Raw genomic sequence first — 72,089 nt, 5'->3', positions numbered from 1 at the left:
ACATTCAATTTGCAACCTGATGGAGGTCAGTATAGATGGACTAATAGACAAAGTCCCACTCACTGCTAGAAGCCCAAATATTATTTCAGAGCTAGATGCAGAAAAAATTATATTCAATTTGCAACCTGATGGAGGTCAGTATAGATGGACTAATAGAACAAGTCCCACATACTGATAGAAGCCCAAATATTTTTTCAGAGCTAGATGCAGATAAAAATTATATTCAATTTGCAACCTGATGGAGGTCAGTATAGATGGACAAATAGAACAAGTTTCACACACTGCTAGAAGCCCAAATATTTTTTCAGAGCTAGATGCAGAAAAAAATTATATTGAATTTGCAACCTGATGGAGGTCAGTATAGATGGACTAATAGAACAAGTCCCACACACTGCTAGAAGCCCAAATATTTTTTTCAGGGCTAGATGCAGAAAAAAATTATATTCAATTTGCCTCCTGATGGAGGTCAGTATAGATGGACTAATAGACCAAGTCCCACACACTGCTAGAAGCCCAAATATTATTTCAGAGCTAGATGCAGAAAAAAATTATATTCAAATTGCAACCTGATGGAGGTCAGTATAGATGGACTAATAGAACAAGTCCCACACACTGCTAGAAGCCCAAATATTTTTTCAGAGCTAGATGCAGAAAAAAATTATATTCAATTTGCAAAATGATGGAGGTCAGTATAGATGGACTAATAGAACAAGTCTCACTCACTGCTAGAAGCCAAAATATTATTTCAGAGCTAGATGCAGAAAAAAATTATATTCAATTTGCAACCTGATGGAGGTCTGTATGGATGGACTAATAGACCAAGTCCCACACACTGCTAGAAGCCCAAATATTTTTTCAGAGCTAGATGCAGAAAAAAATTATATTCAATTTTCAACATGATGGAGGTCAGTATAGATGGACTAATAGACAAAGTCCCACTCACTGCTAGAAGCCCAAATATTATTTCAGAGCTAGATGCAGAAAAAAATTATATTGAATTTGCAACCTGATGGAGGTCAGTATAGATGGACTAATAGACCAAGTCCCACACACTGCTAGAAGCCCAAATATTTTTTCAGAGCTAGATGCAGAAAAAAATTATATTCAATTTGCAACCTGATGGAGGTCAGTATAGATGGACTAATAGACCAAGTCCCATTCACTGCTAGAAGCCCAAATATTATTTCAGAGCTAGATGCAGAATAAAATTATATTCAATTTGCAACCTGATGGAGGTCAGTATAGATGGACTAATAGAACAAGTCCCACACACTGCTAGAAGCCCAAATATTTTTTCAGAGCTAGACGCAGATAAAAATTATATTCAATTTGCAACCTGATGGAGGTCAGTATAGATGGACTAATAGAACAAGTTTCACACACTGCTAGAAGCCCAAATATTTTTTCAGAGCTAGATGCAGAAAAAAATTATATTGAATTTGCAACCTGATGGAGGTCTGTATAGATGGACTAATAGAACAAGTCCCACACACTGCTAGAAGCCCAAATATTTTTTTCAGGGCTAGATGCAGAAAAAAATTATATTCAATTTGCCTCCTGATGGAGGTCAGTATAGATGGACTAATAGACCAAGTCCCACACACTGCTAGAAGCCCAAATATTATTTCAGAGCTAGATGCAGAAAAAAATTATATTCAAATTGCAACCTGATGGAGGTCAGTATAGATGGACTAATAGAACAAGTCCCACACACTGCTAGAAGCCCAAATATTTTTTCAGAGCTAGATGCAGAAAAAAATTATATTCAATTTGCAACCTGATGGAGGTCAGTATAGATGGACTAATAGAACAATTCAGAACACACGGCTAGAAGCCCAAATATTTTTTCAGAGCTAGATGCAGAAAAAAATTATATAGAATTTGCAAACTGATGGAGGTCAGTATAGATGGACTAATAGACCAAGTCCCACACATTGCTAGAAGCCGAAATATTTTTTCAGAGCTAGATGCAGAAAAAAATTACATTCAATTTGCAACCTGATGGAGGTCAGTATAGATGGACTAATAGAACAAGTCCCACACACTGCTAGAAGCCCAAATATTTTTACAGAGCTAGATGCAGAAAAAAATTATATTCAATTTGCAACCTGATGGAGGTCAGTATAGATGGACTAATAGCCCAAGTCCCACTCACTGCTAGAAGCCCAAATATTATTTCAGAGCTAGATGCAGAAAATAATTATATTGAATTTGCAACCTGATGGAGGTCAGTATAGATGGACTAATAGAACAAGTCCCACACACTTCTAGAAGCCCAAATATTTTTTCAGAGCTAGATGCAGATAAAAATTATATTCAATTTGCAACCTGATGGAGGTCAGTATAGATGGACTAATAGAACAAGTTTCACACACTGCTAGAAGCCCAAATATTTTTTCAGAGCTAGATGCAGAAAAAAATTATATTGAATTTGCAACCTGATGGAGGTCAGTATAGATGGACTAATAGAACAAGTCCCACACACTGCTAGAAGCCCAAATATTTTTTTCAGAGCTAGATGCAGAAAAAAATTATATTCAATTTGCCTCCTGATGGAGGTCAGTATAGATGGACTAATAGACCAAGTCCCACACACTGCTAGAAGCCCAAAAATTATTTCAGAGCTAGATGCAGAAAAAAATTATATTCAAATTGCAACCTGATGGAGTTCAGTATAGATGGACTAATAGAACAAGTCCCACACACTGCTAGAAGCCCAAATATTTTTTCAGAGCTAGATGCAGAAAAAAATTATATTCAATTTGCAACCTGATGGAGGTCAGTATAGATGGACTAATAGAACAAGTCCCACACACTGCTAGAAGCCCAAATATTTTTTCAGAGCTAGATGCAGAAAAAAATTATATTCAATTTGCAACCTGATGGAGGTCAGTATAGATGGACTAATAGAACAAGTCCCACACACTGCTAGAAGCCCAAATATTTTTTCAGAGCTAGATGCAGATAAAAATTATTTTTAATTTGCAACCTGATGGAGGTCAGTATAGATGGACTATTAGACCAAGTCCCACACACTGCTAGAAGCCCAAATATTTTTTCAGAGCTAGATGCAGAAAAAAATTATATTCAATTTGAAGCTTGATGGAGGTCAGTATAGATGGACTAATAGAACAACTCCCACACACTGCTAGAAGCCCAAATATTTTTTCAGAGCTAGATGAAGAAAAAAATTATCTTTAAATTGCAACCTGATGGAGGTCAGTATAGATGGACTAATTGACCAAGTCCCACAAACTGCTAGAAGCTCAAATATTTTTTCAGAGCTAGATGCAGAAAAAAATTATATTCAATTTGCAACCTGATGGAGGTCAGTATAGATAAACTAATTGAACTAGTCCCACACACTGCTAGAAGCCCAAATATTTTTTCAGAGCTAGATGCAGAAAAAAATTATTTTTAATTTGCAACCTGATGGAGGTCAGTATAGATGGACTAATAGAACAAGTCCCACACACTGCTAGAAGCCCAAATATTTTTTCAGAGCTTGATGCAGAAAAAAATTATATTCAATTTGCAACCTGATGGAGGTCAGTATAGATGGACTAATAGACCAAGTCCCACTCACTGCTAGAAGCCCAAATATTATTTCAGAGCTAGATGCAGAAAAAATTTATATTCAATTTGCAACCTGCTGGAGGTTTGTATAGATGGACTAATAGACCAAGTCCCACACACTGCTAGAAGCCCAAATATTTTTTCAGAGCTAGATGCAGAAAAAAATTATATTCAATTTGCAACTTGATGGAGGTCAGTATAGATGGACTAATAGAACAAGTCCCACACACTGCTAGAAGCCCAAATATTTTTTCAGAGCTAGAGGAAGAAAAAAATTATTTTTAAATTGCAACCTGATGGAGGTCAGTATAGATGGACTAATAGACCAAGTCCCACACACTGCTAGAAGCCCAAATATTATTTCAGAGCTAGATGCAGAAAAAAATTAAATTCAAATTGCAACCTGATGGAGGTCAGTACAGATGGACTAATAGAACAAGTCCCACACACTGCTAGAAGCCCAAATATTTTTTCAGAGCTAGATGCAGAAAAAAATTATATTCAATTTGCAACCTGATGGAGGTCAGTATAGATGCACTAATAGAACAAGTCCCACACACTGCTAGAAGCCCAAATATTTTTTCAGAGCTAGATGCAGAAAAAAATTATATAGAATTTGCAACCTGATGGAGGTCAGTATAGATGGACTAATAGACCAAGTCCCACACAGTGCTAGAAGCCGAAGTATTTTTTCAGAGCTAGATGCAGAAAAAAATTACATTCAATTTGCAAACTGATGGAGGTCAGTATAGATGGACTAATAGAACAAGTCCCACACACTGCTAGAAGCCCAAATATTTTTTCAGAGCTAGATGCAGAAAAAAATTATATTCAATTTGCAACCTGATGGAGGTCAGTATAGATGGACCAATAGAACAAGTCCCACACACTGCTAGAAGCCCAAATATTTTTTCAGAGCTAGATGCAGAAAAAAATTATATTCAATTTGCAACCTGATGGAGGTCAGTATAAATGGACTAATAGAACAAGTTCCACACACTGCTAGAAGCCCAAATATTATTTCAGAGCTAGATGCAGAAAAAAATTACATTCAATTTGCAAACTGATGGAGGTCAGTATAGATGGACTAATAGAACAAGTCCCACACACTGCTAGAAGCCCAAATATTTTTTCAGAGCTAGATGAAGAAAAAAATTATCTTTAAATTGCAACCTGATGGAGGTCAGTATAGATGGACTAATTGACCAAGTCCCACAAACTGCTAGAAGCTCAAATATTTTTTCAGAGCTAGATGCAGAAAAAAATTATATTCAATTTGCAACCTGATGGAGGTCAGTATAGATAAACTAATTGAACTAGTCCCACACACTGCTAGAAGCCCAAATATTTTTTCAGAGCTAGATGCAGAAAAAAATTATTTTTAATTTGCAACCTGATGGAGGTCAGTATAGATGGACTAATAGAACAAGTCCCACACACTGCTAGAAGCCCAAATATTTTTTCAGAGCTTGATGCAGAAAAAAATTATATTCAATTTGCAACCTGATGGAGGTCAGTATAGATGGACTAATAGACCAAGTCCCACTCACTGCTAGAAGCCCAAATATTATTTCAGAGCTAGATGCAGAAAAAATTTATATTCAATTTGCAACCTGCTGGAGGTTTGTATAGATGGACTAATAGACCAAGTCCCACACACTGCTAGAAGCCCAAATATTTTTTCAGAGCTAGATGCAGAAAAAAATTATATTCAATTTGCAACTTGATGGAGGTCAGTATAGATGGACTAATAGAACAAGTCCCACACACTGCTAGAAGCCCAAATATTTTTTCAGAGCTAGAGGAAGAAAAAAATTATTTTTAAATTGCAACCTGATGGAGGTCAGTATAGATGGACTAATAGACCAAGTCCCACACACTGCTAGAAGCCCAAATATTATTTCAGAGCTAGATGCAGAAAAAAATTAAATTCAAATTGCAACCTGATGGAGGTCAGTACAGATGGACTAATAGAACAAGTCCCACACACTGCTAGAAGCCCAAATATTTTTTCAGAGCTAGATGCAGAAAAAAATTATATTCAATTTGCAACCTGATGGAGGTCAGTATAGATGCACTAAAAGAACAAGTCCCACACACTGCTAGAAGCCCAAATATTTTTTCAGAGCTAGATGCAGAAAAAAATTATATAGAATTTGCAACCTGATGGAGGTCAGTATAGATGGACTAATAGACCAAGTCCCACACAGTGCTAGAAGCCGAAGTATTTTTTCAGAGCTAGATGCAGAAAAAAATTACATTCAATTTGCAAACTGATGGAGGTCAGTATAGATGGACTAATAGAACAAGTCCCACACACTGCTAGAAGCCCAAATATTTTTTCAGAGCTAGATGCAGAAAAAAATTATATTCAATTTGCAACCTGATGGAGGTCAGTATAGATGGACCAATAGAACAAGTCCCACACACTGCTAGAAGCCCAAATATTTTTTCAGAGCTAGATGCAGAAAAAAATTATATTCAATTTGCAACCTGATGGAGGTCAGTATAAATGGACTAATAGAACAAGTTCCACACACTGCTAGAAGCCCAAATATTATTTCAGAGCTAGATGCAGAAAAAAATTACATTCAATTTGCAAACTGATGGAGGTCAGTATAGATGGACTAATAGAACAAGTCCCACACACTGCTAGAAGCCCAAATATTTTTTCAGAGCTAGATGCAGAAAAAAATTATATTCAATTTGCAACCTGATGGAGGTCAGTATAGATGGACCAATAGAACAAGTCCCACACACTGCTAGAAGCCCAAATATTTTTTCAGAGCTAGATGCAGAAAAAAATTATATTCAATTTGCAACCTGATGGAGGTCAGTATAAATGGACTAATAGAACAAGTTCCACACACTGCTAGAAGCCCAAATATTATTTCAGAGCTAGATGCAGAAAAAAATTATATTCAATTTGCAACCTGATGGAGGTCTGTATGGATGGACTAATAGACCAAGTCCCACACACTGCTAGAAGCCCAAATATTTTTTCAGAGCTAGATGCAGATAAAAATTATTTTTAATTTGCAACCTGATGGAGGTCAGTATAGATGGACTATTAGACCAAGTCCCACACACTGCTAGAAGCCCAAATATTTTTTCAGAGCTAGATGCAGAAAAAAATTATATTCAATTTGCAACCTGATGGAGGTCAGTATAGATGGACTAATAGAACAAGTCCCACACACTGCTAGAAGCCCAAATATTTTTTCAGAGCTAGATGCAGAAAAAAAATATTTTTAATTTGCAACCTGATGGAGGTCAGTATAGATGGACGAATAGACCAAGTCCCACACACTGCTAGAAGCCCAAATATTTTTTCATAGCTAGATGCAGAAAAAAATTATAATCAATTTGCAACCTGATGGAGGTCAGTATAGATGGACTAATAGACCAAGTCCCACTCACTGCTAGAAGCCCAAATATTATTTCAGAGCTAGATGCAGAAAAAAATTATATTCAATTTGCAACCTGATGGAGGTCTGTATGGATGGACTAATAGACCAAGTCCCACACACTGCTAGAAGCCCAAATATTTTTTCAGAGCTAGATGCAGAAAAAAATTATATTCAATTTGCAACCTGATGGAGGTCAGTATAGATGGACTAATAGACCAAGTCCCACTCACTGCTAGAAGCCCAAATATTATTTCAGAGCTAGATGCAGAAAAAAATTATATTGAATTTGCAACCTGATGGAGGTCAGTAAAGATGGACTAATAGACCAAGTCCCACACACTGCTAGAAGCCCAAATATTTTTTCAGAGCTAGATGCAGAAAAAAATTATATTCAATTTGCAACCTGATGGAGGTCAGTATAGATGGACTAATAGACCAAGTCCCACTCACTGGTAGAAGCCCAAATATTATTTCAGAGCTAGATGCAGAAAAAAATTATATTCAATTTGCAACCTGATGGAGGTCAGTATAGATGGACTAATAGAACAAGTCCAACACACTGCTAGAAGCCCAAATATTTTTTCAGAGCTAGATGCAGATAAAAATTACATTCAATTTGCAACCTGATGGAGGTCAGTATAGATGGACTAATAGAACAAGTTTTACACACTGCTAGAAGCCCAAATATTTTTTCAGAGCTAGATGCAGAAAAAAATTATATTGAATTTGCAACCTGATGGAGGTCAGTATAGATGGACTAATAGAACAAGTCCCACACACTGCTAGAAGCCCAAATATTTTTTCAGAGCTTGATGCAGAAAAAAATTATATTCAATTTGCAACCTGATGGAGGTCAGTATAGATGGACTAATAGACCAAGTCCCACTCACTGCTAGAAGCCCAAATATTATTTCAGAGCTAGATGCAGAAAAAAATTATATTCAATTTGCAACCTGATGGAGGTTTGTATAGATGCACTAATAGACCAAGTCCCACACACTGCTAGAAGCCCAAATATTTTTTCAGAGCTAGATGCAGAAAAAAATTATATTCAATTTGCAACTTGATGGAGGTCAGTATAGATGGACTAATAGAACAAGTCCCACACACTGCTAGAAGCCCAAATATTTTTTCAGAGCTAGAGGAAGAAAAAAATTATTTTTAAATTGCAACCTGATGGAGGTCAGTATAGATGGACTAATAGACCAAGTCCCACACACTGCTAGAAGCCCAAATATTATTTCAGAGCTAGATGCAGAAAAAAATTAAATTCAAATTGCAACCTGATGGAGGTCAGTACAGATGGACTAATAGAACAAGTCCCACACACTGCTAGAAGCCCAAATATTTTTTTAGAGCTAGATGCAGAAAAAAATTATATTCAATTTGCAACCTGATGGAGGTCAGTATAGATGCACTAATAGAACAAGTCCCACACACTGCTAGAAGCCCAAATATTTTTTCAGAGCTAGATGCAGAAAAAAATTATATAGAATTTGCAACCTGATGGAGGTCAGTATAGATGGACTAATAGACCAAGTCCCACACAGTGCTAGAAGCCGAAGTATTTTTTCAGAGCTAGATGCAGAAAAAAATTACATTCAATTTGCAAACTGATGGAGGTCAGTATAGATGGACTAATAGAACAAGTCCCACACACTGCTAGAAGCCCAAATATTTTTTCAGAGCTAGATGCAGAAAAAAATTATATTCAATTTGCAACCTGATGGAGGTCAGTACAGATGGACCAATAGAACAAGTCCCACACACTGCTAGAAGCCCAAATATTTTTTCAGAGCTAGATGCAGAAAAAAATTATATTCAATTTGCAACCTGATGGAGGTCAGTATAAATGGACTAATAGAACAAGTTCCACACACTGCTAGAAGCCCAAATATTATTTCAGAGCTAGATGCAGAAAAAAATTACATTCAATTTGCAAACTGTTGGAGGTCAGTATAGATGGACTAATAGAACAAGTCCCACACACTGCTAGAAGCCCAAATATTTTTTCAGAGCTAGATGAAGAAAAAAATTATCTTTAAATTGCAACCTGATGGAGGTCAGTATAGATGGACTAATTGACCAAGTCCCACAAACTGCTAGAAGCTCAAATATTTTTTCAGAGCTAGATGCAGAAAAAAATTATATTCAATTTGCAACCTGATGGAGGTCAGTATAGATAAACTAATTGAACTAGTCCCACACACTGCTAGAAGCCCAAATATTTTTTCAGAGCTAGATGCAGAAAAAAATTATTTTTAATTTGCAACCTGATGGAGGTCAGTATAGATGGACTAATAGAACAAGTCCCACACACTGCTAGAAGCCCAAATATTTTTTCAGAGCTTGATGCAGAAAAAAATTATATTCAATTTGCAACCTGATGGAGGTCAGTATAGATGGACTAATAGACCAAGTCCCACTCACTGCTAGAAGCCCAAATATTATTTCAGAGCTAGATGCAGAAAAAATTTATATTCAATTTGCAACCTGCTGGAGGTTTGTATAGATGGACTAATAGACCAAGTCCCACACACTGCTAGAAGCCCAAATATTTTTTCAGAGCTAGATGCAGAAAAAAATTATATTCAATTTGCAACTTGATGGAGGTCAGTATAGATGGACTAATAGAACAAGTCCCACACACTGCTAGAAGCCCAAATATTTTTTCAGAGCTAGTGGAAGAAAAAAATTATTTTTAAATTGCAACCTGATGGAGGTCAGTATAGATGGACTAATAGACCAAGTCCCACACACTGCTAGAAGCCCAAATATTTTTTCAGAGCTTGATGCAGAAAAAAATTATATTCAATTTGCAACCTGATGGAAGTCTGTATGGATGCACTAATAGACCAAGTCCCACACACTGCTAGAAGCCCAAATATTTTTTCAGAGCTAGATGCAGATAAAAATTATTTTTAATTTGCAACCTGATGGAGGTCAGTATAGATGGACTATTAGACCAAGTCCCACACAATGCTAGAAGCCCAAATATTTTTTCAGAGCTAGATGCAGAAAAAAATTATATTCAATTTGCAGCTTGATGGAGGTCAGTATAGATGGACTAATAGAACAAGTCCCACACACTGCTAGAAGCCCAAATAATTTTTCAGAGCTAGATGAAGAAAAAAATTATCTTTAAATTGCAACCTGATGGAGGTCAGTATAGATGGACTAATTGACCAAGTCCCACACACTGCTAGAAGCTCAAACATTTTTTCAGAGCTAGATGCAGAAAAAAATCATATTGAATTTGCAACCTGATGGAGGTCAGTATAGATGGACTAATAGAACAAGTCCCACACACTGCTAGAAGCCCAAATATTTTTTCAGAGCTAGATGCAGAAAAAAATTATTTTTAATTTGCAACCTGATGGAGGTCAGTATAGATGGACGAATAGACCAAGTCCCACACACTGCTAGAAGCCCAAATATTTTTTCATAGCTAGATGCAGAAAAAAATTATAATCAATTTGCAACCTGATGGAGGTCAGTATAGATGGACTAATAGAACAAGTTTTACACACTGCTAGAAGCCCACATATTTTTTCAGAGCTAGATGCAGAAAAAAATTATATTGAATTTGCAACCTGATGGAGGTCAGTATAGAAGGACTAATCGAACAAGTCCCACACACTGCTAGAAGCACAAATATTTTTTTCAGAGCTAGATGCAGAAAAAAATTATATTCAATTTGCCTCCTGATGGAGGTCAGTATAGATGGACTAATAGACCAAGTCCCACACACTGCTAGAAGCCCAAATATTATTTCAGAGCTAGATGCAGAAAAAAATTATATTCAAATTGCAACCTGATGGAGGTCAGTACAGATGGACTAATAGAACAAGTCCCACACACTGCTAGAAGCCCAAATATTTTTTCAGAGCTAGATGAAGAAAAAAATTATATTCAATTTGCAACCTGATGGAGGTCAGTATAGATGGACTAATAGACCAAGTCCCACTCACTGCTAGAAGCCCAAATATTATTTCAGAGCTAGATGCAGAAAAAAATTATATTGAATTTGCAACCTGATGGAGGTCAGTATAGATGGACTAATAGACCAAGTCCCACACACTGCTAGAAGCCCAAATATTTTTTCAGAGCTAGATGCAGAAAAAAATTATATTCAATTTGCAACCTGATGGAGGTCAGTATAGATGGACTAATAGACCAAGTCCCACTCACTGGTAGAAGCCCAAATATTATTTCAGAGCTAGATGCAGAAAAAAATTATATTCAATTTGCAACCTGATGGAGGTCAGTATAGATGGACTAATAGACCAAGTCCCACTCACTGCTAGAAGCCCAAATATTATTTCAGAGCTAGATGCAGAAAAAAATTATATTGAATTTGCAACCTGATGGAGGTCAGTATAGATGGACTAATAGACCAAGTCCCACACACTGCTAGAAGCCCAAATATTTTTTCAGAGCTAGATGCAGAAAAAAATTATATTCAATTTGCAACCTGATGGAGGTCAGTATAGATGGACTAATAGACCAAGTCCCACTCACTGGTAGAAGCCCAAATATTATTTCAGAGCTAGATGCAGAAAAAAATTATATTCAATTTGCAACCTGATGGAGGTCAGTATAGATGGACTAATAGAACAAGTCCAACACACTGCTAGAAGCCCAAATATTTTTTCAGAGCTAGATGCAGATAAAAATTACATTCAATTTGCAACCTGATGGAGATCAGTATAGATGGACTAATAGAACAAGTTTTACACACTGCTAGAAGCCCAAATATTTTTTCAGAGCTAGATGCAGAAAAAAATTATATTGAATTTGCAACCTGATGGAGGTCAGTATAGAAGAACTAATCGAACAAGTCCCCCACACTGCTAGAAGCCCAAATATTTTTTTCAGAGCTAGATGCAGAAAAAAATTATATTCAATTTGCCTCCTGATGGAGGTCAGTATAGATGGACTAATAGACCAAGTACCACACACTGCTAGAAGCCCAAATATTATTTCAGAGCTAGATGCAGAAAAAAATTATATTCAAATTGCAACCTGATGGAGGTCAGTACAGATGGACTAATAGAACAAGTCCCACACACTGCTAGAAGCCCAAACATTTTTTCAGAGCTAGATGCAGAAAAAAATTATATTCAATTTGCAACCTGATGGAGGTCAGTATAGATGGACTAATAGAACAAGTCCCACACACTGCTAGAAGCCCAAATATTTTTTCAGAGCTAGATGCAGAAAAAAATTATATAGAATTTGCAACCTGATGGAGGTCAGTATAGATGGACTAATAGACCAAGTCCCACACAGTGCTAGAAGCCGAAATATTTTTTCAGAGCTAGATGCAGAAAAAAATTACATTCAATTTGCAAACTGATGGAGGTCAGTATAGATGGACTAATAGAACAAGTCCCACACACTGCTAGAAGCCCAAATATTTTTTCAGAGCTAGATGCAAAAAAAATTATATTCAATTTGCAACCTGATGGAGGTCAGTTTAGATGGACCAATAGAACAAGTCCCACACACTGCTAGAAGCCCAAATATTTTTTCAGAGCTGGATGAAGAAAAAAATTATATTCAATTTGCAACCTGATGGAGGTCAGTATAAATGGACTAATAGAACAAGTTCCACACACTGCTAGAAGCCCAAATATTATTTCAGAGCTAGATGCAGAAAAAAATTATATTCAATTTGCAACCTGATGGAGGTCTGTATGGATGGACTAATAGACCAAGTCCCACACACTGCTAGAAGCCCAAATATTTTTTCAGAGCTAGATGCAGATAAAAATTATTTTTATTTTGCAACCTGATGGAGGTCAGTATAGATGGACTATTAGACCAAGTCCCACACACTGCTAGAAGCCCAAATATTTTTTCAAAGCTAGATGCAGAAAAAAATTATATTCAATTTGCAGCTTGATGGAGGTCAGTATAGATGGACTAATAGAACAAGTCCCACACACTGCTAGAAGCCCAAATAATTTTTCAGAGCTAGAGGAAGAAAAAAATTATCTTTAAATTGCAACCTGATGGAGGTCAGTATAGATGGACTAATTGACCAAGTCCCACACACTGCTAGAAGCTCAAATATATTTTCAGAGCTAGATGCAGAAAAAAATTATATTCAATTTGCAACCTGATGGAGATCAGTATAGATAAACTAATAGAACAAGTCCCACACACTGCTAGAAGCCCAAATATTTTTTCAGAGCTAGATGCAGAAAAAAATTATTTTTAATTTGCAACCTGATGGAGGTCAGTATAGATGGACTAATAGAACAAGTCCCACACACTGCTAGAAGCCCAAATATTTTTTCAGAGCAAGATGCAGAAAAACATTATATTCAATTTGCAACCTGATGGAGGTCAGTATAGATGGACTAATAGACCAAGTCCCATTCACTGCTAGAAGCCCAAATATTATTTCAGAGCTAGATGCAGAAAAAAATTATATTCAATTTGCAACCTGATGGAGGTTTGTATAGATGGACTAATAGACCAAGTCCCACACACTGCTAGAAGCCCAAATATTTTTTCAGAGCTAGATGCAGAAAAAAATTATATTCAATTTGCAACTTGATGGAGGTCAGTATAGATGGACTAATAGAACAAGTCCCACACACTGCTAGAAGCCCAAATATTTTTTCAGAGCTAGAGGAAGAAAAAATTTATTTTTAAATTGCAACCTGATGGAGGTCAGTATAGATGGACTAATTGACCAAGTCCCACACACTGCTAGAAGCTCAAATATTTTTTCAGAGCTAGATGCAGAAAAAAATTATATTCAATTTGCAAACTGATGGAGTTCAGTATAGATGGACTAATAGAACAAGTCCCACAGACTGCTAGAAGCCCAAATATTTTTTCAGAGCTAGATGCAGAAAAATTTTTTTTTTAATTTGCAACCTGATGGAGGTCAGTATAGATGGACTAATAGACCAAGTCCCACACACTGCTAGAAGCCCAAATATTTTTTCAGAACTAGATGCAGAAAAAAATTATATTCAATTTGCAACCTGATGGAGGTCAGTATAGATGGACTAATAGACCAAGTCCCACTCACTGCTAGAAGCCCAAATATTATTTCAGAGCTAGATGCAGAAAAAAATTATATTCAATTTGCAACCTGATGGAGGTCTGTATAGATGGACTAATAGACCAAGTCCCACACACTGCTAGAAGCCCAAATATTTTTTCAGAGCTAGATGCAGAAAAAAAATATATTCAATTTGCAACCTGATGGAGGTCAGTATAGATGGACTAATAGACCAAGTCCCACTCACTGCTAGAAGCCCAAATATTATTTCAGAGCTAGATGCAGAAAAAAATTATATTCCATTTGCAACCTTATGGAGGTCAGTATAGATGGACTAATAGAACAAGTCCCACACACTGCTAGAAGCCCAAATATTTTTTCAGAGCTAGATGCAGAAAAAAAATATTTTTAATTTGCAACCTGATGGAGGTCAGTATAGATGGACTAATAGACCAAGTCCCACACACTGCTATAAGCCCAAATATTTTTTCAGAGCTAGATGCAGAAAAAAATTATAATCAATTTGCAACCTGATGGAGGTCAGTATAGATCGACTAATAGACCAAGTCCCACTCACTGCTAGAAGCCCAAATATTATTTCAGAGCTAGATGCAGAAAAAAATTATATTCAATTTGCAACCTGATGGAGGTCTGTATAGATGGACTAATAGACCAAGTCCCACACACTGCTAGAAGCCCAAATATTTTTTCAGAGCTAGATGCAGAAAAAAAATATATTCAATTTGCAACCTGATGGAGGTCAGTATAGATGGACTAATAGACCAAGTCCCAATCACTGCTAGAAGCCCAAATATTATTTCAGAGCTAGATGCAGAAAAAAATGATATTGAATTTGCAACCTGATGGAGGTCAGTATAGATGTACTAATAGACCAAGTCCCACACACTGCTAGAAGCCCAAATATTTTTTCAGAGCTAGATGCAGAAAAAAATTACATTCAATTTGCAAACTGATGGAGGTCAGTATAGATGGACTAATAGAACAAGTCCCACACACTGCTAGAAGCCCAAATATTTTTTCAGAGCTAGATGCAAAAAAAATTATATTCAATTTGCAACCTGATGGAGGTCAGTTTAGATGGACCAATAGAACAAGTCCCACACACTGCTAGAAGCCCAAATATTTTTTCAGAGCTGGATGAAGAAAAAAATTATATTCAATTTGCAACCTGATGGAGGTCAGTATAAATGGACTAATAGAACAAGTTCCACACACTGCTAGAAGCCCAAATATTATTTCAGAGCTAGATGCAGAAAAAAATTATATTCAATTTGCAACCTGATGGAGGTCTGTATGGATGGACTAATAGACCAAGTCCCACACACTGCTAGAAGCCCAAATATTTTTTCAGAGCTAGATGCAGATAAAAATTATTTTTATTTTGCAACCTGATGGAGGTCAGTATAGATGGACTATTAGACCAAGTCCCACACACTGCTAGAAGCCCAAATATTTTTTCAAAGCTAGATGCAGAAAAAAATTATATTCAATTTGCAGCTTGATGGAGGTCAGTATAGATGGACTAATAGAACAAGTCCCACACACTGCTAGAAGCCCAAATAATTTTTCAGAGCTAGAGGAAGAAAAAAATTATCTTTAAATTGCAACCTGATGGAGGTCAGTATAGATGGACTAATTGACCAAGTCCCACACACTGCTAGAAGCTCAAATATATTTTCAGAGCTAGATGCAGAAAAAAATTATATTCAATTTGCAACCTGATGGAGATCAGTATAGATAAACTAATAGAACAAGTCCCACACACTGCTAGAAGCCCAAATATTTTTTCAGAGCTAGATGCAGAAAAAAATTATTTTTAATTTGCAACCTGATGGAGGTCAGTATAGATGGACTAATAGAACAAGTCCCACACACTGCTAGAAGCCCAAATATTTTTTCAGAGCAAGATGCAGAAAAACATTATATTCAATTTGCAACCTGATGGAGGTCAGTATAGATGGACTAATAGACCAAGTCCCATTCACTGCTAGAAGCCCAAATATTATTTCAGAGCTAGATGCAGAAAAAAATTATATTCAATTTGCAACCTGATGGAGGTTTGTATAGATGGACTAATAGACCAAGTCCCACACACTGCTAGAAGCCCAAATATTTTTTCAGAGCTAGATGCAGAAAAAAATTATATTCAATTTGCAACTTGATGGAGGTCAGTATAGATGGACTAATAGAACAAGTCCCACACACTGCTAGAAGCCCAAATATTTTTTCAGAGCTAGAGGAAGAAAAAATTTATTTTTAAATTGCAACCTGATGGAGGTCAGTATAGATGGACTAATTGACCAAGTCCCACACACTGCTAGAAGCTCAAATATTTTTTCAGAGCTAGATGCAGAAAAAAATTATATTCAATTTGCAAACTGATGGAGTTCAGTATAGATGGACTAATAGAACAAGTCCCACAGACTGCTAGAAGCCCAAATATTTTTTCAGAGCTAGATGCAGAAAAATTTTTTTTTTAATTTGCAACCTGATGGAGGTCAGTATAGATGGACTAATAGACCAAGTCCCACACACTGCTAGAAGCCCAAATATTTTTTCAGAACTAGATGCAGAAAAAAATTATATTCAATTTGCAACCTGATGGAGGTCAGTATAGATGGACTAATAGACCAAGTCCCACTCACTGCTAGAAGCCCAAATATTATTTCAGAGCTAGATGCAGAAAAAAATTATATTCAATTTGCAACCTGATGGAGGTCTGTATAGATGGACTAATAGACCAAGTCCCACACACTGCTAGAAGCCCAAATATTTTTTCAGAGCTAGATGCAGAAAAAAAATATATTCAATTTGCAACCTGATGGAGGTCAGTATAGATGGACTAATAGACCAAGTCCCACTCACTGCTAGAAGCCCAAATATTATTTCAGAGCTAGATGCAGAAAAAAATTATATTCCATTTGCAACCTTATGGAGGTCAGTATAGATGGACTAATAGAACAAGTCCCACACACTGCTAGAAGCCCAAATATTTTTTCAGAGCTAGATGCAGAAAAAAAATATTTTTAATTTGCAACCTGATGGAGGTCAGTATAGATGGACTAATAGACCAAGTCCCACACACTGCTATAAGCCCAAATATTTTTTCAGAGCTAGATGCAGAAAAAAATTATAATCAATTTGCAACCTGATGGAGGTCAGTATAGATCGACTAATAGACCAAGTCCCACTCACTGCTAGAAGCCCAAATATTATTTCAGAGCTAGATGCAGAAAAAAATTATATTCAATTTGCAACCTGATGGAGGTCTGTATAGATGGACTAATAGACCAAGTCCCACACACTGCTAGAAGCCCAAATATTTTTTCAGAGCTAGATGCAGAAAAAAAATATATTCAATTTGCAACCTGATGGAGGTCAGTATAGATGGACTAATAGACCAAGTCCCAATCACTGCTAGAAGCCCAAATATTATTTCAGAGCTAGATGCAGAAAAAAATGATATTGAATTTGCAACCTGATGGAGGTCAGTATAGATGTACTAATAGACCAAGTCCCACACACTGCTAGAAGCCCAAATATTTTTTCAGAGCTAGATGCAGAAAAAAATTATATTCAATTTGCAACCTGATGGAGGTCAGTATAGATGGACTAATAGAACAAATCCCACACACTGCTAGAAGCCCAAATATTTTTTCAGAGCTAGATGCAGAAAAAAATTATATTCAATTTGCAACCTGATGGAGGTCAGTATAGATGGACTAATAGACCAAGTCCCACTCACTGCTAGAAGCCCAAATATTATTTCAGAGCTAGATGCAGAAAAAAATTATATTCAATTTGCAACCTGATAGAGGTCTGTATGGATGGACTAATAGAACAAGTCCCACACACTGCTAGAAGCCCAAATATTTTTTCAGAGCTAGACGCAGATAAAAATTATATTCAATTTGCAACCTGATGGAGGTCAGTATAGATGGACTAATACAACAAGTTTCACACACTGCTAGAAGCCCAAATATTTTTTCAGAGCTAGATGCAGAAAAAAATTATATTGAATTTGCAACCTGATGGAGGTCTGTATAGATGGACTAATAGAACAAGTCCCACACACTGCTAGAAGCCCAAATATTTTTTTCAGGGCTAGATGCAGAAAAAAATTATATTCAATTTGCCTCCTCATGGAGGTCAGTATAGATGGACTAATAGACCAAGTCCCACTCACTGCTAGAAGCCCAAATATTATTTCAGAGCTAGATGCAGAAAAAAATTATATTCAAATTGCAACCTGATGGAGGTCAGTATAGATGGACTAATAGAACAAGTCCCACACACTGCTAGAAGCACAAATATTTTTTCAGAGCTAGATGCAGAAAAAAATTATATTCAATTTGCAACCTGATGGAGGTCAGTATAGATGGACTAATAGAACAATTCAGAACACACGGCTAGAAGCCCAAATATTTTTTCAGAGCTAGATGCAGAAAAAAATTATATAGAATTTGCAACCTGATGGAGGTCAGTATAGATGGACTTATAGACCAAGTCCCACACATTGCTAGAAGCCGAAATATTTTTTCAGAGCTAGATGCAGAAAAAAATTACATTCAATTTGCAACCTGATGGAGGTCAGTATAGATGGACTAATAGAACAAGTCCCACACACTGCTAGAAGCCCAAATATTTTTTCAGAGCTAGATGCAGAAAAAAATTATATTCAATTTGCAACCTGATGGAGGTCAGTATAGATGGACTAATAGACCAAGTCCCACTCACTGCTAGAAGCCCAAATATTATTTCAGAGCTAGATGCAGAAAAGAATTATATTGAATTTGCAACCTGATGGAGGTCAGTATAGATGGACTAATAGAACAAGTCCCACACACTGCTAGAAGCCCAAATATTTTTTCAGAGCTAGATGCAGATAAAAATTATATTCAATTTGCAACCTGATGGAGGTCAGTATAGATGGACTAATAGATCAAGTTTCACACACTGCTAGAAGCCCAAATATTTTTTCAGAGCTAGATGCAGATAAAAATTATATTGAATTTGCAACCTGATGGAGGTCAGTATAGATGGACTAATAGAACAAGTGCCACACACTGCTAGAAGCCCAAATATTTTTTTCAGAGCTAGATGCAGAAAAAAATTATATTCAATTTGCCTCCTGATGGAGGTCAGTATAGATGGACTAATAGACCAAGTCCCACACACTGCTAGAGGCCCAAATATTATTTCAGAGCTAGATGCAGAAAAAAATTATATTCAAATTGCAACCTGATGGAGTTCAGTATAGATGGACTAATAGAACAAGTCCCACACACTGCTAGAAGCCCAAATATTTTTTCAGAGCTAGATGCAGAAAAAAATTATATTCAATTTGCAACCTGATGGAGGTCAGTATAGATGGACTAATAGAACAAGTCCCACACACTGCTAGAAGCCCAAATATTTTTTCAGAGCTAGATGCAGATAAAAATTATATTCAATTTGCAACCTGATGGAGGTCAGTATAGATGGACTAATAGAACAAGTCCCACACACTGCTAGAAGCCCAAATATTTTTTCAGAGCTAGATGCAGATAAAAATTATTTTTAATTTGCAACCTGATGGAGGTCAGTATAGATGGACGATTAGACCAAGTCCCACACACTGCTAGAAGCCCAAATATTTTTTCAGAGCTAGATGCAGAAAAAAATTATATTCAATTTGAAGCTTGATGGAGGTCAGTATAGATGGACTAATAGAACAAGTCCCACACACTGCTAGAAGCCCAAATATTTTTTCAGAGCTAGATGAAGAAAAAAATTATCTTTAAATTGCAACCTGATGGAGGTCAGTATAGATGGACTAATTGACCAAGTCCCACACACTGCTAGAAGCTCAAATATTTTTTCAGAGCTAGATGCAGAAAAAAATTATATTCAATTTGCAACCTGATGGAGGTCAGTATAGATAAACTAATTGAACTAGTCCCACACACTGCTAGAAGCCCAAATATTTTTTCAGAGCTAGATGCAGAAAAAAATTATTTTTAATTTGCAACCTGATGGAGGTCAGTATAGATGGACTAATAGACCAAGTCCCACTCACTGCTAGAAGCCCAAATATTATTTCAGAGCTAGATGCAGAAAAAATTTATATTCAATTTGCAACCTGATGGAGGTTTGTATAGATGGACTAATAGACCAAGTCCCACACACTGCTAGAAGCACAAATATTTTTTCAGAGCTAGATGCAGAAAAAAATTATATTCAATTTGCAACTTGATGGAGGTCAGTATAGATGGACTAATAGAACAAGTCCCACACACTGCTAGAAGCCCAAATATTTTTTCAGAGCTAGAGGAAGAAAAAAATTATTTTTAAATTGCAACCTGATGGAGGTCAGTATAGATGGACTAATTGACCTAGTCCCACACACTGCTAGAAGCTCAAATATTTTTTCAGAGCTAGATGCAGAAAAAAATTATATTCAATTTGCAACCTGATGGAGGTCAGTATAGATGGACTAATAGAACAAGTTCCACACACTGCTAGAAGCCCAAATATTTTTTCAGAGCTAGATGCAGAAAAAAATTATTTTTAATTTGCAACCTGATGGAGGTCAGTATAGATGGACTAATAGACCAAGTCCCACACACTGCTAGAAGCCCAAATATTTTTTCAGAGCTAGATGCAGAAAAAAATTATATTCAATTTGCAACCTGATGGAGGTCAGTATAGATGGACTAATAGACCAAGTCCCACTCACTGCTAGAAGCCCAAAAATTATTTCAGAGCTAGATGCGGAAAAAAATTATATTCAATTTGCAACCTGATGGAGGTCTGTATAGATGGACTAATAGACCAAGTCCCACACACTGCTAGAAGCCCAAATATTTTTTCAGAGCTAGATGCAGAAAAAAATTATATTCAATTTGCAACCTGATGGAGGTCAGCATAGATGGACTAATAGAACAAGTCCCACACACTGCTAGAAGCCCAAATATTTTTTCAGATTTAGATGCAGAAAAAAATTATATTGAATTTGCAACCTGATGGAGGTCAGTATAGATGGACTAATAGACCAAGTCTCACACACTGCTAGAAGCCCAAATATTTTTTCAGAGCTAGATGCAGAAAAAAATTACATTCAATTTGCAACCTGATGGAGGTCAGTATAGATGGACTAATAGAACAAGTCCCACACACTGCTAGAAGCCCAAATATTTTTTCAGAGCTAGATGTAGAAAAAAATTATATTCAATTTGCAACCTGATGGAGATAAGTATAGATGGACTAATAGAACAAGTCCCACACACTGCTAGAAGCCCAAATATTTTTTCAGAGCTTGATGCAGAAAAAAATTATATTCAATTTGCAACCTGATGGAGGTCAGTATAGATGGACTAATAGAACAAGTCCCACACACTGCTAGAAGCCCAAATATTTTTTCAGAGCTAGATGCAGATAAAAATTATTTTTAATTTGCAACCTGATGGAGGTCAGTATAGATGGACTATTAGACCAAGTCCCACACACTGCTAGAAGCCCAAATATTTTTTCAGAGCTAGATGCAGAAAAAAATTATATTCAATTTGCAACCTGATGGAGGTCAGTATAGATGGACTAATAGAACAAGTCCCACACACTGCTAGAAGCCCAAATATTTTTTCAGAGCTAGATGCAGAAAAAAAATATTTTTAATTTGCAACCTGATGGAGGTCAGTATAGATGGACTAATAGACCAAGTCCCACACACTGCTGGAAGCTCAAATATTTTTTCAGAGCTAGATGCAGAAAAAAATTATATTCAATTTGCAACCTGATGGAGGTCAGTATAGATGGACTAATAGAACAAGTCCCACACACTGCTAGAAGCCCAAATATTTTTTCAGAGCTAGATGCAGAAAAAAATTATTTTTAATTTGCAACCTGATGGAGGTCTGTATAGATGGACTAATAGACCAAGTCCCACACACTGCTAGAAGCCCAAATATTTTTTCAGAGCTAGATGCAGAAAAAAATTATATTCAATTTGCAACCTGATGGAGGTCAGTATAGATGGACTAATAGACCAAGTCCCACTCACTGCTAGAAGCCCAAAAATTATTTCAGAGCTAGATGCGGAAAAAAATTATATTCAATTTGCAACCTGATGGAGGTCTGTATAGATGGACTAATAGACCAAGTCCCACACACTGCTAGAAGCCCAAATATTTTTTCAGAGCTAGATGCAGAAAAAAATTATATTCAATTTGCAACCTGATGGAGGTCAGCATAGATGGACTAATAGAACAAGTCCCACACACTGCTAGAAGCCCAAATATTTTTTCAGATTTAGATGCAGAAAAAAATTATATTGAATTTGCAACCTGATGGAGGTCAGTATAGATGGACTAATAGACCAAGTCTCACACACTGCTAGAAGCCCAAATATTTTTTCAGAGCTAGATGCAGAAAAAAATTACATTCAATTTGCAACCTGATGGAGGTCAGTATAGATGGACTAATAGAACAAGTCCCACACACTGCTAGAAGCCCAAATATTTTTTCAGAGCTAGATGTAGAAAAAAATTATATTCAATTTGCAACCTGATGGAGATAAGTATAGATGGACTAATAGAACAAGTCCCACACACTGCTAGAAGCCCAAATATTTTTTCAGAGCTTGATGCAGAAAAAAATTATATTCAATTTGCAACCTGATGGAGGTCAGTATAGATGGACTAATAGAACAAGTCCCACACACTGCTAGAAGCCCAAATATTTTTTCAGAGCTAGATGCAGATAAAAATTATTTTTAATTTGCAACCTGATGGAGGTCAGTATAGATGGACTATTAGACCAAGTCCCACACACTGCTAGAAGCCCAAATATTTTTTCAGAGCTAGATGCAGAAAAAAATTATATTCAATTTGCAACCTGATGGAGGTCAGTATAGATGGACTAATAGAACAAGTCCCACACACTGCTAGAAGCCCAAATATTTTTTCAGAGCTAGATGCAGAAAAAAAATATTTTTAATTTGCAACCTGATGGAGGTCAGTATAGATGGACTAATAGACCAAGTCCCACACACTGCTGGAAGCTCAAATATTTTTTCAGAGCTAGATGCAGAAAAAAATTATATTCAATTTGCAACCTGATGGAGGTCAGTATAGATGGACTAATAGAACAAGTCCCACACACTGCTAGAAGCCCAAATATTTTTTCAGAGCTAGATGCAGAAAAAAATTATTTTTAATTTGCAACCTGATGGAGGTCAGTATAGATGGACTAATAGACCAAGTCCCACACACTGCTAGAAGCCCAAATATTTTTTCAGAGCTAGATGCAGAAAAAAATTATATTCAATTTGCGACCTGATGGAGGTCAGTATAGATGGACTTATAGACCAAGTCCCACACACTGCTAGAAGCCCAAATATTTTTTCAGAGCTAGATACAGAAAAAAATTATATTCAATTTGCAACCTGATGGAGGTCAGTATAGATGGACTAATAGAACAAGTCCCACACACTGCTAGAAGCCCAAATATTATTTCAGAGCTAGATGCAGAAAAAAATTATATTCAATTTGCAACCTGATGGAGGTCAGTATAGATGGACTAATAGAACACGTCCCACACACTGCTAGAAGCCCAAATATTTTTTCAGAGCTAGATGCAGAAAATAATTATATTCAATTTGCAACCTGATGGAGGTCAGTATAGATGGACTAATAGAACAAGTCCCACACACTGCTAGAAGCCCAAATATTTTTTCAGAGCTAGATGCAGATAAAAATTATTTTTAATTTCCAACCTGATGGAGGTCAGTATAGATGGACTAATAGACAAAGTCCCACACACTGCTAGAAGCCCAAATATTTTTTCAGAGCTAAATGCAGATAAAAATTATTTTTAATTTGCAACTTTATGGAGGTCAGTATAGATGGACTAATAGAACAAGTCCCACACACTGCTAGAAGCCCAAATATTTTTTCAGAGCTAGATGCAGAAAAAAAATATTTTTAATTTGCAACCTGATGGAGGTCAGTATAGATGGACTAATAGACCAAGTCCCACACACTGCTATAAGCCCAAATATTTTTTCAGAGCTAGATGCAGAAAAAAATTATAATCAATTTGCAACCTGATGGAGGTCAGTATAGATCGACTAATAGACCAAGTCCCACTCACTGCTAGAAGCCCAAATATTATTTCAGAGCTAGATGCAGAAAAAAATTACATTCAATTTGCAACCTGATGGAGGTCTGTATAGATGGACTAATAGACCAAGTCCCACACACTGCTAGAAGCCCAAATATTTTTTCAGAGCTAGATGCAGAAAAAAAATATATTCAATTTGCAACCTGATGGAGGTCAGTATAGATGGACTAATAGACCAAGTCCCAATCACTGCTAGAAGCCCAAATATTATTTCAGAGCTAGATGCAGAAAAAAATGATATTGAATTTGCAACCTGATGGAGGTCAGTATAGATGTACTAATAGACCAAGTCCCACACACTGCTAGAAGCCCAAATATTTTTTCAGAGCTAGATGCAGAAAAAAATTATATTCAATTTGCAACCTGATGGAGGTCAGTATAGATGGACTAATAGAACAAATCCCACACACTGCTAGAAGCCCAAATATTTTTTCAGAGCTAGATGCAGAAAAAAATTATATTCAATTTGCAACCTGATGGAGGTCAGTATAGATGGACTAATAGACCAAGTCCCACTCACTGCTAGAAGCCCAAATATTATTTCAGAGCTAGATGCAGAAAAAAATTATATTCAATTTGCAACCTGATAGAGGTCTGTATGGATGGACTAATAGAACAAGTCCCACACACTGCTAGAAGCCCAAATATTTTTTCAGAGCTAGACGCAGATAAAAATTATATTCAATTTGCAACCTGATGGAGGTCAGTATAGATGGACTAATACAACAAGTTTCACACACTGCTAGAAGCCCAAATATTTTTTCAGAGCTAGATGCAGAAAAAAATTATATTGAATTTGCAACCTGATGGAGGTCTGTATAGATGGACTAATAGAACAAGTCCCACACACTGCTAGAAGCCCAAATATTTTTTTCAGGGCTAGATGCAGAAAAAAATTATATTCAATTTGCCTCCTCATGGAGGTCAGTATAGATGGACTAATAGACCAAGTCCCACTCACTGCTAGAAGCCCAAATATTATTTCAGAGCTAGATGCAGAAAAAAATTATATTCAAATTGCAACCTGATGGAGGTCAGTATAGATGGACTAATAGAACAAGTCCCACACACTGCTAGAAGCACAAATATTTTTTCAGAGCTAGATGCAGAAAAAAATTATATTCAATTTGCAACCTGATGGAGGTCAGTATAGATGGACTAATAGAACAATTCAGAACACACGGCTAGAAGCCCAAATATTTTTTCAGAGCTAGATGCAGAAAAAAATTATATAGAATTTGCAACCTGATGGAGGTCAGTATAGATGGACTTATAGACCAAGTCCCACACATTGCTAGAAGCCGAAATATTTTTTCAGAGCTAGATGCAGAAAAAAATTACATTCAATTTGCAACCTGATGGAGGTCAGTATAGATGGACTAATAGAACAAGTCCCACACACTGCTAGAAGCCCAAATATTTTTTCAGAGCTAGATGCAGAAAAAAATTATATTCAATTTGCAACCTGATGGAGGTCAGTATAGATGGACTAATAGACCAAGTCCCACTCACTGCTAGAAGCCCAAATATTATTTCAGAGCTAGATGCAGAAAAGAATTATATTGAATTTGCAACCTGATGGAGGTCAGTATAGATGGACTAATAGAACAAGTCCCACACACTGCTAGAAGCCCAAATATTTTTTCAGAGCTAGATGCAGATAAAAATTATATTCAATTTGCAACCTGATGGAGGTCAGTATAGATGGACTAATAGATCAAGTTTCACACACTGCTAGAAGCCCAAATATTTTTTCAGAGCTAGATGCAGAAAAAAATTATATTGAATTTGCAACCTGATGGAGGTCAGTATAGATGGACTAATAGAACAAGTGCCACACTCTGCTAGAAGCCCAAATATTTTTTTCAGAGCTAGATGCAGAAAAAAATTATATTCAATTTGCCTCCTGATGGAGGTCAGTATAGATGGACTAATAGACCAAGTCCCACACACTACTAGAGGCCCAAATATTATTTCAGAGCTAGATGCAGAAAAAAATTATATTCAAATTGCAACCTGATGGAGTTCAGTATAGATGGACTAATAGAACAAGTCCCACACACTGCTAGAAGCCCAAATATTTTTTCAGAGCTAGATGCAGAAAAAAATTATATTCAATTTGCAACCTGATGGAGGTCAGTATAGATGGACTAATAGAACAAGTCCCACACACTGCTAGAAGCCCAAATATTTTTTCAGAGCTAGATGCAGATAAAAATTATATTCAATTTGCAACCTGATGGAGGTCAGTATAGATGGACTAATAGAACAAGTCCCACACACTGCTAGAAGCCCAAATATTTTTTCAGAGCTAGATGCAGATAAAAATTATTTTTAATTTGCAACCTGATGGAGGTCAGTATAGATGGACGATTAGACCAAGTCCCACACACTGCTAGAAGCCCAAATATTTTTTCAGAGCTAGATGCAGAAAAAAATTATATTCAATTTGAAGCTTGATGGAGGTCAGTATAGATGGACTAATAGAACAAGTCCCACACACTGCTAGAAGCCCAAATATTTTTTCAGAGCTAGATGAAGAAAAAAATTATCTTTAAATTGCAACCTGATGGAGGTCAGTATAGATGGACTAATTGACCAAGTCCCACACACTGCTAGAAGCTCAAATATTTTTTCAGAGCTAGATGCAGAAAAAAATTATATTCAATTTGCAACCTGATGGAGGTTTGTATAGATGGACTAATAGACCAAGTCCCACACACTGCTAGAAGCACAAATATTTTTTCAGAGCTAGATGCAGAAAAAAATTATATTCTATTTGCAACTTGATGGAGGTCAGTATAGATGGACTAATAGAACAAGTCCCACACACTGCTAGAAGCACAAATATTTTTTCAGAGCTAGAGGAAGAAAAAAATTATTTTTAAATTGCAACCTGATGGAGGTCAGTATAGATGGACTAATTGACCTAGTCCCACACACTGCTAGAAGCTCAAATATTTTTTCAGAGCTAGATGCAGAAAAAAATTATATTCAATTTGCAACCTGATGGAGGTCAGTATAGATGGACTAATAGAACAAGTTCCACACACTGCTAGAAGCCCAAATATTTTTTCAGAGCTAGATGCAGAAAAAAATTATATTCAATTTGCAACCTGATGGAGGTCAGTATAGATGGACTAATAGACCAAGTCCCACTCACTGCTAGAAGCCCAAAAATTATTTCAGAGCTAGATGCGGAAAAAAATTATATTCAATTTGCAACCTGATGGAGGTCTGTATAGATGGACTAATAGACCAAGTCCCACACACTGCTAGAAGCCCAAATATTTTTTCAGAGCTAGATGCAGAAAAAAATTATATTCAATTTGCAACCTGATGGAGGTCAGCATAGATGGACTAATAGAACAAGTCCCACACACTGCTAGAAGCCCAAATATTTTTTCAGATTTAGATGCAGAAAAAAATTATATTGAATTTGCAACCTGATGGAGGTCAGTATAGATGGACTAATAGACCAAGTCTCACACACTGCTAGAAGCCCAAATATTTTTTCAGAGCTAGATGCAGAAAAAAATTACATTCAATTTGCAACCTGATGGAGGTCAGTATAGATGGACTAATAGAACAAGTCCCACACACTGCTAGAAGCCCAAATATTTTTTCAGAGCTAGATGTAGAAAAAAATTATATTCAATTTGCAACCTGATGGAGATAAGTATAGATGGACTAATAGAACAAGTCCCACACACTGCTAGAAGCCCAAATATTTTTTCAGAGCTTGATGCAGAAAAAAATTATATTCAATTTGCAACCTGATGGAGGTCAGTATAGATGGACTAATAGAACAAGTCCCACACACTGCTAGAAGCCCAAATATTTTTTCAGAGCTAGATGCAGATAAAAATTATTTTTAATTTGCAACCTGATGGAGGTCAGTATAGATGGACTATTAGACCAAGTCCCACACACTGCTAGAAGCCCAAATATTTTTTCAGAGCTAGATGCAGAAAAAAATTATATTCAATTTGCAACCTGATGGAGGTCAGTATAGATGGACTAATAGAACAAGTCCCACACACTGCTAGAAGCCCAAATATTTTTTCAGAGCTAGATGCAGAAAAAAAATATTTTTAATTTGCAACCTGATGGAGGTCAGTATAGATGGACTAATAGACCAAGTCCCACACACTGCTGGAAGCTCAAATATTTTTTCAGAGCTAGATGCAGAAAAAAATTATATTCAATTTGCAACCTGATGGAGGTCAGTATAGATGGACTAATAGAACAAGTCCCACACACTGCTAGAAGCCCAAATATTTTTTCAGAGCTAGATGCAGAAAAAAATTATTTTTAATTTGCAACCTGATGGAGGTCAGTATAGATGGACTAATAGACCAAGTCCCACACACTGCTAGAAGCCCAAATATTTTTTCAGAGCTAGATGCAGAAAAAAATTATATTCAATTTGCGACCTGATGGAGGTCAGTATAGATGGACTTATAGACCAAGTCCCACACACTGCTAGAAGCCCAAATATTTTTTCAGAGCTAGATTCAGAAAAAAATTATATTCAATTTGCAACCTGATGGAGGTCAGTATAGATGGACTAATAGAACAAGTCCCACACACTGCTAGAAGCCCAAATATTATTTCAGAGCTAGATGCAGAAAAAAATTATATTCAATTTGCAACCTGATGGAGGTCAGTATAGATGGACTAATAGAACAAGTCCCACACACTGCTAGAAGCCCAAATATTTTTTCAGAGCTAGATGCAGAAAATAATTATATTCAATTTGCAACCTGATGGAGGTCAGTATAGATGGACTAATAGAACAAGTCCCACACACTGCTAGAAGCCCAAATATTTTTTCAGAGCTAGATGCAGATAAAAATTATTTTTAATTTCCAACCTGATGGAGGTCAGTATAGATGGACTAATAGACAAAGTCCCACACACTGCTAGAAGCCCAAATATTTTTTCAGAGCTAAATGCAGATAAAAATTATTTTTAATTTGCAACCTGATGGAGGTCAGTATAGATGGACTAATAGAACAAGTCCCACACACTGTTAGAAGACCAAATATTTTTTCAGAGCTAGATGCAGAAAACAATTATATTCAATTTGCAACCTTATGGAGGTCAGTATAGATGGACTAATAGAATGATGCTATCCCCAAAAGGTTTTACTTCACTAGGTGCAGTAAAAAAATTGGTATTCTATACACAGTTGGAGTAGCTTGCAACACAGATAGGCTACTCCACCGACTAACACACTCTGCAATAGGCCAAAAAGGATTAGCTTTGCTAAATTTAGCCAAATGCTGTGAAAAAAACTTGCACAGCACTGGCACCGACCAGCCTGGCAAAAACTGATAGGAACTGATGTAACTTAGTCCTGAAAAGGACTGCAATTACAATTAGTCTTTACTCCCAACCTTTCTATTTAAGAGCACAGACCTGCCTGATAAAAGTCATAGGAAATGCGGTAACCCAGTCCTTAACCGGTTCCCGACTGCCCACTGTAGATAAACGTCGGCGCTTGCCGGGCTCTGTGCAGCGCCGACGTTTAAAAACGGTGGGTGGTCTCGCAGTGCTCAGGACCTCCAGGGTCCTGCAAGCACTGCGATTCCGGTGCAGAGCATTAGCTCTGACAGGGTACATCATCGGGACCTGATTAGATCAGGTCCCAGTGATGTTAACCCTTTGCTGTTTTCTATATGCTGCGATCTATAGTGATCGTGGCATATAGGAGACAGCAGGAAGAGAGGGGGTCGTCTTACTTACCTCCGAAGACCTCCGTTTCCTTCCAGGACCTGGGGTTGCTATGGCAGCTGGAGGTCACATGACCGCCTCCAGCTCTGCCATATATGGTGTCCTTCCTGTCTGGCTTCAGCCTGTATGTAGCTGATGCCAGACAGGAGACTCTGACTGAAACAGTCAGTGAAGATCTCATATAATGTAATATATGTCTATTACATTACATGAGATCAGTGATCAGAAAAATAAAAATTAATGTCCCATACAGGGACTAAGTAAAAATGTAAAAAAAAGTAAAAAAAAAGTTTTTAAACTATTAAAAAAAAAAATCACAAAATAAATAAAAATAAATAAATAAAATATTAAAGCAATAAATCCGTATATTATTACAAAACCAAAAAAAGTACACATATTTGGTATTTCCGTGTCCGAAACAACCCGAGCTATAAAACTGTCACACTAATTAACTACTTCTGTGCACACCGTAATAAAATTAAATAAAAAACGGAGCAAAAAAATATGCACACTTTTAGAAGAAATTGTGTGACACATTTCGGCACCATTTTTACCCATTGCCCTGTGTGAAAATGTAAAATCTGAGGGTAAAACATTTTTTTGTGGTAAAAATATAATTATGCTTTTTTCACTGCCCAATGGTATAAATTTAAAAATTAAAAAATGCTCACTATTTCCCTAGATGAATTCCTTGAGAGGTGTAGTTTACAAAATGGGGTCACTTGTGGGGGTTTCTGCTGTTTTGGCATGTCAGCGACTCTTCAAATGTGATATGGTGTCTGCTGCCTATCCCAGCCAACATAGCGCTTCTTTCTCTTCCGAACCCTGCCGTACACCAAAGCAGTGGTTTTCCCCCACATATGGGATATCGGCGTACTCAGGAGAAATTGTACAACAAATTTCATGGTGCAATTTATCCTGTTACCCTTATGATAATGCAAAATTAGGGAATGAAAAACATTTTTTATGGGAAAAATGTGAAAATTTTATTTTTACGGCTCAATATTATAAACTTCTGTGAAGCAGCTGGGGGTGCAAGGTGCTTACCAAACATCTAGATAAGTTCCCAAAGGGGTATAGTTTTCAAAATGGTGGCACTTGTGGGGGGTTACCACTGTTTAGGCACATTAGGGGCTCCCCAAATGTGACATGGCGTCCGCTAATTATTCAAACAAATTTTACATTCAAAAAGTCAAATGGCGCTCCTTCCCTTTCAAACCCTGCCATGTGCCCAAACAGTAATTTGCCTCCACATATGGGGTATCGGCGTGTTCAGGAGAAATTGCACAACAAATTTCATGGTGCAATTTATCCTGTTACCCTTATGATAATACAAAATTAGGGAATGAAAAACATTTTTTGAGGGAAAAATGTGAAAATTTTATTTTTATGGCTCAATATTATAAACTTCTGTGAAGCAGCTGGGGGTGCAAGGTGCTCACCACACATCTAGATAAGTTCCCTAAGGGGTCTAGTTTCCAAAATTGTGGCACTTGTGGGGGGTTTCCACTGTTTAGGCACATTAGGGGCTCCCCAAATGTGACATGGCGTCCGCTAATTATTCAAACAAATTTTACATTCAAAAAGTCAAATGGCGCTCCTTCCCTTTCAAACCCTGCCATGTGCCCAAACAGTAATTTGCCTCCACATATGGGGCATTGGCATGTTCAGGAGAAATTGCACAACAAACTTCATGGTGCAATTTATCCTATTACCCTTATGATAATGCAAAATTAAGGGATGAAAAATGGTTTTGTGGGAAAAATGTGAAAATTTTATTTTTACAGCTCAATATTATAAACTTCTGTGAAGCACCTTGGGGTTCAAGGTGCTCACCACACATCTAGATAAGTTCCCTAAGGGGCCTAGTTTCCAAAATGGTGTCACTTGTGGGGGGTTTCCACTGTTTAGGCACATCAGGAGCTCTCCAAACGCAACATAGCGTCGGCTAATTATTCAGACAAATTTTACATTCAAAAAGTCTAATGGCGCTCCTTCCCTTCCGAACCCTGCCGTGCGCCCAAACAGTGGTTTTCCCTCACATATGGGGTATCAGCACGCTCAAGAGAAATTGCACAAAAAAATTTGGGGTCCATTTTTTCATGTTACCCCTGTGAAAATAAAAAAAATTGGGTCTAAAGTAACATTTTTGTGAAAAAAGTTAAATGTTAATTTTTTTCTTCCACATTCCAAAAATTCCTGTGAAGCACCTGAAGGGTTAATAAAGTTCATGAATGTGGTTTTGAGCACCTTGAGGGGTGCAGTTTTTAGAATGGTGTCACTTTTGGGTATTTTCTGTCATAAAGACCCCTCAAAGTGACTTCAAATATGATGTGGTCCCTAAAAAAATGTTTTTGTAAATTTTGTTGGAAAAATGAGAAATCGCTGGTCAACTTTTAACCCTTATAGCTCCCTAACAAAAAAAAATTTTGGTTCCAAAATTGTGCTGATGTAAAGTAGACATGTGGGAAATGTTATTTATTCACTATTTTGTGTGACATATCTCTCTGATTTAAGGGCATGAAAATTCAAAGTTTGAAAATTGCAAAATTTTCAAAATTTTTGCCAAATTTCTGATTTTTTCACAAATAAACACAAGTTATATTGAAGAACTTTTACCACTATCATGAAGTACAATATGTCACGAAAAAACATTCTCAGAATCAGGGGAATATGTTGAAGCGTTCCAGAGTAATTACTTCATAAACTGGCAGTGGTCAGAATTGAAAAAATTGGCCCGGTCACGAAGGCAAAAACAGGCTCTGGCGCGAAGTGGTTAAAAGGACTGCAATCACAACTCTTCCCTACTACCAAGCTATCTGTAGATTTGTGCGAAAATTGGCTTTAAATTAACAAGGTATAGCGCACACAGCAACAGCGGTGCCGTCTAACACGCAGCTGCAGCAGTGAGAAAATGGTGGCGACGGGGAAAATGGCTGGGTCTTATAGGGCAAGGACATGTGACATACACTGCCAATGACACATGCCCTTGCTTGTGTGAAAAAAAGCAGTTCGCTCCGTGTGTGCTCTGCTGATAGGCTGACAGATTGCACCTCTCCACTGTAAATGCGGGAAAGAGAAAAAAAAATGGAGATCTTCATTATTCCTGCAGAGATCCATCCCCTGCCCCACCCCCCGCCCCGCTGAACACTCAAACTGCGTATTAACATTAATTTTGGTGCACGAACAGTTATCGAACATAACCTCGAACAGCCGAATTTTTTTCAAATTGTCCGTGCTCGCCGAACGGCTCGAACACCGCCCAAAACAGCTCGAATTTGAGATTGGCGAACAGTTCGAGTCGAACAACGCTCATCTCTAATCACTAGTGATGAGCGAATGCGCTCGCCTCTACTCAGTACTCGCACGAGCATCATGATGCTCGACAAGCTCGGCTCTCGGCGAGTATTTCCCGGTTACTCGGGTGGGAACTCGGGTCCCCTCCCTGCATGTTTGGCACTCTTTAGAGAGCTAATGAACATGCAGGGATTGCCTGCCATGCACTGTAATGCCATAGCCATGTTGGCTGACCTCACAGCATCATCAGGTCTATTTAAGACCTGGCGCCGCCATGCTCGTCACAGTCACTCCGGATCAGACAGTGTAGGGAGAGCTGCTGCTGTGTCAGGGGGAGATTTAATCGTGTATTAGGTAGTGAGGGAGAAAAACCGTACAATACACATATCCATCTTAACAAACATTCCTTTTGAGGACTAACTAATCCATCTGCAGAGATATCAGGCAGGCAGTGTATATAGGCAGGTAGGCAGGGAATATAACAGACTGTAGTGCATATAGGACAAGAGGCTCCATTCCAGTTCTGCCTTCTGCTGCTGTTATATTTCTAGAAATAGGCCCCGGTCTCAGGGGCCAGGAATAATTTTTTTGCATCTTAATCCTCATAATTTGATTAAAAAGCAATCCAGAGAACACGTTTTTTCTGTGCCATTTGCTTGTTGGCACTGCAGAATACAGCCAGGTCCTTTCCATATTACAGCGCTAAAAACCCAGCTATTTAATACTGTGTTTTCTCCGTCATACGGATAACATATACGTTGTCAGAAAATACTGCCATTTCTGGCCTCCATTAAAAAGTTCTTTCAGTGTGTCAGCAAAGTATTTGACACAGGTTTGCTGATCAAAACAGTTACCTACAGGCCAGGTATTTAAAACTGTGTTTTCTCCATCACACGGAATACATATACATTTTCACAAAATACTGCCATTTCTGACCTCCATTAAAAAAAAATTTCAGTGTGTCAGTGAAGCAATTGACACCAGATTGCTGTTCAAAATAGTTACCTACTGGCCAGGTATTTAAAACCGTGTTTTCTCCATCACACGGCTCACATATACGTTGTCAGAAAATACTGCCATTTCTGGCTTCCATTAAAAATTTCTTTCAGTCTGTCAGCAAAGTTTTTGACACTGGTTTGCTGTTCAAAACAGTTACCTACAGGCCAGGTATTTAAAACTGTGTTTTCTCCATCACACAGATTACAAATACGTTTTCACAAAATGCTGCCCTTTCTGGCCTCCATTAAAAAAAAATTTCAGTGTGTCAGTGAAGCAATTCACAACAGTTTGCTGTTCAAACTACTTACCCACAGGCCAGGTATTTAAAACTGTTTTTTCTCAGTCAAACGGCTCACATATAAGTTGGCTCCAAACTCAATCATTTGTAGTAAGCGTGGAAGATATTGTCCTCCATTTAAAATGGGCAAGGCACGTGACAAGGGACGGGGAACTGGATGTGATGGTAATGGTGCATGCAGAAGCCAAGGACAAGGCTGTGGGCAAGCCGAAATTGTGCCACAACAAACACCCACATCTTCTCGCCTGACCTTCCTGTCCCAATTTCTAGGGGACCGCAGCACACCACTATTGAACCCAGAGCAGTATCAAAAGGTTGTTGGTTGGACAGCAGATAATGCTTCCAGTCACTTAGCCACCATCACCCTGTTTTCCACACGGTCAAGTCTCAGTAGCCGTGAGCCTGTACCGCATATTCCTCACCCTGATCCTCCTACCTCCCACCTAGAGATGAGCGTTGTTCTACTCGAACTGTTCGCCAATCTCAAATTCGAGCTGTTTTGGGCGGTGTTCGAGCCGTTCGGCGAACACGAACAATTTGAGAAAAATTCGGCTGTTCGAGGTTATGTTCGATAACTGTTCGTGCACCAAAATCATAACTGGATTTTTTCTCAGTAATGATGAAAATTAATGTTAATACGCAGTTTGAGTGTACAGCGGGGTGGGGGGAGGGGCAGGGGATGGATCTCTGCAGGAACAATGAAGATCTCCATTTTTTTTTCTCTTTCCCGCATTTGCAGTGGGGAGGTGCAATCTGTCAGCCTATCAGCAGCGCACACACGGAGCGAAGTGCTTTTTTTCACACAAGCAAGGGCATGTGTCATTGGCAGTGTATGTCACATGTCCTTGCCCTATAAGACCAAGCCATTTTCCCCGTCGCCACCATTTTCTCACTGCTGCAGCTGCGTGTTAGACGGCACCGCTGTTGCTGTGTGCGCTATACCTTGTTAATTTCAAGCCAATTTTCGCACAAATATACAGATAGCTTGGGAGTAGGGAATAGTTGTGATTGCAGTCCTTTTAAGGACTAGGTTACAGCATTTCCTACGACTTTTATCAGGGAGGTCTGTGCTCTTAAATAGATAGGTTGTGGGAGTAAAGACTAATTGTAATTGGAGTCCTTTTCAGGACTAGGTTACATGAGTTCCTATCAGTTTTTGCCAGGCAGGTCTGTGCCAGTGCTGTGCAAGTTTTTTTCACAGCATTTGGCTGAATCTAGCAAAGCTAATCCTTTTTGGCCTATTGCAGAGTGTGTTAGTCAGTGGAGTAGCCTATCTGTGTTGCAAGATATAACACCTGTGTATAGAATACCAATTTTTTTACTGCACCTAGTGAAGTAAAATCTTTTGGGCATAGCATCATTCTATTAGTCCATCTATACTGACCTCCATCAGGTTGCAAACTGAATATAATTTTTTTCTGCATCTAGCTCTGAAAAAATATTTGGGCTTCTAGCAGTGTGTGGGACTTGGTCTATTAGTCCATCGATACTGACCTCCATCAGGTTGCAAACTGAATATAATTTTTTTCTTCATTTAGCTCTGAAAAAATATTTGGGCTTCTAGCAGTGTGTGGGACTTGTTCTATTAGTCCTTCTATACTGACCTCCAGCAGGTTGCAAATTGAATATAATTTTTTTCTGCATCTAGCTCTGAAAAAATAGTTGGGCTTCTAGCGGTGTGTGGGACTTGGTCTATTAGTCCATCTATACTGACCTCCATCAGGTTGCAAATTAAAAATAATTTTTTTCTGCATCTAGCTCTGAAAAAATATTTGGGCTTCTAGCAGTGTGTGGGACTTGGTCTATTAGTCCATCTATACTGACCTCCATCAGGTTGCAAATTAAAAATATTTTTTTTCTGCATCTAGCTCTGAAAAAATATTTGGGCTTCTAGCAGTGTGTGGGACTTGGTCTATTAGTCCATCTATACTGACCTCCATCAGGTTGCAAATTAAAAATATTTTTTTTCTGCATCTAGCTCTGAAAAAATATTTGGGCTTCTAGCAGTGTGTGGGACTTGGTCTATTAGTCCATCTATACTGACCTCCATCAGGTTGCAAATTAAAAATAATTATTTTCTTCATTTAGCTCTGAAAAAATATTTGGGCTTCTAGCAGTGTGTGGGACTTGTTCTATTAGTCCTTCTATACTGACCTCCAGCAGGTTGCAAATTGAATATAATTTTTTTCTGCATCTAGCTCTGAAAAAATAGTTGGGCTTCTAGCGGTGTGTGGGACTTGGTCTATTAGTCCATCTATACTGACCTCCATCAGGTTGCAAATTAAAAATATTTTTTTTCTGCATCTAGCTCTGAAAAAATATTTGGGCTTCTAGCAGTGTGTGGGACTTGGTCTATTAGTCCATCTATACTGACCTCCATCAGGTTGCAAATTAAAAATAATTTTTATCTGCATCTACAGTATCTCTGAAAAAATATTTGGGCTTCTAGCAGTGTGTGGGACTATTTGTATTAGTCCATCTATACTGACCTCCATCAGGTTGCAAATTCAAAATAATTTTTTTCTGCATCTAACCCAGCCAATAGTTTTGGCCTAATACCACAGTTTGGCCACTCAGCTCTGCTCGGTTACCATCCATTGTTTTTTTGTGCAAACAACTCCAGAGTTGTGAATTAGTTAACCACCAAAATGAGTGGAAAAAGGCCTGCTGCTGGTGGAAAGGGGAATAGGCGTGTTGGGAAGGGGAAAAAAGGTTGTGTCCGTGGGGTAGGTGTTAAAGCAACAGTAACATCTGCAGAAGAAAGACCATCTTCCAGCCAAACTAAAATGTCTACTTCTTTTAGCGGACAATGTGATAAGATCCCTTTCTTACGGCCACGCCAATCGCTACAAATTCCAGATGAGGCACAAAAACAGCAGGTGCTTCAACGGATATCAAGTGCTCCTTTAAGTGGGCTCTCCTCCACATCAACTTCAACATCACAAATACTCCAGTCCTCAAAGGTGTCACCCAAATCGCACTTGCTTCCTCACAGCTCCCAAATCTCCAGCTGCCCGTCTGAGTATGAGGTAGAACAGATGGTTGAGTCTGCAGAGCTGTTTACTCATACTATAGCCTGGGAATCAGAGGTCGACTCCAGCGCTTCTGTGAATCCAGACGAGGAAATGATCTGCACTGATGCCCAGAATCTTTATGAGTCGGATCCAGGACCAGACGCAGAAGGTTCTGACCATAATGTAGACCCTCATTCCCAAACTGTAACTCCTGTTGGTGGAGACAATGAGGAAGACGATGATAAGACTCAAATACCTGATTGGAGCGACAACTTTAGTTTTTTGTCAGGGCAGGAACAGGTTGGCTCTGAGGACGACGGGTGTGATAACGCACAGGGTGATGATGATGAGGTCGGAGATCCCACTTACTGTCAACCCACAGTCAGCCAAGAGATGAGGTCAGCAGAGGAGGTGGAGGAAGATGCTAGTGACGACGAGGTCAGGTTGCGCCTTCCTGGACAGAGACGTAGTACTGGAAGCACGTCAACAACTGCATCCTCAAACACAACTCTGCCTCTCACCACAAGTCGTGGTGGCTCTTCAGGTCGCATGGGTGCTAAGCCTTGCATAGCCTGGGCATTTTTTCAGATCGATAAAGATGACCCAACTCGTGTTATCTGTAACATTTGTCAGCAAAAGCTAAGTAGAGGCCAAAAAATACATAGTTTGAGTACTTCATGCATGAACCGGCACATGGACATGAAGCATAAGTTGCAGTGGGAAGCTCAGTGTGCTACAATGCGGCCTAGCCGGCCGGGCCAATCACCGTCTGCCATATCTTGTGCATCCGCGGCCTCTTCATCCTCTGTGACTGGGGGGACAGCAGTCACACCTGTTTTGGGGCGCAGACCTGCCACCTCTTTACCCGCAACAGCCAGCGTGATTGGCAGGTCATCATTTTCTTTGGAGGTGGTAACACCAGCTGGTGTTGACCGCTGTCCGACATCGATAGAACCACCTTTGGATCAAGGCAACCTAACATGTCCGCCTGCATCTTCCTCACAGACCGGCAGTTTGCCGGGGACACCCTTATCAACCCCGTCTAAGCACAATAGCCAGCCCTCGGTCCCTCAGATGTGGACAAGTAAAAGACCATTTCCTCCTAGCCATGAGAAAGCTAAGAGGTTGAATTTCACCATCTGCAAGCTCTTGGCTACAGAAATGCTGCCTTTCCGCCTGGTGGACACAGAGGATTTTCGAGACCTTATGTCCGTCGCAGTGCCCCAGTACCAGATGCCCAGTCGGCACTACTTCTCAAAGAAAGGTGTGCCTGCGCTCCACCAGCATGTCGCACACAACATCACCGCTTCTTTGAGAAACTCTGTGTGTGACAGGGTGCATTTCACCACAGACACTTGGACGAGTAGGCATGGACAGGGGCGTTACATGTCGCTGACTGGGCACTGGGTAACTATGGTGACAGCAGGACAAGGGGCTGCTGTCCAAGTCTTGCCGTCCCCACGAGTTGTGCGTCAATCCTCTTTATGTCAAAGTTCCTCCACTGCTTCTGCCTCCTCAACCTCCTCTCGGTCTTCCACCTGCACCCAAAGCCTGTCTGGTCATGCCACAAGCTTTCTAACTGCGCAGAAGGGATCCTGCACACCTCCTTACTATGCTGGCAGTAGGGCTCAACGTCATCAGGCGGTTTTTACATTGAAATGTCTGGGAAATGTGAGTCACACAGCTGAGGAGTTGTGGTCAGCTCTGGAGAACCAATTTCATGAATGGTTGTCTCCACTGGACCTGAAACCAGGGAAGGCCGTGTGCGACAATGCTGCAAACCTGGGTGCGGCCCTTCGCCGGGGCAATGTCACACACGTGCCTTGTATGGCTCACGTGTTGAACCTGGTTGTCCAGCAATTTTTAGCCCACTATCCCAGACTAGATGGCCTTCTGCAGAGGGCACGGTCGCTGTGTGCTCACTTCCGCCGTTCGCATCCCGCAGCTCAGCGACTTACATCTCTACAGAAGTCGTTGGGCCTGCCACTTCACCGCCTAAAATGCGATGTGCCTACCCGGTGGAATTCAACTCTGCACATGTTGCAGCGACTGTGGCAGCACCGACAAGCCCTGGTGCAATACGTTCTGACGTATAGCCTGGGCCAACGAGATTCAGAGGTGGGGCAAATCACGCTGGAGGAGTGGTCTCAGATCAGGGACCTATGCACCCTTCTGCACAGTTTTGAAATGGCGACGAAGATGTTTAGTGCTGACGATGCCATTATCAGCATGACTATTCCGGTGATTTACATGCTGGAGCACATGTTAAACAGAATTCGGAGTCAGGTGGTGGCACAAGAGGAGGTGGAGGAAGTAGAGGAGGAGGAGTAGTATGCGGAAGGGCTAACATCTGCAAGGTCGAGACGGTCGGCAGCACCAAGGCGGCAGGCATGTGAGGGTGGGGGAGATGGTTTTACCAGGGCGCATGGTAGCAGTCAAACTAGTGAGGAAGGTGCAGGAGCCCAGGAAGAAGTGGAGGACGAACTGATGGAAGACTCATCAGATGAGGGAGACCTTGATCACATTTCTGTTGTGCGAGGTTGGGGGGAGAGGACAGAGGAAGGAAGCATGATTGTTACCTCGCCACCAACACAACAGGGACTTGGTGCTCCTGGATGCGCAACACACATGAGTGCCTTCTTGCTGCACTACCTGCAACATGACCCTCGAATTGTGAGAATTAGAAATAATCCTGACTACTGGGTTGCCACACTGTTAGATCCCCGGTACAAAAGTAAATTTGCAGAAATTATTCCTGCCATAGAAAGGGATGCACGCATGCAGGAGTATCAGCAGAGACTGTTGCAGAATCTTACATGTGCTTTTCCACAAAATACCAGTGGTGCACGTAGTGAATCTCACAGTTCCAACTTGCCAACCGTGGGACCGTCAAGTGTTCAGCACTCAAACCGTAACAGAACCACAGTATCTGCTGGTAACATCAATTTTGCGGAATCATTTCACCACTTTTTTAGCCCATCCTTTGCAAGGCCACAGGAGACAAGAAGTCTGACACATAGTCAACGCCTAGAGACGATGGTACAGGAGTATCTCCAAGTAAACATTGAAGCCACGACTGTGTCACTGGACCCTTGCTCTTTTTGGGCTTCCAATCTGGATAAATGGCCGGAGCTAGCCACTTACGCCTTGGAGATCTTGTCATGCCCCGCAGCCAGCGTTCTGTCTGAACGTGTGTTCAGCGCTGCTGGTGGTGTGCTGACAGATAAGCGCACGCGGCTCTCCACTGATAATGTAGACAGACTCACGTTCATAAAGATGAACAAATCATGGATCCGAAACGACTTTTCTACCCCTGTGTCATCCTGGGGAGAGTAAAAGCTTGATGATTGGTTAAAATCACCCTACCAACCGTTTTAAGCTTTCAAATTACTAATCATGTTTATCTGTATCTTGACTGGAAAATAATTTGGGCTTTGTAGCAGTGTGCAGCACTGATCCTATTAGGCCATCTATACTAAAGCTTCACCAGATTTAAAATTAAAAATAATTTTTAGCTGCATCTAGCCCGGAAAATAATTTTGGGGCTCCGAGATGCGCAAGGCACATAAGTGCCTTCTTGCTGCACTACCTGCAGCATGACCCTCATATTGTCAGAATTCGAAGTAATCATGACTACTGGGTTGCCACACTCTTAGATCCCCCAAACTTTTCGATCAACCTTTTCATTTTAATAAAGACCAAAAAAATGGTCATTTTTGAAATTATAAGCATTAGCAGGTTGTTAGAAACTGAAATCAAACAGTTTTCAACTCAAAACTTTATTCTAGGTGATGTTACATTTTCACATAGGACCCCTTGTTCGAAAGGAGCTTCTGAACTCTCTCGTCCATTGAATTTTTCAGGTTTTGGATGGTTTCTGCTTCAATTGTTTTGCATGAGGACAGAATACCCTCCCAGAGCTGTTGCTTAGATGTGAACTGCCTCCCGCCATCATAGACACTCCTTTTAATGATGCTCCAAAGGTTCTGAATGGGGTAGAGGTCAGGGGAGCATGGGGGTCACACCATAAGTTTGTCCCCTTTTATGCCCATATCAGCCAGAGATGCAGATGTTTTATGTGCAGCATGAGATGGTGCATTATCATGCAGAAAAATGATCTTGCTGTGAAATACACGGTTCTTCTTCTTGAACCATGGCAGGAAGAGCTGTTTGAGAAAATCCACATACATTATGGAGTTCATCTTTAGCGCCTTCAGGGATCCTAAAGGGGCCGACAATCTCTCTCCCCATGATTCCAGCCCAAAACATTACTCCACCTCCTCCTTGTTGGCGCTGTAGCCGTGTTTGCGTGGGGTGTCCATCAACCAGCCATCCTCCACTCCATCCATCTGGACCATCGAGCGCTGCACGGCACTCATCCGTGAACAAAACAGTTTTGAAATCAGTCTTCATGTAATGTTTGGCCCACTGGAGCCGTTTCTGCTTGTGTGAAGTGGATAGAGGAGGTCGACAGGATGGCGCATGCACAGCTGCAAACCTCTGAAGGACCCTGCATCTTGTTGTTCGGGGGACGTTGGAGGCACAAGCAGCTTCAAAAACTTGTCTGCTGCTATGACAAGGCTTTTTTGCCGCTGCTCTTTCAACCTGACGTAATTGCCTGTAGGAAAGAGTCCTCAATTTGCCCTTATCAGCACGCACACGTGTGTACTGTGAATCAGCTACATACTTCTTGATTGCCAAGACACTTCATCCTGATCATCGCACAATGTTGATTGTAGTCATGCCTTGACCTAAACACTCCACAATTTGTTGCTTCTCAGCAGCCGACACATCCTTTTTCTTTCCCATTTTGGCAGAAAATGTAGGCTGCTTAATAATGTGAGAGAGCCTTCTTAAGTAGTCTTGCCTTTCATTGGACACACCTGCCAAACTAATTAGCACAGGTGTCTGCAATTGCTTACAGTGATATAAAGAGCCCTGACACACATCACCATCAATGAGTTTAACTGACAAACAAACAAATTCTTCCCTTATCACTCCTAAACACTTTTTGTATAATAATTTGGAACGCAGTGTACATGTGCTTTTCCACAAAACACCAGTGGTTCACGTAGTGAATCTTACAGTTCTAACTTGCCAACCGTGGTCTGTATGGAGTTGTTCAATAAAGGGCCCAAAATTAAGATAACATAGATGGGAGAGGTCTCTATGAATAGGAATTCCTAAGTATTTGATACCCTGTGAGGGCCAGGCAAAGGGAAAGTTGGACTGGATGGAATCCTATATGGATTTGGGGAGGGAGACATCGAGGGCCTCAGACTTCGCTGCATTGATTTTAAAATTTTACCATGTAACAAAGTGATCTATTTCAGCCATAACAGCATGGATGGATATATGTGATTGAGTGATATATACTAGGACATCATCAGCAAATAGAGAGCACTTGTACTCGGTGCCTCCCACCTCAATCCACCTAATATTGGGGTTATGGCGAATTGATGAGAGCAGGTGCTCCGTCACTAGGATGTATAAGAGAGGGGACAGAGGACATCACTGCCTTGTCCCATTGGTGATTGTGAAAGGTGATGAAAATGTTCTGACGCACCCCCTGGGCCTTGGGACACCCGGAGCCGGACCCTTTTTGGTGGATGCTGGTGGTTGTAGTCTTCGTGGCGGCGACCCAGTTCCGTGGCTCAGGGCGGTCAAACCAGTGGCGGAACTATTTATGTGGTTTTCATGTTTAAATGTCCGACTACGCCACCCGTGGATTGCGGTCAGAGTGAACCGCCGCTACAGGGCAGACCACTGAGGCTGGTGTTGTGGGTGAAGCAGAGCGTAGCATAACTCCCCACGGGAGGAGTATAGCCTCAGGGCAGTGTATGCGGAGGATGGGGGTGATGGTGCAGGGCAGCAGCAGTAACGACACGGAGTCAGTGATGCAGTTCAGGGCCTTTACTCACAGTTCTTATTATCCAGACCACGTCTGCAGGTAACGGCTGCCCACGTCGTACTGTGCTCACCAGGTGAGGGGCTCAGACAACTCCCAGATAACTTTGGAGCACTTCACAGGACCCCCTTTGTGTGTCCTTTGTCTGGCCTTTCTTACCAACACTTCTGTCCGGCTGCCTCGGGCCTCCTCTTGGTAAACTTGGCGCCAGTTTCCCTGACCCTATGTGGTGCCTTCCTAGCGGGTGTAGCGAGGGGCTGCGCCACATAAAATGTCAAAGCCTCCGGTTTCTAGCTGAGGGTCGTTTCCTGCCTCCACTAGTTCGGGGACCGGTCTCCCCCTTTGGCCTGACCCCTCCACGCAGGTGGATTCGGGCGTGCGGTGGCGACTCGCCCGTCCGCACCCCTGGGATCCCTTCATTCCTCGTTCCTGGAGCCTTCTCCGCTCCTCTTCCTTCCTTCTCCCTCTTCCAGGCCTGGGCCTCTGTTACTAGGCCCGCCTCCGGAGCAGAGCTCATGCAGAGCCCCTGCTCCCTGCCACTTCTGCTCAGACTTCTCTGCACTGAACTAAGATGGTGCCCACCTTTTATACTCCCTTCTCAATGCACCCAGGAACTGCTTCCTCCCTGCTCCTGCACTACAGGGTTCCCCTTCCTCAGTGTTCCCTCCCCCCACTCCAGCCAGGGACAGGGACTGTCGTGCCCATCTCAGGGGCATATTGGTCGCCCTGCCCCACGGCAATGTGGTGTAATGCATGCAGGTGTCGGGTCTTGATGCACACTCCATCCTTACCTGAGAGTGAGATATCACACCTCTGGGTGAGGTGCAATACGTCTGTAGCAACCGAGCCCTCAGGGTGCTACAGTTCCATTTATCTTCAGCCTAGGTGACGTATTGCGATACAGGGCCGTGATTTTGGCTATAAAAGGGTCCCCTAGACCCCTACCCCAAGCTTTTTAAGAGAATCATATATGGCGTGCCAGGAGACTCTATGGAATGCTTTCTCAGCATCCAACGAGAGTATCTAATTACAAATTTTTAACTGCATCTAGCCCAGGAAATACTTTGTGCCTAGTAGCAGTGTCTGCTAGTGAGCGGATTATCCCGGCTGTTAAGCAAGCTGCACCACCTGTAGTTTAGACACTTAATTTTTTCAAAGGAAATGCTTCGGGACCATGGGATACTTAGTGAAGAGCATCAGGAGGCACCCCAAGGCATAGGGGCTGGGACTGGCAGTAGGATGCCTTGCGGTGGACAGCCGAGCTCGATCCTTATAAAAGCTTTTTAACTGCAGCAGCTTTAGTGGACGCTACTGGAGCTGGAATTACCGCGGCTGCTGGCATGAGACTTGCCCTCCAATAGATCCTTGTAAATGGATTTAAAGTGTATTCATTCAAATTAGAGAGACAATTTAAATTAAAAAGCTTAGAGCTGCCTCCACCACAGGGGGGCTCGCTCGACCCACCAGCGGACAGGCACCAGTATTGGGAGAGGGGGGCTGGCCGTCAGGGTTCACCGCGGCTCTGGCACAAACCCGGCGACACGGAGGTGGCACGGGCAGGAGCGGACTGGCCGTGTCGGCTTCTCACTTTTTGGATTTTAGAAGGGCATGACATGCCTATATCTGTGTCTCCCCCTCCTTTTACTCCTCCACCTCTTTTATTTTTGCATGACTATGTGTACTTGTCACTTTTCCATGTGTTAGTTATGTCTTCTGAGCAGTTTGTCAGCTTTTGGACACCTTTGAAGGTGTTTTCTATGTGTTTCTATGTGTTTTTGTTTGCCTGCCATTGGTTTTAACGGTGTTCGAAGGTGTTCGACGAACAGTTCGACGAACAGTTCGGCGAACACACCGGTGTTCGACGAACCGAACCGAACTCGAACACTACGGGGGTAGCTCAACACTACTCCCACCATGCCGTGTGCCCAGAGACACCTGATCCCACACTTGGACACTCTGAAGAGCTGTTCACTTTTCCATTTATTGATTCGGGCCTCTCGCCCGGTCCACTTGAAGCAGGGCAAGAGGAGATCGCGTGTAGCGATGCCCAAATATTTGAGCAGCCACGGTCACACGAAGGTGACGGTGGGAAAGTGTCACAAGAGGTGGACGATGATGAGACACAATTGCCAGAGAGTCAGGAGGAGGACCAGGGTACGGAAGTGGAAGACGAGGTGGTGGATGATATAGTAACTGACCCAACCTGGCAGGAGGACATGCAGAGTGAGGAGAGCAGCACGCAGGGGTAGGGAGGCAGAGCACCCCAACATGCAGGAAGAAGCAGTGTGGTGGCCGCAGACAGAAGGTGGGCAACCATTCCCCGTAACACTAGCACGAAGGAAGTTGCCAGTACAACTGTTAGGTCTTCCCGAGTCTGGTTGTTTTTTAAAGACTCTGTCGATAACACCAAAAAGGCCATTTGCACCACCTGCCAGGCCGTCATCAGCAGGGGTGGCAAAACGACCAGCCTGACCACCACCAGCATGATCAGGCACATGTCAGCAAATCAGCCAACTTTGTGGGTCGAACCCCAGGGTCCAGGAGCAGTGTCTGCGGGTGGCACCATTGCTTCTTCCGCTGTTGTGGATGCAAGCCAATCCCCTGTCCATGGTGCATGCGAAGATGCCTCCTGCCCTGCACCTGTCGTTGCACACTCTCAAGTAGCAGCATCAGGAAGCACGTCCATTTCCTTGTCCCAGCGCAGCATTGAGTTGTCTATACCCCAGTCCTTGGAACACAAGCGCAAATATGCAGCCAACGCCCCACAGGCCACACTACTAAATTCTCACATTTCACGACTGCTTGCGCTCAAAATGTTGCCTTTTAGGCTTGTGGAGACGGAAGCAATCCGCTACCTGATGGTGGCGACCGTCCCTCGGTACTCGGTCCCCAGCCACCACTATTTCTCCCGGTGTGCCGTCTCCGCATTACACAAGCACGTGTCCCAAAACATTAGCCGTGCTCTCAACAACGTAGTTACCGGTAAAGTCCACCTAACCACGGACACGTGGACAAGTGCTTGTGGGCAGGGACGGTACATCTCCCTGACGGCACACTGGATTAACATAGTGGAAGCCAGTACCCAGTTGGACCTTGGGACGGAACACGTCCTCCCGACGCCAAGAATTGCGGGCCCTAGGTCAATCAGGGTTGCCCCCACAGTCTACTGATCCTGCACCTCATCCTCATCAGCATCCTCCTCCTCTTCAGCCTCCATCTCCGAAATGACCACAACAGTCACAAGCTTGAAGCACTGCAGCACTGTCTCGGCCAAGCGGCAACAGGCTGTGCTGAAGCTAATATGCTTAGGTGAAAAACCACACAATGCTGTAGATTTGTGGACAGCTCTGAAAGAGCAGGCAGATCTGTGGCTCACACTGCTGAACCTACTGCCAGGCATGGTCGTGTGTGACAATGGCCGGAACCTGGTGGCGGCTCTGAGGCGAGGCGAGCTCACACACATACAATTCCTGGCCAATGTGCTTAACCTCGTGGTTCAGCGGTTTCTCAAATCCTACCCGGAGCTGCCAGATCTGCTTGTTAAAGTACGCCGCCTGTGTACCCATTTTAGAAAGTCAGCTACAGCTTCCGCCGCCCTTGCAGTGTTTCAGCAGCGTTTGTAGCTTCCTGCTCACAGACTGGTGTGTGATGTTCCCACACATTGGAACTCTACACTGCAGATGTTGGGAAGGATTTGTGAGCAGAAGAGGGCAGTTGTTGAGTACCATTATCAACAAGGCCGTCGGTATTCAGCTCAGACTGCACACATAAGACCTCAGGAGTGGACATGGATGTCAGGTATATGTGCTATCCTGCAAAACTTTGAGGACTCCTCCAAGATGGTGAGCGATGATCACGCAATAATTAGCGTCACCATCCCGCTTCTCTGTCTTCTGAAAAGCTCTCTGCTCACAATCAAAGAGGATGCATTGCAGGCGGAGCACGATTAGATGGAGCAAGGAACCATACAGGGTGATTACACACAGCCAAGCCTCATCTCATCCCAACATGGATTGGGTGACAATGAGGAAGAGGAGGAGGAGGAGGAAGGACAGGAGCTAGTTTCATGCACTATAGACGGTACTACCTGCACAGCTGTCATACCGTCTGTTCAGCGTGGATGGCCAGAAGACAGAGAGGAGGAGGAGGAGGAGAGCACGGTCAGTCATCCTCTTGATGAGGACACAGAAGTCTTGCCTGTTAGCAGTCTGGCACGCATGGCTGAGTTTATGTTACGCTGCCTTTCCCATGACCCTCGCGTTCTCAAAATTTTGGGTGACAGCCATTACTGGTTGGTGACACTTCTAGACCCACTCTACAAGAAGAACTTTATATCTCTTATTCCTGAGGCGGACAGGTCTACAAAAATGGGGCTGTACCAGAAGGCCCTTGTTGCGGAACTATTAAAAAGATTCCCATCTGAAAGCACTGGCGGCAGAGGGCACACTTCGTTGGACAACCAAGGAGTACAGGCGAGAGAGACACAGCTTCAATCCAGCCGAGGCAGGGGAACACTGTCAAAGTTCTGGGAGAGTTTTCTCAGACCCTCCCATAGGACAGGCCCTGAGGCGCGGGGTACTCTCACGAGGATTGCAAAATTTGGGTAGATGCTGAGGGAGTACCTTGCCGACCATACCAATGTCCTCCATGATTCCGCTGTGCCTTATAATTATTGGGTATCCAAGATGGATATGTGGAATGAACTGGCTCTCTATGCCTTGGAGGTCCTGACCTGCCCTGCCACCAGCGTTTTATCAGAGCGGGTTTTAAGTGCCGCTGGTGGAATTATAACTGATAAGCGCATCCGCCTGTCAATTGAAAATGCTGACAGGCTGACTCTTATAAAAATGAACAAGGGCTGGATTGGGCCCGAATTCTCAACACCAACGAATGATAGCAGCGTAACATAAACTCCAATCCGGTGTCTTTTCTTGAGAGGTGTATTTCCATGCACCTTTTCACACCCACACATGGGTATGCGCTTCCTGATTTTGGATATTTGCTCTTGACCTCCTCTTTCTCCTTATCCCCCACCACTATATAACCAGGGTGACCGTGGTCTGTGATGCAACACCCACCTAATTTTTTTAAAGGGTGTTTATGATGCCAGTAAAAAAAATTTTTGATACAGTATGTTCTTGTCCCTGCTCCATGTGTCTTTAAATTCTTAGTAGTGTTTTTACTAATGTTGGTCTGCCGTTGGACTCACTGCATACCCTATAACTGTATAGCAGACTCTCTCCTTTCTAATGGGAGCCAGTCGTACCTTGTTACTGTGGCCCTGCTCTGTGTGTCTTTAAATTCTTTGTGGGGCTTTTCCAAAATTTTGGCAGCCTTTGCAGTCACAGCATGGGCATTACCATAATAGGAGACCCGCTGCTTTATAATAGGAACATTTTTTTTACTGAGACCCTCCTCTATGTCTCTTCAAAGGGGTATTGGGTTGCGTCCAAATTTTTCGCAGCCCTTGCAGTCACTGGATATGCAATAAAAGTATAGGAGACCCACTTGTTAATAATGGGAACAGCAAAGCATAGCTGGCTGATGGCTCTCTAACAATAGCTAGGGCCGACTGCTGGCCTTTTAAGAATAGTAAGGGCCGCCTGATGTCCCTATAAAAATAGGCTTTATGACTTTCAGAGTCCCTCCATCATAAATAAAACAGGAAGTGTCTGATGATGTATCACACACCACATTGCCAGCTAATGTTGTAAAATGTTAAAATGACATTTCCCAGTGAATGCATTTGTCTTAAAAAAAAAACATAAATAAAACAAAACAATTGGATCTATCTTTAGTATAAAAAACAGCGTCACCAATTTAGCAACAATGTAATAACATTGTTCAGCTCATGCACCTCCTCCTCCATCTCCGAAATGACCACATCAGTCACAAGTTGACAGCACTGCAGCACTGCCTTGGCCAAGCAGCAACAGGCTGTGCTGAAAATAACATGCTTAAAGCTTTATTGACAAACCACCCAGCGCTGCAGAGTTGTTGATAGCTGTAACACAGCAGCCTGATCTGTGGCTCTCACCGCTGAACATACAGCCAGGCATGGTCGTGTGTGACAATGGGCGGAACTTGGTGATGGAGAAATGACAGCCAGGGTAGATACTGTTTCCCTCTATGCCAGTCCTTTCACCGAGCTAAATAATATGGCTGTGGTGAAATACAACTCCCACTGAGTAGCTGTTTCAGATTGAAAAACATTGTGCCCACCAGAGGATTTGATTCTGAGGGCTAACCTTTCTCCCCCGCTCAAGAGCCCCATAGCAGCTGCAAAGTTAGCGCTAACATGAACTTTCTTGAGGTAGAAGCCAAAGCACACCAGAGGATTCTCTGGTGGGAGAGTACAACCCTGCTGAGAAGCAGTCCTGGCTAAGAAAATTGTGTGGAAAGGTTCCCGGACCCTCTATGTCTGCTTTTTTACTGAGGAGGAAACCCACGCAAACACGGGGAGAACATACAAAGTCCTTGCAGATGTTGTCCTTGCTCGGATTTGAACCAAGGATCCCAGCGCTGCAAGTCTTCAGTGCTAACCACTGATCCAATGTGCTGCCGTTCACCCTCTAATATCTAACAGGCTGGAGAAACTTGCACCTACTGCCACTCTATCTTCAGCTCCTTTGTGAGAAAATGTATTTGGGCAGCCACTCAGTCTACCAAATAAAATTACTGAGAAGGATATTTGGGATGGCTTTGCTACTGGTACTGGGGGCAGTGCTAATACCATGGCATCGTACCATAGTTTGCTGGAAATATTCCAGGCTGGTAGGAGGCAAGCAAATTCCCGCAGAAAAGTACCAGCAGTAATGTTCAGGGACCCGCGCTTGTAGAAGATGGAGACAACACCGGGAGAAAGAGTGACGGCTGGGGACCAAGTATGGACACGAGGCATGAGGCATGTGGTTGTGAAAAGCTTCCGCCTCCATGAGCCTAAAAGGCCACATATCAAGTGAAAGCAGCTTTACAGGACTTTCTGTGAGAAATGACACGCAGGATAGATAGGGTTTCCTTCTATTCCAGTCCTATCACCGAGCTAAATACAACTGTCAGCAAAATAAAGTTGTGGACTGGCTCCGTACCGTCCCTGGCAACATTCACCTGTCCACGTGGTTGTGGTTAGGCGGTCCTTCCAAGTAAGTGCACTGGGGAGGGCACGGGTAATGTTGTGGGACCCGTGCTTGTGGAAAGCGGAGGCGATACCGGGAAATATAGGGGCGGCTGGGGACCGAGTATGGACACCCGGCAGCCGCCGGCATGAGGTTGTGAAAAGCTTCTGCCTCCACGAACTTAAAAGGGCATATTTCAAGTGCAAAAAGTTGCCCAGAAATCTGGCAGTTTAGTGTTGCGGCCTGTGGGTGGGTGGCTGGCTGCATACTTGCACTTGCATTCCAAGTAACAGAAAACTAAGCAGATGGTGGCCTCTATCATCATCATGGCCTCACCTCGGCACTATGAAATCTCATGAAGGAGAATCCTGGGCCTGCCAGAGAAGTCTCCGGTTCTCTGGTGGGCCCGTCCAACCCTGCCGAAAAGCAGCCCTGGCTAAGAAAAGTGTGGGGGAAGGTTCCCAGACACTCTATGGCTGCTTTTCTAATGTGGATCGGCCATGCTTACGCATGTTATTTCTCAAACCACATTACAGATCTGGCCATTGTCCAACTCTGTGTTCAAGAAATTAAATGCGCAAAGAAAGATGTGTGTGTGTCAAAGCACCACCGACAAGGGCGAGTTGATGATGGACGGGCTGCCATTGCTTTTGCAACAAGCTGCATTACAGGACTTCCTGTGAAAAATGACATGCAGGGTAGATAGGGTTTCCCTCTATGCCAGTCCTTTCACCGAGCTAAATACAACTGTCAGCAAAAAAAAGTTGTGGACTGGCTCCGTACCGTCCCTGGCCACATTCACCTGTCCACGTGTTTGTGGGTAGGCGGTCCTTCCCAGTAAGTGCACAGGGGAGGGCACGGTAATATTGTGGAACCCGTGCTTGTGGAAGGCAAAGGCGATACCGGGAAATATAGTGGCGGCTGGGGACCGAGTATGGACACCCGGCCGTTGCCAGCATGAGGTTGTGTAAAGCTTCCGCCTCCACAAGCTTAATAGGCCACATTTCAAGTGAAAGAAGCTGTCAAAAATTTGGCAGTATAGTATTGCAGCCTGTGCGTGGGTGGGTGGGTGGGTGGCTGGCTGCCTGCATACTTGCGCTTGCATTCCAAGGAATGGGGTAGGGACAACTGAATGCTGCAGTGGGACAAGAACGTTGACGGTGATTGTTGCAAGTCTGCAACGACAGGTGCATGGCGGAAGGCATCTTCACATGCGCCAAGGATCACTTATGATGGGCACACTTTTAGGCAGTGACCTGGAAGTCAGAGATGGTTCCAGAGGTCTTCCCCATGCTGTTCCCATGTCTTTTCAGCACTGTATGCTTGTGTCTCATAATGTGTCACACACCACATGGCAAGATAAGGTTGTAAAATATTAAAATTAAATTTCCTGGTGAATGCATTTTCTTGGTTGAAAGCAATGCAAAAGTGCAAAAACTCATCAAAAACGCTATGTGTGAACATAGCCCAAGGTGTGGAGGAGTAATTTTGTTTTTTGTTATTTATTTTGCTTTATATACATTGTACATGTCATGGAAAGGATGTTCCATAACATATTTCCCAGGAAAATCCATTTTGGTTTCGTTTTGGTATGTTTTATTGTGAGTCCGTAAAAGTGGCATAATACTCTCATAACATTGTTAACAGCAGTGACCTGGGAGTCAGAAATGCTTCCAGGGGTCTTCCCCATGCTGTTCCCATGTCATTTGAGCACTGTTCCCATCGATTTGGGCAATTTTTAGGCCCTCTGCAGACCGCCGGGGGGAGCCGCCTGAAAAATGCTCGAGTTTCCCATAGACTTACATTGGGCTCGTTGCTCGGGTCGAGCACCCGAGTATTCCAATTTGCTCGACCCGAGCAACGAGTACCCGAGCATTTCAGTGCTCGCTCATCACTAACAAACACACCTCTAAAATTCTAAATTTGAAGCAAAGGGCAAAGTGAATATCAAGAGCTCTGAAAACAAATGAAGGAATGAAGTTTGCATAATAAACTGTAGATTAACTTTTTAAAATCAACGTAACCACTACCATATGTTTAAATATTTTTTTCTTTGTCAGAGGTGTCCATAGCCTTAAGAAATACATATGTGGTTAAACCAACCCCACAAAAAGAACAGATGAAAAGGTTAAGGACTGCCATGCAGCCTTATTAAATAAACCACAAGCTCACGTCAATAAAAAGTGTACTTTAGAGCTTAGGATATATGGTTCAGTTGTCTCTGGAAAGTGTAAAAAAACTATACTTGGAAATATACTTCCCTTAATGTTGGCAAAATTTTCATCTTCCAAAGGTTTTCTTGTAATATGATAAGCCACTTGAAAGTCTAATTTGAAAAAGCTATAATCCTCATAAGAGAAGAGGAATATATTTTTTTCCAAGATAAACAAAAGAAAGGGAACAACATGTCTCTAAATCTCCTCCACTTCATCAGATCAGCAGCACAAGTGCACTGGTTATGGAAGCTGAAATCATGGAGAGGTGTCTAACATTCTTGACCATGAAGAGCATTATGTTTTGGCACACAAAAAATGGCAAAAATGTTGTTCTTTTTTTTTTAAATATAAAGAAATGATTAAAAAATTGCAATGTTGATATTAACAATGTATCAATGTATATTGTTAATATCACCTTTGAATTTGTCTAAGTAATATTATATATATATAAACACATATGCATTTATACAGTGCTCAGCATAAAATAATAATCAATATCTCACAAAACACGAGACCAATTTCCAAAAATTTGATAAGTCATGCTCAGAGTAACATTAATAATATAACTTTCATTACAAAATCTTCAAATATTCAAAAAAACACAAATATATGCACAAAAAAACAAACAAACAAACAAACAAAAACAACAGAGAACTTCATTAGGCTGCGTGCCCACGATGCGGATTTAATGCATTTCCGCTGCACCATTTCCGCCACAAAAACGAATTAATAACGCTTGTTAAGTTGTCTGCCATGTTTCCCAATGATAATCCGCATGTGCTGTGCACATGCTGTGGAAATTTCCACTGAGGATTATCATTGCAGAAAAATCCGCAGCACAACCATTAATTTTGCGGAATCGCGGCAAAATCGCTGCCATTGACTTGCATTGAACCGCATAACACTAGCATGAATACACGTGCACATGCAGATATTATGCGATTCAATGCGTGGATGGTACCAGGGTCTGGAGAAGAGGAGACTCTCCTCCAGACCCGGGAACCATAGTACCTGTAGTTAAAAAAGAATTAAAATAAAATCTTTGGCTCTTCGGCTGCTTACGGTGGTGTAAAAGGACCTTCCATGACGTCATTTAGTCATGTGACAGGTCACACGACCGCTGATGTCAGTGGTCGCGTGACCTGTCACATGACTAAATGATGTCATGGAAGGTCCTTTTTAGAGAACCGAAGACACCGGACGCACCGTAGAGGAGACCGGGGGCCATTGGAAGGTGAGTATAATGGTTTTTTTTACGAGGGTCAGTCAATAAGTAATGCCTCCTATTTTTTTTTCTCCTTTTAATTGGCAAGAAATTCAAATGCAATTACATAGGTTGAAAACCACAACATTAACTATTAATTTGTCACTTTTCAATATAATCTCCATCCATTTACAGCAGTCGTGGTCCACCGTTTAACAAGGGCATGTATTCCAGCATGGTAAAAAGCATTCTTGGGACCCACCGTGCACAAACTTTTCTGTATCCCAGTTGTCCAATAATTTTCATCATACTGCCTTTACTGAGGCAGATAATGCCACACAATTCATCTGCAGTCACCCGGCGGTCACCACGAATGATGTCATCGACTCGCTGAATGTTGCTTGGAGTCACTGCGGTTACTGGCCTACCACTCCGCATTTTGTCAGCCAACGGTGATGGCCCTTCAGCTGTGTTACAGTGATGAACCCATTGTCTAACAGTACTGACATCCACTGTTGCATCACCGTACAAATTTTTCAGTCTCTCATAAATTTGAATGGGCGTTTCACCTTCTGCATGCAAGAATTCAATCACAGAACGTTGTCTAATACGAACATCGATGTCAGCCATTTTGCAAACGGATACAGTCCTGCCACCTGTTGGTGCAGGAAGTTGCAATTGCTGTGGATTGGAGAAAAAGGTTTGAGGAATTGTGCCAAATTCGAATATTTAACATAACTACCTTATTTAAGGAGAAAAAAAATAGGAGGCATTACTTATTGACTGACCCTCGTACTAAATAGAATAAGAATAAATTTGGATCCAATCAGATGTCTCCCTAATTGTATTGAGTGATGGATAAGTATCTGCCTGTATTTCTCAGCACTGAAGACACCAAGAAATGAGAGAGGTTGAAGACCGTAGGTGCAGTGGTTGACCAAGGAAACTTAGTGAAGCAGATGGTCATATAGCTGGACAGCAAACTCAAGAGTGCATGACAAGAATAATAATATTAATAATTCTCGTTTCTACAGCGCCAGCCAACATATTCCGCAGCACTTTATATTTTAGAGGCGATTTTTACAGACTATAAAAGACATTACAGAATAACAATATTCACATAAAGTAACAGATACCAGTAGGAGTGAGGGCCCTGATCGCAAGCTTACTATCTATGATGAAATAGGGGAGACAAGAAAGGTGGCAACAATTGCTTGTATTATACGATTCAACCATCAATGTAATTAATAGAGTAATCACATAATGCTAAATGAAACAGTGACCAACCAGTATGTGAACAAGTACAGACACAGAAGTCTATTAAGTACATGGGGGTGTGTGAACAGATGATACGAGGGTCCAGATTTGGAAGAAAATTTTTTATGGGACAAAAAAAAGAACATAATTTTGTCTCTATACAAGTTACTAGTGCAGTCACACTTAGAATACTGTACAAATTTAGACTCCAGGGTATAAGAAGGGCATTGCTGAATGATTGTGGATGCAAAGAACTGACCAAGATTATTAAGGAAATGGGTAAACTGCAATCACAAGACAAGTTATCAAACTAGGGGTTATTCAAATTGGAAAAATGAACACATAAGAGCAATCTTATTAAGCTTTACAAATATATGAAGGGACAGTACAGAGATATTTCTAATGATCTGTTAATAACTGGTCCTGCAACAGGTACAAGGGGAAACCTTTTTGTCTAGGGCAAAAAAGGCTTAATCATCAACACAGACAGCAATTCTTTACTGTAAGAGCAGTGAAATTATGGAACTCTCTGCCACATGATATTGGCACCAAGGAGATTCAACCCATTTAGTCATTTATTGTATACCTAAAAAGCATCTTAAGGTAACTACATAAGTGTATCCAATCATAGAATTTTAACATTGTGCCACAAAACTAATTTTCAAATCATATAGCAAAAATTATCCTAGAAGTGCCTCTACTTTGTATACATTTGTCCATTAATACAGATCTGAAAATTTCCACAAGGCTAAGACAAAGACAATTAGCTTATTCAAGACGTAGCCTTTTGTTCAAGACTCGTCTTGTTACTTCTGAAACACTTTATCTTCTATGTCTTGTGTCAAGGAATATTTAATGGACATAAAGTACAGGAATATGTACATTGGTTCTTGAGTCACTACTATGTTCACTTAGAAAAACTCACACTTTGAGCCGAATCACTCTGTACCTTGGCAATGGAATTTTTTTTTCACTTATTTTGCTAAATATTGAGTTGACCTCTTCTTATTGTATTTTACTATTATCCATGAGAGAGTGGATTTGGAAGACTGTATCCACATTTTGAAGGACTGATGCTGCTTTGCTTTCTTTTTTATTTACTCTGGCTGGGAAAGATGTATAGTCTATATCTACATGACGTATACAGAAATTCCTCTTGCACTATCTTACCATGTATTTACTGACAATTTGAAGCATGAGGAACAGATCTTGCAGGGTCTTGGGGGAGATGCCACCTTTCTCATTATGCCATCAGTATTGGATATGAAAAGCAAATATGTGATAGAAGCTATGAAATCTATTGTTCTATAATTGCACTTTTCCACATTGGCTGAATACTACAAGGTTCACAGAATACCTAGAGAAATGGAGTTTTACACAAGACACCTTATTTTGCATGAGGTTAGCACAAATTAGGAACAAGCATTCTTTGGATGTAATTTTATTGCGTATCAAATTTTTACAGTTGAAGCTAAAGTGTCAGAATTAGTGATGAGCGAGCACTAAAATGCTGAGGTGCTCGTTGCTCGGGTCAAGCAAATCGTAATGCTCAGGGGTGCTTGACCCGAGCAACGAGCCCAATGTAAGTCAATGGCCATTTTTCCTGCAGCCTTCCCCCTCTCGGAGGTCTTCAGAGGGCCTAAAAATTGCCCAAATCAATGGGAACAGTGCTGAAACGACATGGGGACAGCATGGGGAAGACCCCTGGAAGCATCTCTGACTCCCAGGTCACTGTTTTGAACAATGTTGTCAGAGTATTATACCACTTTTACGGACTCACAATAAAAATACAAAAACAAAGCCAAAATGGCAACGTTAAGGGACATTCTTTCTAAGGTAATGACTTCAACAGTGAAAAATACATTCACCATTAAATGTCATTTTAACATTTTACTACCTTATCTGCCCATGTGGACCCTGGTGTTTGCCCCAACTAGTCGAGTGCTTTGCTCTCAAGTGCCTGAGCAGGCTGGTGGTGGTGAGGCTGGTAGTTTTGCTGCCCCTTCTGATGCTGGCATGGCAGAAGTTGCAAATGGCCTTTTTGGGGTTATCTGGACAGTCTTTAAAAAGAGCCAGAAACTGGTAGACCTAACAGTTGAACTGACAACTTCTCTCGTTTTGTTGTTCCAGGGAACAGTTGATCGCCTTGTGTCTGTGGCCACCCCACTGCTTGTTCCTGTTGATTGTGGTGCTACGCCTCCCTCCTGCTCTGTGTTGCTTTCCTTGCCATACATGTCACCTTGCCTGGTTTGGTCAGTGACTTCATTGTCCACCACTTCGTCTTTCACATACGCACCTTGGGCCTCCTCCTGACTTGGTGTCATCTATGTGATTTTTGGATGGCTGGTGCGCGATTTACTTATTGTTGATTGGCGTTTTAAAAATGGCGATCAGTGAGTAAGGTCCCTTAACAACCACTCTTTTAATGCATATCTATAGTCGTTAAGTAATTAATTACTCCCTCTTTTATCATGAGGTTGTTATGACATGCAAGCCCTGTGCCCAATCAGCACTGATGTCACTGTCCCGGCCTTCAGATGTATAAATAATCAACAGGAAGTGAGCGGCCAGCCGCAATCCTTACTTATACATCTGAAGGCAGGGACAGTGACACCAGTGCTGAATGGAGGCATAGCTCACGTGTCATAACAACCGCAAGTGAGCCCCAGGAATGAGGGCCAACCGGCATGGGAGGTGAGTATAAGCTTTTTTATTTTAACAAAGCCAAACATGGGAAATAAGAAGGGGTTGTCCAAGCAGTGGACAACCCAATTAGTCTAAACTTGCATTTTAGACAAATATAGCAATTAGTGTTGAGGGAGTATGTATCATTAACCCCTTCCATGGCGACAGTAACAGAAATGCCAAGCACGCCGCAAATACTCAGCAAACACCCGATCTTGCTCGCCAAAGGGGTTAATGATACATACTAGCTCAACACTAATAGCAATGTATTTTTGTAAAAAGTAAGCATCCGGCTCAATGGTAATGCTAATCATGGCGACACATAATTTATTCTTAATTAGACCAGATGTATTTTTCAGTAGGTCAGGAGACATAAACCATTGCTCATATGAGTCTGAATGTTGATTGAATTGATGTTTGTGAATTGTTGTGAATTGTTGAATGTCTGCTGTTTTCCTATTATATCAGCTCCTATAATTTATTGTGCTGCTATACTTGGAGAACAGGGATGCAGGGTCATTGAACAATCAATGTTTGTTAATATATTGATTACCCATTGTATTAGCTTGTTGTCCTGCAAACATTGACTGACAAACTATGCAGATTGATTAAATACTCAAACAATGAGAGCTGACCTCATCCCACCTTCTTCCTAACCTGTGGATGATGGCCTGATGAACAGATGTTTGTATAAAAAGGGAAAAAGGGACCTATATCCTTCTGCAGAGAGACATCACAGAACAGCAGCCAGGGAACCATGGCTCCAACAGGAGGAATACAGATTTGAGACACTCTACAGGACACCAACTTAAGGGACCACGGCCCCAGCTGCAGGAATTCAGATCTACTACATTGACCATCACTAAACCTATGGAGACCTTTGGAGCAGCCAGGTTGGGGCAATCAGGTCACTTGGCCCCATGGAGACATTTGAAGGAGCCAGGTGGTGACAATCAGGTCACCTGGCCATGCTCCTCAATAGACTGTCAGCTTCCTAAGCTTGTCATTACCTCCTCTCTGTGGGTGCCTGCCAAAAGCGGGGTGCCACTGGTGGGGGTAGTTGACCATGGAAGCCCCGAAGTCGCAGCTGCTTTAATCCTCGTGAGCCAACAGAAGGGTGAGAATCTGTAATATGCACAATCTTATATATTTGCTGGGACTGTATTATATGTTATTGTCTGTTGGTGGTCTAATAAAGTATTGCCACACTGTTTTACTCTCACCATGCTGTCTTAGTAGTATTATGTCCATGGGTTAATCGCACAAGTACAAAATCTGTACTATGCCAGCAGAATCATGTAGATTTTCTGGCATGGAGTACAAAGTCACAAGTAGAGATGAGCGGTGTTCGACTCGAACTGTTTGCCAATCTCAAATTCGAGCTGTTTTGGGCGGTGTTCGAGCCGTTCGACGAACCCGAATGATTTGCAAAAAATCCGGCTGTTCGAGGTTATGTTCGATAACTGTTCGTGCACCAAAATCGTAACTGGATTTTTTCACAGTAATACTGTTAATCAATGTTAATAGACAGTTTCAGTGTAGAGTGGGTGGGGGGAGGGCCAGGGGATGGATCTCTGCAGAAATAATGCCGATCTCCATTTTTTTCTTTCTTTCCCGCATTTACAGTGAGGAGGTGCAGTCTGTCAGCCAATCAGCAGTGCACACATGCAGCGAAGTGCTTTTTTTTCACACAAGCAAGGGCATGGTCATTGGCTGTGTATGTCACATGTCCTTGCCCTATAAAACGCAGCCATTTTCCCCGTCGCCACCATTTTCTGCAGCTGAGTGTTAGACGGCACCGCTGCTGCTGTGGGCGCTATACTTTGTAACTGTGTGAATTGCAAGTGAATTTGCTCTTAAATAGACCGATAGGTTTAGGAAGTAGGGACTAGTTGTAATTGCAGCCCTTTTGAGGGCTAGGTTACAGCAGTTCCTAGCACTTTTTGCCAGGCAGGTCTGTGCCAGTGCTGTGCAAGTGTTTTTCACAGCATTTGGCTAAATCTAGCTAAGCCAATCCTTTTGGGCCTCTGGCAATCTGTGTTGGTCAGTGGAGTAGCCTATCTGTGTTGCAAGCTACACCACCTGTGTATATAATACCAATTTTTTACTGCACCTAGCCGAGTAAAACCTTTTGGGCATAGTAGCAGTGTCTGTCACTCATTGGAGTGGCCCATCTATACCAAGCTACACCACCTTTGTATTTAATAACAATTTATTACTGCATCTAGCACAGTAAATACTTTTGGGCCTGTAGCAGTGTCTGTCATTCATTGTAGTAGCCCATCTGTACCAAGCTACACCACCTTTGCATTTAATAACACTTTTTTATAGCATCTAGCCAAGTAAAACCTTTTGGGCCTGTAGCAGTGTCTGTTACTCATTGTAGTAGCCCATCTGTACCAAGCTACACCACCTTTAAAATTAATAAAAATTTTTTACTGAATCTAGCCAAGTAAAACCTTTTGGGCATAGTAGCAGTGTCTGATACTCATTGGAGTAGCCCATCTGTACCAAGCTACACCACCTTTGTATTTAATAACAATTTTTTACTGCATCTAGCCCATTAAATACTTTTGGGTCTGTAGCAGTGTCTGTTACTCATTGTAGTAGCCCATCTGTACCAAGCTACACCACCTTTGTATTTAATAACAATTTTTTACTGCATCTAGCCGAGTGAAACCTTTTGGGCTTGTAGCAGTGTCTGTTACACATTGTAGTAGCCCATCTGTACCAAGCTACACCACCTTTGTATTTAATAACAATTTTTTACTGCATCTAGCCCAGTAAATACTTTTGGACCTGTAGCAGTGTCTGTTACTCATTGTAGTAGCCCATCTGTACCAAGCTACACCACCTTTGTATTTAATAGCAATGTTTTACTACATCTAGCCAAGTAAAACTTTTTGGGCCTGTAGCAGTGTCTGTTACTCATTGTAGTAGCCCATCTGTACCAAGCTACACCACCTGTGTATTTAATAACAATTTTTTACTGCATCTAGCCCAGTAAGTACTTTTGGGCCCGTAGCAGTGTCTGTTACTCATTGAAGTAGCCAATCTGTACCAAGCTACACCACCTGTGTATCTAATAAAATTGTTTTACTGCATCTAACCCAGACAATCCTTTAGGGGTAGTACCACAGTTTGGCCACTCAGCTCTGCTCGGTTTCCATCCATTGTTTTTTGTGCAAACAACTACAGAGTTGTCAATTAGTTAACCACCAAAATGAGTAGCAAAAGGCCTGCTGCTGGTGGAAAGGGGAATAGGCGTGTTGGAAAGGGAAGAAAAGGTTGTGTCCGTGGGGTAGGTGTTAAAGCAACAGTAACATCTGCAGAAGACAGACCATCTTCCAGCCAAACTAAGATGTCTACTTCTTTTCATGGACAATGTGATACGATCCCTTTCTTACGGACACGCCCATCGCTACAAATTTCAGATGAGGCACAAAAACAGTAGGTGCTTCAACGGATATAAAGTGCTCCTTCAAGTGGGCTCTCCTCCACCTCAACTTCAACATCACAAATACTCCAGTACTCAGAGGTGTCACCCCAATCGCACTTGCTTCCTCACAGCTCCCAAGTCTCCAGCTGCCCATCTGAGTATGGGGTAGAACAGATGTTTGAGTCTGCAGAGCTGTTTACTCATACTATAGCCTGGGAAACGGAGGTCTGCTCCAGAGCATCTGTTAATCTAGATGAGGAAATGATCAGCACTGATGCCCAGAATCTTTATGAGTCGGATCCAGGACCAGATGAAGAAGGTTCTGAGCATAATGTAGACCCTCATTCCCAAACTGTAACTCCTGTTGGTGGAGACAATGATGAAGACAATGATGAGACTCAAATACCTGATTGGAGCGACAATTTGACTTTTTGGTCAGTGCAGGAAGAGGTTGGCTCTGAGGACGACGGGTGTGAGAACACACAGGGTGATGATGATGTGGTTGGAGATCCCACTTACTGTCAACCCACAGTCAGCCAAGAGATGAGGTCAGCAGAGGAGGTGCAGTAGGATGCTATTGACGATGAGGTTAGGTTGCGCCTTCCTGGACAGAGACAGAGTACTGGAAGCACGTCAACAACTGCGTCCTCAACCACAACTCAGCCTCTGACCACAATTCGTGGTGGCTCTTCAGGTCGCATCGGCTCTAAGCCTTGCATAGCCTGGGCATTTTTTCAGATCGATAAGGATGACGCAACTCGTGTTATCTGTAATATTTGTCACCAAAAGCTAAGTAGAGGCCAAAAAATCCATAGTTTGAGTACTTCATGCATGAACCGTCACATGGATATGAAGCATAAGTTGCAGTGGGAAGCTCACTGTGCTACAATGCGGCCTAGCGGGCCGGGCTAACCACCGTCTGCCCCATCTTGTGCATCCGCGGCCTCTTCATCCTCTGTGACTGAGGGGACAGCAGTCACACATGTTTTTGGACGCAGACCTGCCACCTCTTTACCCGCAACAGCCAGTGTGGCTGGCAGGTCATCATTTCATTTGGAAGTGGAAACACCAGCTGGTGTTGAGCACTGTCCGACATCGAGAGCACCACCTTTGGATCATGGCAACCTAACTTTTCCGCCTGCATCTTCCTCACAGACCGGCAGTTTGCCGGGGACACCCTGCTCAACCTCGTCTAAGCACAACAGCCAGCCCTCAGTCCCTCAGATGTGGAAAAGTAAAAGACTATTTCCTCCTAGCCATGACAAAGCTAAGAGATTGAATTTCACCATCTGCAAGCTGTTGGCTACAGAAATGCTGCCTTTCCGCCTGGTGGACACAGAGAATTATTGGAACCTTATGTCCGTCGCAGTGCCCGAGTACCAGATGCCCAGTCAGCACTACTTCTCAAAGAATGGTGTGCCTGCGATACACCAGCATGTCGCACACAACATCACCGCTTCTTTGAGAAACTCTGTGTGTGACAGGGTGCATTTCACCACAGACACTTGGACGAGTAGGCATGGATAGGGGCGTTACATGTCGCTGACCGGACACTGGGTAACTATGGTGACAGCAGGACAAGGGGCGGCTGTCCAAGTCTTGCCGTCCCCACGAGTTGTGCGTCAATTTTCTTTATCAAGAAGTTCCTCCACTGCTTCTGCCTCCTCAATGTCCTCTCGGTCCTCCACCTGCACCCAAAGCCTGTGTAGTAATGCCACCCGCTTTCTAACTGCGCAGAAGGAATCCTGCACACCTCCTTACTATGCTGGCAGCAGGGCTCAACGGCATCAGGCGGTGGTTACTTTGAAATATCTGGGAAATGTGAGTCACACAGCTGAGGAGTTGTGGTCAGCTCTGGAGATCCAGTTTTATGAATGGTAGTCTCCACTGGACCTGCAACCAGGGCAGGCCGTGTGCGACAATGCTGCAAACCTGGGTGCGGCTTTTCGCCGGGGCAATGTCACACATGTGCCTTGTATGGCTCACGTATTGAACCCGGTTGTCCAGCAATTTTTAGCCCACTATCCCGGACTAGATGGCCTTCTACAGAGGGCACGGTCACTGTGTGCTCACTTCCGCCGTTCGCATCCCGCAGCTCAACGACTTACATCTCTACAGAAGTCGTTGGGCCTGCCAGTTCACCGGCTGAAATGCGATGTGCCGACACGGTGAAATTCAACTCTGCACATGTTGCAGCGACTGTGGCAGCACCGACAAGCCCTGGTGCAATACGCTCTGACGTATAGCCTGGGCCAACGAGATCCAGAGGTGGGGCAAATCACACTGCAGGAGTGGTTTCAGATCAGGGACCTATACACCCTTCTGCACAGTTTTGAAATGGCGACGAAGATGTTTAGTTCTGACGATGCCATTACCAGCATGACTATTCCGGTGATTTACATGCTGGAGCACACGTTAAACAGAATTCAGAGTCAGGTGGTGGGACAAGAGGAGGTGGAGGAAGTAGAGGAGGAGTCGTATGCGGAAGGGATACCATCTCCAAGGTCCAGACGGTCGGCAGCACCAAGGAGGCAGGCATATGAGGGTGGGGGAGAGGGATTAACCAGGGCGCATGGTAGCAGCCAAACTGTTGAGGAAGGTGCAGGAGTCGAGTAAGAAGTGGGGGACGAACTGGCGATGGGCATGGAAGACTCATCAGATAAGGGAGACATTGATCACATTTCTGTTGTGCGAGGTTGGGGAGGGCATAGGAAGGAAGCATGATTCTTACCTCACTACCAACACAACAAGGACTTGGTCCTCCTGAATGCGCAAGACACATGAGTGCATTCTTGCTGCACTACCTGCAACATGACCCTTGGATTGTCAGAATTCGAAGTAATCCCGACTACTGGGTTGCCACACTCTTAGATCCCCGGTACAAAAGTAAATTTGCCGAAATAATTCCTGCCATAGAAAGGGATTCACGCATGTGTAGCACCCCGAGGGCTCGGCTGCTACAGAGGTATCGCATCTCAGTTAGAGGTGTGGTATCTCACTTCCAGGTAAGGATGGAGTGTGGATCAGGACCCTGACAGCTACATGCATTACACCACATTTCCGGGGGACAGCTCGACGGTGCTCCCAGGAGCGAGCACGACAGACCATGTCCCTGGCTGGAGTGGGAGGGTGGGAACACCCAGAACAGGGGAACCCAGTAGTGCAGGAGCAGAGAGGAAGCAGTTCCTGGATGCACAGAGAGAGGAGTATAAAAAGGTGGGGGCCATCTTAAGAGGGAGTTATGTGAGAGGAGAAGGCAGGGAGCAGAGCTGCTGCATGGGCTCTGCTCCCTGGGCAGGCCTAGCACAGAGGCCAGAGCCTGAGGGAAGAAAGAAGGGTAGCAGGGAGGCTCCAGGAACATGGAGGAAGGAGGGACCCCAGGGGTGCAGAACGGTCAGTAGCCACTGCACACCCAAATTCACCTGAGTGGAGGGGTCAGGCCGCAGAAGGGGAACCGGATCCCTAAATTGGTGGAGGAGAAACTACACTCAGCCAAGAACCGGAGGTTGCGACCATTCATTGGTGCAGCCCCCTGCTAATCCTGCTAGGAAGGCACCACATAGGGCCCAGGGAAAATGGCCGGCACGTTAACCTGACAAGGTCCGAGGCAGCCGGATAGAAGTGAGGTCACTGGTGGGGTATGAGAGGCCAGAGAAAGGACACATAAAGGGGGTCCTGTGAAGCGCTTCTAAATTAGCTGGAGGTTGATCGAGCCCCTCACCTGGTGAGCGCAGCACGGCTCGGGCAGTCCTTGCTGACAGAAGTGACCTGGATAACAACTGTGAGTAAAAGACCCTGGACTGCATCATTGGACTCTGTGTGATTACTGCTGCGCCTGTACCATCACTCCCATCCTCCCTACACGCTGCCCTGAGGCTACGCTCCTCCCGTGGGGAGTTATCCTACCCCTGTGCTGTACACCAACACCAGCCTCAGCGGTCTGCCTTGCAGCGGCGGTTATCCCTGACCGCAATCCACGGGTGGCGTAGTCGGACATTCAAAACACTGATAAATAGACTGCCACAATTTGGTCTGACCACCCTGAGCCACGGGATCGGGTTGCCACTACTACCCCCAGCATCTTACAGAAGCCCGGTTCCAGGTACCCCAAGGCGAGGGGGCGAGTCACATGTAGGAGTATCAGCAGAGGCTGTTGCAGAATCTTACACCAGTGGTGCACGTAGTGAATCTCACAGTTCTAACTTGCCAACTGTGGGACTGTCGAGTCTTCATCACTCAAACCGTAACAGTAACACAGTATCTGCTGGTAACAGCAATTTTTAGTGGAATCGTTTCACCACTTTTTTAGACCATCCTTTGCAAGGCCACAGGAGACAAGAAGTCTGACACATAGTCAACGCCTAGAGAGGATGGTACAGGAGTATCTCCAAGTGAACATCGAAGTCATGACTGTGTCACTGGAACCTTGCTCATTTTGGGCTTCCAATCTTGAAAAATGGCCGGAGCTCGCCACTCACGCCTTGGAGATCTTGTAATGCCCTGCAGCCAGCATTCTCTCTGAACGTGTGTTCAGCGCTGCTGGTGGTGTGCTGACAGATAAGCGCACGTGACTGTCCACTGAGAATGTAGACAGACTCACGTTCATAAAGATGAACAAATCAGGGATCCGCAAGGACATTTCTACCCCTGTGTCATCCTGGGGAGACTAAAAGCTTGAGGATTTGGTAAAATCACCTCACCAACCGTTTTAAGCAACTCTGGGGCAATTGATGCCACTTAAATGGTGTCTGTGCCACAATTTTTGGAAAAAATGGAGACTCTTTTGGGAGTCCCAGGGCTGATCCCCGCCCAGCAGGAACGTGGGGGAGCTCAGGTCGGCCTTCCACTGTACTCTATTACCTCCCTCGCCCTCTTTCCTTCTTCCGTTCTTCATCTAACCCCTCGGCTCTGTGGTGTCTGCTCTCCCTCCAGCACTCTCCTTCTCACAGGTGACTACCATGTGTATTCACACTGTGGCGAATCTTTTGGGTCCAGGCATTAGAAGTTGTCGAGGTAATGGATAATATGTGCCCCCTTAGAAAAGTCCATTACAACCCATTCGAGGAAGCAACTAAATGCCTCAAATAGTGAGCAGGATCTGGACCACCCCATGGGCAAACAGCGATCTATATAGTATGCTCCATCCCAGAAGCAGCCCAATAGGTGGACACTATTCGGAGGCACAGGTAGTAAGTAACCGGAAAGCCGCATCAATGTCTGTTTTGGCCATTAGGGTGACCCTTCCCAACTTCTTGATCCGCCTGATTTCCTTGTCAAAGGATGTACAGTATATACTACTGTACTTGGTTCCGCTTCGATGTTGTCGTTTACTGACCTGCCCTTGGATATGACAAATGGTGGATTAGTACAAATGTATTGGGTTCCGTTTTTGGCACAACTCACAACGGGGATACCACTACGTTTTGTAAGGAAAGTGTTCTGAATGGAACCGCCATTCTACCTAAAGATATTTCTTTTTTTTAATTTTCTTGTCACGACGTCTGGGTGTTGGTAGGCTGATTTTAGATTTTTACTCCAGCCTTTCTTGATTTTAGAGGGCATGACAAGCCTATATTCGTGTCTCCCCCTCCTTTTACTCCTCCACCTCTTTTCTTTTCACATGACTATATGTACTTGTCACTTTTCCATGTGTTAGTTGTGTCTTCTGAGCAGTTTGTCAGCTTTTGGACACCCTTGAAGGTGTTTTCTATGTGTTTCTATGTGTTTTTGTTTGCCTGCCATTGGTTTTAACGGTGTTCGACTGTGTTCGACGAACAGTTCGACGAACAGTTCGGCGAACACACCGGTGTTCGACGAACCGAACCCGAACACTACGGGGGTGGCTCAACTCTAGTCACAAGTGCTCATGTTGTATATATGTATATGTCAAATAGCATTACAGGGTTAAAATAAGGGGAAGGAAAGTGGTGAAAATAAGCACAGGTTATAGAATGGCATGGTATAAGCATATAGAGGAGCATATAGGATTGCTTTGAGGTTCCCATTCTTTTATGTAGACAAATATTTGTGATATTAACTTGCTCCAACCATAGCCAATTTTGATGTTTCTGACTACACCAAATTTATCAAATTTGATGTTTACTTTATGTGGTAATAACTTATTCCAGAGGTTCTTTTTTTGCAATACTTTGTGCTTTATGTTACTGATAAACTTAGGTCAATATGTTTGTGCCAATTTATGAAAACACCTGAAAAATTCATGAAAATTTTGCAATTTTGAGACTTTGAATGTTTATTAGTGATGGTCGAGCACTAGATTGCTCGGGTGCTCGATGCTCGGGTCAAGCACATTGGAATACTCGGGTGCTCGACACGAGCAACGATCCCAATCTAAGTCTATGGGAAATTCGAGCATTTTTCAGACGTCTCCCCCAGCGGTCAGCAGAGGGCCTAAAAATTGCCCAAATCGATGGGAATGGTGTCAAATGACATGGGGACAGCATGGGAAAGACCCCTGAAAGCATTTCTGACTCCCAGGTCAATGCTGTCAACAACGTTGTCAGAGGTATTACGCCACTTTTACGGACTTACAATAAAACATACAAAAACAAAACCAAAATGGATTTTCCTGGGAGGGAAATATATTAAGGAACATCCTTTCCAGGGTAATGACTTGTATATAAAGCAAAATAAATAACCAAAAACAAAAATGCTCCTCAACACCTTGGGCTATGTTCACATGTAGCGTTTTTGATGCGTTTTTTCACTTTTGCATTGCTTTCAACCGTGACAAATGCATTCACCAGGAAATGTCATTTTAACATTTTACAATCTTACCTGGCCATGTGGTGTGTGAGATATTATCAGACACATCGTGTTTCATTTATGAAGAAGGGACTCTGAAAGTCACAAAGCCTAATTTTATAGGGCCATCAGGCGGCCTTTACTATTCTTAAAGGGCCAGCAGTCAGCACTCACTATTCTTAGAGAGCCATCAGCCGGCTATGTTTTATTGTTCCCATTACTAAAGAGTGGGTCTCCTATACTGTTATTGCGTATGCAGTGAGTGGCAGGGCTGCTAAAAATTTGGAAGCACCTCAATACCACTTTGAAAATTTGGATGCACCACAATACCCCTTTAAAGAGACTTAGAGGATGGCCTCTTAAAAACAATGTTCCATTTAATAGGAAGTGGGTCTCCCATTGTGTTTTCCTTTGCAGTGTATGAAAGGGTTGCCAAAAATTTGGAGGCACTCCAATGCCCCTTGGAAGAGACGTGTAGGTCAGAGGGCCTCCTGAAAACATTGTTCCCATTATTAGGAAGTGGGTCTCCCATTGTGTTTGCCTATGCAGTGAATGCAAGGGCTGTCAAAAATTTAGAGGCACTCCAATGCCCCTTGGAACAGACATGGAAGAGGTCTTCATAAAAAAATGTTCCCATTAGAAAGGAGCGGTTCTCCTATACTTGTAATGCCCATACACTAAGTGTATGGGCTGACAAACATTTACCCCTGGGCGGTATACATGAACATATTGTATAAAAAAAATTTTTGCGGGCATCATAAACACCCTTTAAAAAAATTATGTAGGTGTTGCATCACGGAGCACTGTCAACCTGGTGATATGGTGGTGGAGGATGAGGAAAAGGAGGACAAGAGCAAATAGCTCAGGAATAAGAGATATAAAGTTCTCCTTGTAGTGTGGGTCTAGAAGTGTCACCAACCAGTAATGACTGTCACCCAAAATTTTGAGAACATGAGGGTCATAGCAAAGGCAGTGTAACATAAACTCAGCCATGCGTGCCAGACTGCTAACTGCGGGTCCTCACCAAGAGGTTGACTGACCATGCTCTCCTCTTCCACCTCCTCCTCTTCTCTGTCCTCTGGCCATCCACGCTGAACAGACGGTATGATAGCTCATGAAACTAGCTCCTATTCTTCCTCCTCCTCTTCCACATTGCCAACCAATCCACGTTGGGATGAGATGAGGCTTGGCTGTGTGTAATCACCCTGTGTGGTTCCTTTCTTCCTCTCATCGTGCTCCGCCTGTAATGCATCCTCTTTGATTGTGAGCAGAGAGCATTTTAGAAGACAGAGAAGTGGATGTGATGCTAATTATGGCGTCATCGCCGCTCACCATCTTGGTGGAGTCCCCAAAGTTTTGGAGGATGGTACATATGTCTGACATCCATGTCCACTCCTGAAGTCTTATGTGTGGAGTCTGAACTGAGTACCGACAGCCTTATTGATGCTGGTACTCAACAACTGCCCTCTTTAGCTCACAAATCCTTCCCAACATCTGCAGTGTAGAGTTCCAATGTGTGGGGACATCACACACCAGTCTGTGAGCCGGAAGCTGCAAATGCTGCTGAAACACTGCAAGGGCGGTGGAAGCTGTAGGTGTCTTTCTAAAATGGGCACACAGGCAGTGTACTTTAACAAGCAGATCTGGCAGCTCCGGGTAGGATTTGAGAAACCGCTGAACCACGAGGTTAAGCACATGGGCCAGGCATGGCACGTGTTTGAGCTCGCCTCAGAGCCGCCACCAGGTTCCGGCCATTGTCACACACGACCATGCCTGGCTGTAGGTTCAGCGGTGTGAGCCACAGATCTGCCTGCTCTTTCAGAGCTGTCCACAACTCTTCAGCATTGTGCGGTTCGTCACCTAAGCATATTAGCTTCAGCACAGCCTGTTGCCCTTGGATGAGGCAGTACTGCAGTGCTTCCAACTTGTGACTGATGAGATCATTTCAGAAATGGAGGCTGAAGAGGAGGAGGAGGCTGAGGAGGATGAGGCGTAGGAGGTGTAGACTGTGCGGGCAACCCTGATTGACTTAGGGCCCGCAATCCTTGGCATCCTGATAGAGTTCAGAAGCTCCTTTTGAACAAGCGGTCCTATGTGCAAATGTAACATCACCTAGAATAAAGTTTTGAGTTGAAAACGGTTTGATTTCAGTTTGTAATAACCTGCTAATGTTTATAATTTCAAAAATGACAATTTTTTTGTTCTTTATTAAAATGAAAAGGTTGAAAACTCTGCTGTGCATAATAATTTGGAACATGCATTTTGAGTGCAGTTTGAGTTTTTTATTATTTTAAAAATATACTGTTATCATTTCCAGTTTGTACAAAAACCTTTCAATTGTACTCTAATAGTTATTTGACTGGAAAATTACAATGACTGCAATTCATATAGGTAATTTGGGAAAATCTGAGAAAATATTATTTGCATAAAAATTTGGAACACAGTGTAGATTGTGAATAGATTGTGAACCTGAAGTCATATTGCTGATCCCTCATCCAGGGTTGTAATGATAATTTTTAACTAATTATTGGGCCGTTAAAACAAAAATATTTCATTTTTTCAACTAAAATTTTGCTTTAGCCCAAATTTTTCATTTTCAGAAAACACACGACCTGTAATTTATTAAATGAGTTTTTTCCATTGCAACAATAGACTGCTGTCAGTCAGTGCCGGGGCGAGGTTACAGCTGCCGCTCTCTATCCACACAATGGTGACTGAAACCATGCCGGAGCCACACCAATGACTGGAAGCTGAATGCTGCTGGGGCAAATAAAGTACATTTCCACCAGGAGGTGGGGCTCTCAGTGCAAGCGCCACATGGTGTCAGAACTAGACATAAATAAACCTTTCAAGGTTCGATTCGGTTCTGATAGGCAAACTTCCCGATGTTCGCCAAACAGTTCATCAAACATATCCGAACCCCATTGAATTCAATGGGGGGTAAAACCAAAACCATTGACAACACCATCAGAGGGGCCCAAAAGCTGCCAAAACAGATTAAATTAGGGACAGATACGAGGAAAAGTGGAATCAATTGACCCACAGTCAAAATTTTATAATGGCACTCCAGCAGTCAGCCATGGGCCATGCATGAGGTATCAGGGTTTTGGCAAGCATTTACAGCTTTGAATTTAACTTCAAATTAAGATAAGGTGGGTGAGGGACCGGTGTAGGCCTGCTGTGCAGGGAACCCTGATAACACATGCAAAAGCTCACGCTGCTTTTCTGCTCAGCCACGCTCTGTTGGCACAAATATCAATTTTGTAGATTACTATTGCTAGAAAAATCTAAGGATAGTAACACAGGTAGCTGACTGAACGTAAGTGCAGGTCTGCCGGTCTGGGAGCCCTACTGTTACAGGCAAGACACATGAAGTAGACCCAAATTGGAGTGCAAACATTTCCAAAAATTAGGAGCGGACACGACATAACTGTCATCAATTTCACCAGAGTAGAAATAGTATAATGGGGCACTGGCACCCCTTCCACTAAAGGCAACACACCAGACGGATACCCAGTAGTAGTGTTGAGCGAGCACTAAAATGCTCGGGTGCTCGAAGCTCGGGCCGAGCTCGCTGTGATACTCGGGTGCTCGACCCGAGCAAGGAGCCCAATGTTAGTCTATGGGAGACCCGAGCATTTTTGCGGCGGCACCCCCGGCAGTCTGTAGAAAGCCTAAAAAGTGCCCAAAACGATAGTGACAGTGCTCAAAAGACATGGGGACAGCATGGACATCGCCCCAGGAAGCATTTCTGACCCCCAGGTCACTGCTTTCAACAACGTGGTCAGAGGTATTAAGCCACTTTAACGGGCTCACAAGAAAACGTTCAAAAACGAAACTGAAACGGTTTTCCTGTGAAATATGTTAAGGAACTTCCTTTCCAGGGTAAAGACTTGCGTATAAGGTAAAATAAATAACCAAAAACAAAAATACTCCTCCACACCTTGGGCTATGTTCACAAGTA

Source organism: Phyllobates terribilis, unplaced genomic scaffold, assembly GCF_046119375.1.
Source record: "Phyllobates terribilis strain yellow unplaced genomic scaffold, ASM4611937v1 Scaffold_1__5_contigs__length_1240528914, whole genome shotgun sequence".
Classification (NCBI taxonomy): Eukaryota; Metazoa; Chordata; class Amphibia; order Anura; family Dendrobatidae; genus Phyllobates; species Phyllobates terribilis.
The sequence above is the reverse complement of the archived record's forward strand: the minus strand, read 5'-3'. Positions refer to the sequence as shown.